The following is a 72,089-nucleotide window of genomic DNA, read 5'->3' as shown; positions in this document are numbered from 1 at the left end:
GTGTGTACAGTAAGGGGCCGAGGACGGGCGTAGACTTGTGTAAGTAGTTTATACACAAGACCCTCGTTGTCGAAGGCACTGGAATCATCCAAGAGTACCGCTCCTTCAGTCCGGAACAGCGTGACCGCTACGGTCGCAGGTTCGAATCCTGCCTCGGGCATGGATGTGTGTGGTGTCCTTAGGTTAGTTAGGTTTAAGTAGTTCTAAGTTATAGGGGACTGATGACCTCAGATGTTGAGTCCCATAGTGCTCAGAGCTATTTTTGAAGAACCGCCCCAAGATACTCGCTCCAACGCCCCCATCGCCTGCTCCACCAGTCGAAGTTGCTGCTCCTCTAAAGCCAAATTGTTCGTCAGGGAGCAGGCCTTCCTCCCTGACGTGCCGCCACAGCCTCTTGACGTACGAGGTAAAGAAGGGCAGTGCATCAGCGGAGACGTCATTTGTGCTCAGGTGATTCAAGTGAGAAGGTGTCCGACATGATTACGACCGCACGACGGGAAGTAAAAGTCGTTGAATGCGGTAGTTTGAGCTAGACGAATGGGACATTGCGTTTCGGAAATTGTTAGGGAATTCAGTATTCTGAGATCCACAGTGTCAAAACTGACCCGAGAATACCAAATTTTAGGCATTACCAGTCAGCGGCTTATGCGCAGAATTGTTAGTGCTGACAGTCAAGCAACATTGTCTGAAACAACAGCAGAAATCAATGTGTGACTTATGACGAATGTATCAGTTAAGAAAGTGCGGCATGTGAACAACGCGAGTGCCTTTGCTAACATCACGACATCGCCTACAGCGCCTCTTCTATACTCGTGACCATATCGGATGGATCCCAGACGGCTGGAAAACCGTAGTCTGGTCATGTGAGTCCCGATTTCAGTTGGTGAGAGCTGTTGGTAGGGTTCGAGCGTGGCGCAGGCCCCACGAAGCCATGGACCCAAGTTGCCAACAAGGCTCTGTGCAAGCTGGTGGTGGCTTCGTTATTCTGTGGGCTGTGTGTACATGGATCATTGACTGGAAATGATTACGTTGGGCTACTTGGAGACCATTTTTAGCCATTCATGGACTTCATGTTCGCGAACAGCTATGGAATTTTTATGGATGGCAATGCGTCGTGTCACAGGGCCACAGTTGTTCGCAGTTCGTTTGAAGATTATTTTTTACAGTTAGAGCGAATAATTTGGCCACCAAATCGCCCGACTTGAGTCCCTTCGAACATTTACGGGACATAATCGAGAGGTGAGTTCGTGCACAAAATCTTGCACCGGCAAAACTTTCGCAATTATGGACGGCTACAGAGGCATCTTCGCTCAGTATTCTTCAGGGGACTTCTGACGACTTGTTGAGTACATATCAAGCTGCAATGCAATCCCTCATAATGCTGTCCGCCACGGTGTTAGAAGCTGTCTCATGACTTCCGACACCTCAGTGTATATCCGACTATTTGGCAGCGGACGTGGCAGTTCGGAAAGCGATCACATCTGCGGTGACGGTTCAGATTTAAAACACAATGTTCGCAATATACAAGGTGGTCCATTGATCGTGACCGGGGCAAATATCTCACGAAATAAGCGTCAAACTAAAAACCTACAAAGAACGAAACTTGTCTAGCTTGAAGGGGGAAACCAGATGGCGCTATGGTTGGCCATCTACATGGCGCTACCGTAGGTCAAATGGATACCAACAGCGTTTTTTTAAAATGGGAACCCCCATTTTTTATTATATATTGGTGTAGTACGTAAAGAAATATGAATGTTTTAGTTGGACACTTTTTTCGCTTTGTGATAAATGGCGCTGTAATAGTCACAAACATATGGCTCACAATTTTAGACGAACAGTTGGTAACAGGTAGGTTTTTTTAAATTGAAATACAGAACGTAGGTACCTTTGAACATTTTATTTCGGTTGTTCCAATGTGATACATGTACCTTTGTGAACGTATCATTTCTGAGAACGTATGCTGTTACAGCGTGATTACCTGTAAATACCACATTAATGCAATAAATGCTCAAAATGATGTCCGTCAACCTCAATGCATTTGACAATACGTGTAACGAGATTCCTCTCAACAGCGAGTAGTTCGCCTTCCGTAATGTTCACACATGCATTGACAATGCGCTGACGCATATTGTCAGGCGTATTCGGTGGATCACGTTAGCAAATATCCTTCAACTTTCCCCGCAGAAAGAAATCCGGGGACGTCAGATCCGGTGAAAGTGCGGGCCATGGTATGGTGCTTCGACGACCAATCCACCTGTCATGAAATATGCTATTCAATACCGCTTCAACCGCCGGACATCCATCATGTTGGAAGTACATCGCCATTCTGTCATGCAGTGAAACATCTTGTAGTAACATCGGTAGAACATTACAGCATACATTGCACCATTTAGATTGCCATCGATAAAATGGGGGCCAAATATCCTTCCTCCCATAATGCCGACCCATACATTACCCCGCCAAGGTCGCTGATGTTCCACTTGTCGCAGCCATCGTGGATTTTACGTTGCCCAATAGTGCATATTATGCCGGATTACGTTACCGCTGTTGGAGAAAGACGCTTCGTCGCTAAATAGAACGCGTGCAAAAAAATCTGTCATCGTCTCGTAATTTCTCTTGTGCTCAGTTGCAGAACTGTACACGACGTTCTAAGTTGTCGTTATGCACTTCCTGGTGCATACAAATATGGTACGGGTATAATCGATGTTGATGTAGCATTTTCAACACCGACGTTTTTGAGATTCCCGATTCTCGCGCAATTTGTCTGCTACTCATGTACAGATTAATCGCGACAGCAGCTAAAACACCTACTTGGGCATCATCATTTGTTGCACGTCGTGGTTGACGTTTCACATGTGGCTGAACACTTCCTGTTTCCTTAAGTAACGTAACTATCCGGCGAACGGTCCGGACACTTGGATGATGTCGTCCAGGATACCGAGCAGCATACATAGCACACGCCCGTTGGGCATTTTGATCACAATAGCCATACATCAACACGATATTGACCTTTTCCGCAATTGGTAAACGGTCCACTTTAACACGGGTAATGTATTACGAAGCAAATACCGTCCGCACTCGCGGAATGTTACGTGATACCACGTACTTATACTTTTGTGACTATTAAGGCGCCATCTACCACAAAGCGAAAAAAGTGGTCCAACTAAAACATGCATATTTCTTTACGTACTACACGAATATGTAATAAAAAATGGGGGTTCCTATTTTAAAAAACGCAGTTGATATCCGTTTGACCTATGGCAGCGCCATCTAGCGGACCAACCTTAGCGCCATCTGGTTTCCCCCTTCAAGTTAGACGAGTTTCGTTTTTTGTAGTTTTTTCGTTTGACGCTTATTTCGTGTGATATTTGGCCCGGTCACTATCAATGGACTACCCTGTATAGTAATGGCCAACGTTGAAACTGTTCTCATGTTCGTACATACTGTATGTGCGCGGTAAGAACTGAAAGTTTGTTTTTAACTTTGAAAGTGGGCTGACTTCGAACCATTACAATATTCTTCAATAGATACATGGCTGTGGTACCCCACACGAAGACAATGATCTAAAAGATGGAACAACTCAAAACATGCGTAGTGACGAAAAAAAAATCATCCAGCGATTTCTACAGCAATATTTTGCCTGTCAAGATGCAGATAACCCTAAATGGATTGGGTTCTACATGAAATGAGGCGATGTAACGAAGTTATCTGGTTAACTGCCCACTCCCTTAGCTGAGTGGTCAGAGCATCTGACTGCCATGCAGCGATCCGTGTTCTATTCCTGGCCGGTCGGAGATTTTTTCTGCTCGGGGACTGGGTGTTTTATTATCCTCATCTTCATTTCATCATCATCAACACACAAGTCGCTCAATGGGGCGTCATTTGAAAAGCCTTGCAACTCGATAGCGTAATTTCCCCGAGTGGGGATCTCGGCCATCACTGCCATACAATCAGTTTATTTCACATGGTTAACTTATTTACTGGGAGGGCGGAGAATTCGACACCTGTGGGCAGCAATAACACTAGCTCCAGACTTTAATTTAAAGAATGAAGGTTTCGTCCTCATGTCCAAGTGTCAAGCACTGTTCAACTCATTGAACATATACCTGACATTAAACGGAAACCTTGACCGTTCGAGTTCCAACGATATGCACAGGCGAAAGTTTTGAGAAAATTTATGAATGTGCGTTTGCTATTCGACGGACCACTGAACTAAGTGAGTGGTCTTGAAGTTCGTTTCAGTTAATTTCAACCTGAAACTAAAGTCGGTGCGCATTTTGATTCTGTTTCCATTTGTTTTCTGCAGGTCCAGCAAGCGAACGAATTATGTTACCCCAGGTACATTCACTGTGTGCTACTACAGAAGACTGAAAGTCAGTTTTTTGGTATACTCTGATGAAATGTTTTAGATCAGATGTTGAGGTGAGGATGTGGATTACTAAATAAAACATATAGTTTGCTGTTTAAAAGAACCGTACTACTCTTCATATCTTCGTAACGAGTGAGGATGCAAGAAAGAAAACTTGCTTGATTTCTGAATAAATCCTTTGTAGATCTATGGTACAAGTACACATACAGAACACACAAACACACAAGCACACACTTGTGTCACTCTATTGTGTAGGCTGGACACACAACGTGCATTTTTGTGTTTGTATTTGTACTCTTGCTCGATAAAAGATTCATTCCGAAAGCTGTGAAGATTTCTTTCTCTTGTGTATGTGCTCGTCGACGACTCAAAGCTTTTGCTAGCCAGTGATCTGTCTCCTTCACTTCTAAATCATTTACATTGTACCAGAAATGTCCTAGTGTACTTATAAACGTACAAGGGAGTGAGTCGTGCTCGTTAACGGCCCCTGGTATGAGGGCCATTGAAAAAGAAACGATCCGGAGGCTGCAAACGAAAATAGTTGAGAGGATCATAACTCAATTGGTTACGGAGGAAGGGGTGTTCCCTATAAGATCGCTGACGCCTGAAACTCGCCGGTTGATTGGCATGCGAGCGCATCCACTTGACGACAGAGAGAGCACGGGTACAGTGCGACCGTTAACTCAGTAAAGCCCACAACAGATGGATGGTAGCTTTACTAGAAGAGCAAACGGGGAACAGAAATTCAGCAGCGTGGGGTTAGCCGCGTGGTCTATGGCTCCCCCCCCCCCCCTCGCCGGAGGTTCGAATCCTCCCTCTGGCATAGGTGTGTGTTTTGTCCTTAGCGTAAGTTAGTTTAAGTTACATTAAGTAGTGTGTAAACCTAGGGACCGATGACCTCAGCAGTTTGGTCCCATAGGAACTTACCACAAATTTCCAAACGGAAATTCATCGAAGAATGGCACATGTGTGTGGAGACATAGCACCTCCGTTGCAAAGATCCAAGGCCTGGCGCAAGCGATTCAAGGAAGGGCGGATGTCGTTGGCCGATGACGCACGATCTGAAATTCCAACGAGCAATACTGATACCGTAGTCCAGCAGGTAAATGCTATCATTATTGAAGACTTGTAAGTTACGGTGGCAGCCATTGCCCCAGACCTTAGACTGAGCGTCGGAATTCCAACAGACGTGGAGTGCTCTCCGTACACCCGAGCCATTCTTCGATGGATTTCCGTTCCCCGCACTCCTTCCGCTGTAAGGAACACAGTACATCCCTTTGCTCTTCTAGTGAAGCCTCCATTTCTCTGCTTTGTGCACTACTGACGATTAGAAGTCGCCAAGTACCATAACCCGATTTCCCAGAAACTTGACTCATGGTCAAAATAAGCGAATATGGTTCTCGGCTTACACATTGACACTCGACCACTTCTGTCAGCGTCTTCCAAGTACTTGATGTGCCTTTTAGCGAGCAAATAGTTCAACCAAACAGCTTTTGAGCTTCGTGTTCGAAACCTGATTATTATTTTTATTTTTGTTTTTCATTTATCTGCACTTGAAAGCAGAAGATCACTACACGAATATCTTCCAATGCCTACTAATTTTATATCTGGTCAATTAATTTAAAAAAGCAATAAATGAATGAGAAAATTAACTGAAATTGTTTTCGGTGAAATTCTAGTAGTGGATCTTGATTCATTGCAAGCGCCAATTTACAGAAACGTGGTCCATTATGAGTGATTTGCCGTCCAGTTTGCAAGATACCTCGTGTGGGAGGGAGAAAGGGATGTGAATTTTGATTTAAATTCTATAAATGAACTGCAAGGTGTGCTGTTCAGCATATAAGTGGTTTATTCGGTGAAACTGCATTAAACTGTATATGCAATAATTATTGAAATTTTATCAAATTCATTTAACAATCACTCACAAATTATTCAAATAATGATAAACAAAAATAAAAAATTTGAGTCGCCAAATACTGTAGAGAGTATCAACTGAAAAAAAGACTACAAATAGAATTGAATTGGCACCAAGAGCTCACAACAAGTGAATTATATAAGGTGCCTGCCCTGGTATTTGCCTTTTAACATGAGCATTGTATGACTTCATTCTAATTTAACATATAAATAAACTACGCGAGACGGGTTGACCTGGTGTATTAAATGAGGAAGGAATAGAAAAACAGCTGAACATATGACTTAACGGGCAAACGGTGAATACTGTGCCTTGTGTCTGTATGAGCATCTAATACATTGCAAAGAAACTGAATAAAGCGAAAGAAGAATGCGCAGCTGGGAAAGCGGGCGTTTTCTGTAGTACCATGTTCATAGCGTGGTCGGCGTGGCGGTGGAGTCGTCTGATTGCGTGCGGCTGCATCAAGACTCTGCCGGCTCCGTAGTGGATAGCGTCTAACATGCCCTACGCTGAAAATAGTGACCGAAACCTGCTACTGGAAGCTATCATTACTGGACTACGGTATGCGTCTATATGCAAGTGCAAACCTACGTGAAACTGCATTAAACAAAGCTCAAAACTGTTCTAACAGTACTATCGCCATCGGACATACAGTAAATCAAAATGTGATCCTGAGTTAAGCTCTTGATAACGCGCACAGTGAGTGAAGCTCGCCTACTAGGATCTAATAAACTTTGCTCTCTACGTTCTTTGCGACGAATTCAAAGTGCATTGTCTCATGACAAGCGATAAGAGAATCCTTGTGACTTGTCGGAAGCAGTCAAGAGTGAACTCCTGCTTCCTCAGAAGCAACATTCGAAATATCCTAATACTAGTGCGCTCGTCGCACCTGGCGAGAGAGAGCTGCTCCCCTCCAGCGTCTTGTCTCTGCTCTTCCGCAAATTACGTAGCTCGTACTATTTTTCAAAGCGAACGTTAGATTCTTGCCAATGAAGAAGTCCCTTTCAAAATTTCCTCCCTCTTTGCCGTCGCATTCCGCGAGGAAAAGAGAGCCATACTCTGTGAGAGACAGAGAATACAAATAAACCAAGACTTCTCCCTTTGAGTGTTGCCGCTACGTTCCCAGGTGTTCTGCTCGAGGGAAACGGCCAAAATTCCCCGGGCCACTTGAGATTCTTGGACACCCAAGCCGTGCTGTTGCTATTCAACTCGCCGCTCTGTCTGCGTTACCTAGAATCGTGAAAAACTGTTTTTCGCTCTACGTTTGTAGTTTTCGCTGCCTCGGGCACACGTGCGAATGTCCACGGCTTCCCTTGGCAGCGTGCTGATGTGTGCAGCGTCTTCGCCTGTCGCTACTCCTCTGGGGACCTGCCCTCTGTGGAGCGTGCCGAAATCGGCGCGCGACCGCCTCTCGCCCGTGGGCACTACCTGTGTCAACCTGGTCGCCCGGCTTCCCAGCTAGGAACACATCAGAAGAACCCCTTTCATGCACAAAGTGTATCAAGTTTGCAAAGAGAAGAATCATAGCCCTTTACCGATGCTTAATGACACAATAATTCACCCCCATCACATTTCATATATTGCAATAAACTAATGACGGATTTTAAAGGCAATTATCTCCTGTAATTATAAACATGAAAGGCTTTGACGCTTTTCAAGTTATTGTCAACACATACAGTCTTCAGCTATGCTAACCATGTTCCTTACTCGAGTGAGTTGGTGTGGCAAACCTGCCTTCACATGATGCTTGGTGTTTTCGTGATTTCTATATTACGAATGTTTCCACGATCGGTATCATAAAAGGGAATGCATCAAATCTTCCTAAAGAGTACACAGAAGAATAAAACACAAGAATCAGTATAAGAATTGATACAAGAACGAAAATAAGCGTACGAGAATTTAAAAAGGTTGTAACCTATGAAAATAACATCGAAATTTAATAATAAATGTATGACATTGTGAAACAAACTCGTAATTTCACAATTACTATAATGCTCTTGTATCGCCCATATTGGCAAGAAACATACGTGTAGTAACGTTGTACAGGATGTGGGTAGATAAATGAAAAATAAATAAAAACAATAACCGGGTTTCGTACACGTGGCGCGAAAATGAGAGGCCGCGTCCATAGCCACTGTGCCACCATTCCAGGTGAAATCATCGCCCTGTAAAAGGCATCTAAATTTCGCCGAAAACATTGGTCGTCGTTTCCTCAGAAAGGCGAGAGCGTGTTCGCTTATTGTGACTTCTCTTCCACTGATCGAAGTGTCTGTGGAATCAGGTGATGGCACTTGCCGTATTGCTGGCCGGAGTGGCTGAGCGGTTCTAGGCGCTACAGTCTGGAACCGCGCGGCCGCTACGATCGCAGGTTCGAATCCTGCCTCGGGCATGGATGTGTGTGATGTCCTTAGGTTAGGGAGATTTAAGTAGTTATAAGTTCTAGGGGAGTGATGACCTCAGAAGTTAAGTCCCACAGTGCTCAGAGCCATTTGAACTTGCGTATTCTCCTCGTGAGGGCAGGTCGGACAGTGCACGTGCTCGCTTTGTCGTCATGTCGGTGAGCGTGTCGATCAAGCGGTTAGTTTCGGGCCTCAGCGCTCTCGTAGGAACCACACCTTCCTGCATAGGCAGTGGCATTACGGTCACTTGAGGGGGTTTCATTTTACAGCCTCCGAATCGTTTCTTTTTAAATGGCCTATACGCCTAAACAACATTTGTTATTTGCATTTTATTTACGGGACACCTGATGTAGCCAGCTATTACGTTTTGTAAAAGTTTTTATATGTACACTACTTCCAAAATGAGATTTTCACTCTGCAGCGGAGTGTGCGCTGATATGAAACTTCCTGGCAAATTAAAACTGTGTGCCAGACCGAGACTCGAACTCGTGTCCTTTGCCTTTCGCGTGCAAGTGCCCCACCAACTGAGCTACCCAAGCACGACTCATGTCCCGTCCTCACAGCTACAATTCTGCCAGTACCTGGCAGGTATTGGCAGAATTGAAGCACATAGTTTTAGCCTGTCAGGAAGTTTCATGCACACTACTGTTTGTAAAAATTGCAACACCCAGAGTTTATGGTATGAATCACTCCAAAATTAGAGGATGTGTAAAACAGTGTAATCATACTAAGTTATCAAGATTTCAGAGAGATGAGATGCACATAGACCCAGCAGTGCCCCCTTCTGTATGTCCGGACAGGTCACTGTAACGACATGTCCAGTTGATTAAAGCTGTCGGACAAAGAGAGAAGTGCAGGCCTCATCAGTATCAAATGTTGCAGTATCAGCAGGTGAGTGAGTTCAAACGGGGCAGAGCGGTTGGTCTCAGTAAAACGAGATTGTCGCACCATGATATTGCAGCTCACACAGGGCACGCTGCTATGACAGTGATTCATGTGTGGTATGAGTGGACAGAGGAGGGTCGCGCACAGTAACAACCGTGCACTGGACCACACACAATGTGACTACAACGCAAGATGACCGCCATGTTGTCCGTGTAGGCGTAACTGACAAAACAGCTTCATCCATAGTGCTGACTCGATGTTGGAGCGCTCCAGCTGGAGTAGCCATGTCCGCATCTTGGTCCAACGCAATCTGCTGAGAACTGAACTGGTAGCACGCATGCATCGGCTTTCATTGTCTGGAAACCACCAATGCCTCAGATTTCTGTCGCTGTCGTGCTGTGCAGTGAGCCCCGCTCCAACTTGTCCTACCACTGATGGTAGCATATGCGTTATATGCTACCGTGTAGGCAGCTGCCTGTTAGACGGCGTCGTTCAGATACATAGCTGACAAAAGACCAAATGCGATGGTTTGGGGCGTCATTGACTATAACGTGCAATCTCGCTTAATACGTACTGCAGAGTATCTGAACAGCAACCGTTGCGCCAGAGACGTCTTAGGGCCCGAGGCACTGCCCTTCCTGCAGGCAGCTTCGTTGCCATACTCAAACAGGATAGAGCTTGGCTACATGTGGCGAGGAATGTGGAAGCCTTCTTCAAACAATGATGTGTACGCATGCCTGGCAAGTCGTCCACCAAACAAGTCTCGGATGTGGTCGTCCAACAACTTGTTCCTGCCGATGCTTTATGGACGCTCCTACAAACCATGTGGCCGTGTGTTTCCCAACAGCATATCCAGGCCCTCTTTGATTGACATGTCACGATATTTAGAGGCTCTGATCGCAGCATGTGGATCTGGTACCGCGCGCCGCGGAATCTGAATCCCCGCCAGACGTCATGGACGTCGAAGACCCCTAGAGGTCTCTGCACCATCGCGCCGTAAGCTGTGGAGGAGCGCGCGTCCTGGCCTGCATTTAGTGTGAGGGCGCCATAGTGGAACACGTGGTTCCAGCGCCCCCGATAGACCATATAAGCGCTTGTCTCTCGCTCAGCCAGCCAGACGATCATTGTAGGCAAAACCACCCCTTCCCTCCGCCTCCTTGATTTCTAGCTCACCGTCTATGGCCGTCCTATCGCCGTCACTCCCACCCTTAAGTACCTTGGCGTCACCCTCGACCGTCGCCTCTCCTGGACTCCCCATCTCCGGACAATCCAAGCCAAGGCATGCTCCCGACTCTGTCTCCTCAAGCTCCTTTCCGGCCGTACGTGGGGTCTAACCTCTCCCTACCTCACTTCTTCCCCCCCCCCCCGAGTCCTTTTGTATTCCCCTCCTCTGCCTTCCCCACTCCCTGTCCCTGTCGCGTCTGCTCAGCACCCCCCACCCCTCTTATGAGTCCTCATCCTCCCCCCCTTTGCTTTTCCTCTCCTTCCCCCCTCTTTTATTTTCCCATCATCTGTCCAGTCCCCACCTCTCCTGCTCTCGGCTGTGGTATGTCGTATTTGTGCCAACTTCTTAGTACAGTGTTCAAGTGAGTGTTCAGTGTTGTGCGTCTTTCCAAAGTGTTGCGAACAGAAATCATGCTGTGGCTGGGTGTGACTTTTATATCTCTTGCCAACAGACACCAGACTGTCGCCGTGTTTTTTAATTGTCTGTCTATTATTTTTGTGCTTCCTGTGTATTTTATTAGCATCATCAACCCTTTGTATTATGTTTTAAGTTCCACAATTTTCCGCCATTTTACCTTTAAGTCACCGATTTTATCGCCAACTTTTATTATTTATTATCTTCATCTTTTTAAAACAAATTCTGTAGGCTGAAGAGCTGCGTACTAAGCTGCTGCCAGCCCGCCGCCTCAGGGGGAATCGAAACTCAATAAAGAAAAAAAAAAAAAAGAAGAAGCTCAGCCGACGAGTCTAATCGTTGCGTGAGTCTTGACACATCGCCTCGATAACAGACAACGTGTTTACCGTTCTTTGTTTTCATTACTAGTGAACGTCTTGGATTCGTTTGGCTGTCTCTGTCACTCCGTTGCTTCTTGCGTGTTGTCGTCGTAAGGTCACTCTCCATCGTCCGTCGTTGTTTCGTGTGCGTCCTTTCCATTCGTTCGTTTGTTCGCGAGCCGCTCTCCGTTTGGTCCCACCGCGCTTTCTCTCAGGTTACAACAGTGGAAGCTTCACATCATAATGTATGTACAGTTCTGTAATTCAAATCATTTGCGTGTTATTATGTCCCTAATCTGTCGAATAAATTTCATTCTAATCACATGCCTCCTTCCTGGTGTCGCAGTTCCTGGTCCGACATAAGACTGGGTCCTGTCGTTATGGAAGTGTGCTAATGAGAAGCAGTGGCTGTGCGCTGACGCTGAAGCAGCTTTAAACGCAGCAGCAGTCCGCAGGTATCGCCCACACGCCAACTGCATCCCCGCCCTCCTGCAGCCAGCAGGCTGAGGCGGACCCTTTGTTGCGGCGGCGCCAGCCGTGGCTCCCTCTGCAGCGGCCGTTTGGCGTTAATGAGGGCGGCGTGGGTCCCCGGGACATGTTTCCTCCGCACGCGGCGGATATTAAAACCGCGTCGCGCGGCGCCACTTTGCGATGCGACCGCCGCGCCGCTCTGCCCTGCCCCGTGCCGCCCGAAACTGGTTCTCCCGTCACACGTTCTCTGCGCTGATATCGGGCGACACCAGGACAAAAAGGCGACTACCACGCCACAGTACTCAGCTGTTTCCAATTCTCGCAAAATTAGTAAACATCGGCTTTTCTCGTTTGTAAACGGTCTTGCTTCTACGATGGAATTAAATGTCCTGAGAGAGAGAGAACCGTAACAGAGACCGTTCTGACGTCTAGGTGACTAGGGATAATGTAAAGTCTGATCGACTGCAAGGGAAGAGAGAGAACATTCGAGACTTAGTAAAGACTGGCTTTTTAAAAGTCTTTTTTTTTTTCAAAGTTTAACCTCCCTCAATCTAACCAATCTTACAGAAAACACTTTTGACTTGCGTAATTGCAATATAAGTTTTCAAGGCTGTGTGGCTGCGTCGCCACGATGTAATTTTGTTGTAGATCGACGTGTAGGTCAGTGGTGCAACTGGCTTTCACCAGGGTGATGTATTCAGTACTAGACCACCAGTAGAGAGTGAACAGTCTCGCCAGTCAGTACCTGTCACAACCTTTTACAGTAACGATTCGTGTCTTGCGCTTACAAATAAATTTCTTTTTGAATTGTTTCCGTCTTCAGCAAACAGATCCTTTTCTTTCTTTTTTTACCCAGATATGTTTCTCTCAAGTTACAAAATCATGTGAGTTTTATATTTTCTTTCTGCTAAATAACAGAAAAATTTCAATTCTTTAAGAAAAGTGTTCACAACATTAATATACATATAAATGCCTTGTTACCGCATGCCAGCCGGGGTGGCCGAGCGGTTCTAGGCGCTACAGTCTGGAACAGCGCAGCCGCTACGGTCACAGGTTCGAATCCTGCCTCGGGCATGGATGTGTGTGTGATGTCCTTAGGTTAGTTAGGTTTAAGTAGTTCTAAGTCTAGGCGACTGATGACCTCAGATGTTAAGTCCCATGTTACCGCATGATGTGGTTTTTGTGGTTTCCTGTACTTTCCGTCACATCTGCTTTTCTATCACAGTTTGTCGTCTGCAACCACGGAGACGTTAATGGAGAACGTTATTTACACAGAAAATTTGCAACTGGGAATAATACGGTAACTTTATTTTTTACTATATGGAAAACTGTGTGTCTGTGCGTGTGTGTTTGTGTCTGTGTATGCAATATTTTTCCGCTTACTTTTTCTGGTTTCCACATTATGCACTTTTAAACTTCCACTATGACACTGTTTACTGTTTACAAGATGCGAAAACAAGATGGTGCACAGTTGAAAGTGTTCTGGGCAGGAAACTTTTTGGCCGGGGGCTTTGAGAGATGTATCTTACACTATATAAATCATATAGCATATATATGTATATATGGGTTCGGGTCGTCTTTATTAGCTGTTCTAGGCAGCTGTTGGGGCATTTGAGAATTTTAGGTCGGTTTTGATGTCTGTTGGTCTGCAGTTCACATCCGTAAGGTGTTCTCCGAATATAGAAACATATTTGTTATTTTGTGTTCCATCCCTAATATTGATATTTCTGCTTGTCTGCCAGATATAAATTGAACAGCAGTTCTATCATTTAATAAATACCAAATGTGTTTGTCTGTATTGATATTGGTTATCCTTTGTTGTTTCTGCATTGAGTTTTCTGTTCTGCAGGCACAGTCCCTGTTTTCTAAGTATGTCGCCTCTCCTGCGAGCTGTTTTGTTGTTGTAAATAGGAGTGTACGATTTGTTTGTTGTTGTGGGTGCTCTTTATTCAAATGTGTTTGTGTGCGTGTTTGTGTTCGTTCTCAAGGCGGAATCTATACAGAAATCAAAACATAGAACAGCGATTATTAACAAACAGTCCTATGTTACACAACGTTCTTTATTGGTACATACGAGTTTTTATTATAAGCATTCCCTTTTAGATAATTTCTAACTCAAGCCCCAGTGCACGGTTTCGCAAAATCTTTTGTCAGTAAGGTTTCTGTTTTGATTGTTTGGATGTATTATTTTACGTTACCTTCTTATTGTGTGTCAGCTCTCTGACTCTGTTTATTGCATTATGTATCTTTGCCGCATTTCTTTTTTCATTTCTTGATTTTTTTCTGTTGAATTGTACTATGTTCGCATACTTGAACCCAAGCCTCTGTTAGTGGACAGTAAGGGTTTTGTTTGGATGTTGTATTTTCTTTTTTACGTTGCCTTCGTAGGGTATGTCAGCTCTCTGGCTCTGTTTATTGTATTATTTATCTTTGCCGCATTTATTTTTTCATTTCTTAATTATTTTTTTGTTTAATTGTACTACGTTCTCAAACTTGAACCCATGCCTCTGTTAATGGGCAATATTTTGTAATAATAAGTATAAAATTTATTTCCTATTATATGTGCATATAGCTCGTTTTCTTTCTCTCTATTATGATGACTTTTTATTGATAGCACAATCATTTACGTATCTGGTTTTCACTTTTGAGTACAGCAGTTCAGGATAGGAGCACGCCCTGCTATCTGTTACGCACTTCGAGATATCCTGATGGTGTTCTACCCCCGTGAAACGCGTTGTTTTTGAACCAATAAAAAATTATTTTTGTTTTTACTGTTTATCACAATACAAGCTTGTTATATCAGCGCAACACAATGGATTGAAACACATTTTGGATATGCAATAACCTGTACACAAATACACAAACACACACAATAGACACTCCAAGAGACATCAAGCTAATAGCTTTAACATCGCCTCTTCCCTTGATAACGGCCTTAGTTTAGCGAGTAACAGAAAAGCCATATACAGATGAAGTCATTCATCGACAAGAAGATGCCCCGGTGCTACCACATTTCGGGCATGTTCATTTCTATATTTCACCCACTGCTGCAAATATTCCCAGGCATTTTCTGTAGGACCGGGTAATTTATCTGGCCATTGAAGGAGCGACAGGGTGCCTGAGTGATCATGAAAGCAAGAATGCTTGTACCCAGCCCTGTCTAGAATGCTGCTGAAATCTTAGAAGGAGAGAGTGCCCACAGTAAAAAATGGTTCAAATGGTTCTGAGCACTATGGGACTTAACATCTGTGGTCATCAGTCCCCTAGAACTTAGAACTACTTAAACCTAACTAACCTAAGGACATCAGACACATCCATGCCCGAGGCAGGATTCGAACCTGCGACCGAAGCGGTGACGCGGTTCCAGACAAAGCGCCTAGAACCGAACGGCCACACCGGCCGGCTGCCCACAGTATATTTATCACAAAAATTTACTAGAACAGACAACACTTGGTCACTGATAATATTGAAGTAAACATCTTGTTTCATGTTCACGGTAAACTGAACGAGGAGGCCAAGTCATGGTACAAAAAACACCTCAAAAACATCACAGAACGTTCTCCAGCTTAAACGACACCTTCCATGCATTGCAGACTGAACGCCTCATTGGGCCGTCTGTGCAACCGACATCTCGCTTCATTTCAAAAGAGGCAAAATGGCGACTCGTCGGACCTCATTACATCGATCCAGTCAGATACTAGTCAGTATCTGTGTTACGTGGCCCACTGGAGCAGTGGACCTTTATGTGCCACTGTGAGCAATGGACTTTTGCAAAGAAATCCGACTCCAAGTCACTGAATGCAGTTCCCTTCATAACATTTGCTAGAAATCGGTTTAGAAGTTTCTGCAGTCACTGAAGTTCCTGTAGGGTTTTAAACTGATTGTTGCCTTAGAGAGATACTGATCATTGCTGCTAATGAAATAACGAAATTTCAGTCTCGTAGTGAATCCACACAGAGCGTGTCTATCCACTATAACAATACAAATATTTAGTTTCTAATTGATTTCGAATAAGTTTTTTTGGTATAGAGTGACGCTCAATTAGTCGTTCTTCAGGTACAGACTGAAAACTGCATGCTTTTATGTTTAAGTTACTTTGTAAGTTTACGTGGAGTTCAGTGTGTGTGGAGGTTCTTGTGAATATGTAGTGTTAAGAAAGTTAAGCCATTTGGTGACTTTATCAGGATTTTTCAATGAATATGTTGCATGAATATATATAAAAAGAAACATGTTATGGTTGTACGAGACAGCTGCACCATGCACACTCGATAGAAATCGGCAGAACCTCCTCCACATCTCGGACGGAGCCCCCTGCCAGACATAGGCCATACTGGCATTCTTTCCTGACCTGCCTTCTATTTCCTTACACTGCGTAGCACTTCATATCTGTTGGTAAGGCACAAGGAGACAATCATGTGGCCAGTTGCTAGCCGCCCGCTGTGGCCGAGCGCTTCTAGGCGCTTTAGTCCGGAACCGCGCTGCTACTACAGTCGCAGGTTCGAATCCTGCTTCGGGAATGGATGTGTGTGATGTCCTTAGGTTAGTTAGTTTTAAGTAGTTCTAAGTTCTAGGGGACTGATGACCTCAGATGTTAAATTACATAGTGCTCCGAGCCATTTGAACCATTCTTGAGCCAGTTGCTACTGAAACGACCCCTTTGAAAAATTATGCATGACTGTGTTTAAACTGACACACAATATTTTAAGCGCAACGGAATCTGACTTTCAATAATCCCTACAGAAGAATGGCCCTGACTAAATTAACCTATACGTTTCACAAATAACTTACCTCACAAAAATCTTCGTTACTCGAACTACTGTAATACAGCGAGCGCCACTACTGCCAGCTAAATAAAAGATTCAAACTGCTGAAGGCACTAACTACTGATAGGCATAGTTAGCAAATGAAAGATTTTGGTAGAGAACAAACAATATATTTACCTTAATAGTGTTCAAAAGTCATAATATTAATATATGTCAGTCCATGATATCCAATATTGCAAATTTACTGTCTCTGATGGACACACGTCCAGATCGTCCACTCTCAAGATTCCGCCGTCTCTCTCCCCACATCCACCACTGCTGTCGGCTCACCTCCAACTGCGCAACGCTACATGCTGTTAACAGCCAACAGCCCAATACTACAATGGCAGACAACAATGCAAACTAGCCACAGACTGCACACAGCACAGCCAGTGATTTTCATACAGAGCGCTACGTGGCGTTACCAATATAAAAATATAAACAGCTTACTTACATAGCCCCCATGCTCTCCACAAAAAATTTTACAAATTGTTTTGGGCAGTGGTCAATAGAGATTTGAAAAAAAAATTTCATAATTACAATAACAAAGCAATCAAATATACACACTTATCGATACAATGTTGGTCAAAAGCTAAAGTTTTCTCACAGTCCATAAAAACAGTCCTGATCGTTCATTACAGTAAAATTGCAGTGTTTTTCTCAAAGTCTAAGCAGTAAAAAAAAATGCACATTGAAGTAGTGGATTTCCATGCAGTCTTGAAGAAGTAGTGTTGTCCTTCCAACGGAAAGACAGTGCTGACTCTTGACATGCAGATAGGTAATGGGCCACAACACAGCAAACCCACAGCAGAGTCAATCGAAGTTTTGAAGACTCGTAGGTAGGTTATCAAGGAGCAGACCCGCTGTAGTCCTGGTAGAGATTACGGTATTGGTGGGCCACCATAGTTGCAGACCCACTGCAGTCCTTATAGAAATAATGGTATTGGTGAGTCATCAAAGGTGTAGATCCACTGTAGTCCTTGTAGAGATGGCTAGCAGCCACACGTTGCGACTGTGCAGGTGCACAATCACCATCGAAGAGTCTTGCGGACAATATAGCAAGTCCATGAACCCCTACTTGTGCACTCACAAAAAAACACTATCAGTCCCTACTTCTCACATATTGTCCATATACTATGACCAACAAAAACGTGTGCAGTGAAATGTAACTTACAAGTTAATAATTTGATGAACTGGTGTCAATTACAATTTTATAACATAAGAATACAATAACAAAGGTACAAAATACATCATTAAAGAACATAACAATACAGATAACATTTGTAGTAGTACAGGCTTTGCAAAAGAATAGAAATAAACATATACATCAGTGTTACAGGAATTATGACATAAGTAAATATATAAAATAATGAGAAATCGTTTTCGAAACATTAATTTCACACATGAGCATTGAAACGGAACAGAATTAATAGTGTCTAAACATCTTTACAAAGTAAATAACATATTATTAGTGCAAATTACGTATATTGGAGGATAATAGTAGTCCTCATCATAGTGAATGTAGCTTAGTACTAGAAAAATTCTACAACATAAATCTTATTAGCTAAACACATAAAGACAGGAAAAGGACAAATACACAAGGGTACATAAACACATAGCGGAATAATACAAAAGGAAACGACAGGGTTTGTTTTCAGTGTAACATTTGGTACTGCAGTCCAACCCAAAACTTCATTCCATAGATCTTTCGTCTTATTTCAACATTTGTTTCCACCAAAAAAATCCTCTCCAAGCATACTTTCTGTATTTATATGTTCACATATTTCTTACCTCATTATTTATTTTCCATTATCTTACCTCATCATTTATTTCCAAGAAAATTCTACCTAAACCTATTGTCCCTAAACCCTACTTTTTTTATTCATATCCTCTTTCAAAATACTTATTTTGGCCAAACCATTTTCTTATAGCTTCTCAATGCATTTCTTCCCATTCATCGCAACTCATTCTCTTATATAGCCTACCCCATCTTAAGCTAACTTAAATCTACTGAGCTCAGATGCATAAACTAAGGGACGAGGCAATGCAGCAGCACAAAACAATTAATGCAAACAGCAATGACAAAAAATGCAAATTCGCAAAGCAAGCAGCAAAAAATATAAATTAGCAAAGCAATTGCAATACTACAACTAATATAAGGCAATATAAAGCACCAGCCTTGCACTAAAATGTTTATATTTGGCACTCTGTAAATGGACCAAGTATTTGTGAAATTTGGTTGATTTTAATAACAATCGTGGTGCTGTTAAAAACTCCATCTTACACCCGTGATTATCCCAAATCACAAACCTGGACAAGAATCCTATCCTAGTGAATTTAATTTTGAGTGTCCTAATTTATTATGAGAAAGTGATTGAACTTGAATTTAGTGTTGTGTTGTCATTTGCACAGCCAGTCATACTTTTGAGTTGGTCAAAAGACTGCTTATGAAAGTACATCTGTTATTTAAAGAGTTGTAATTAATTGTGCTTCAATTAATAAATAATTAATGATAAGAATACTTACCTTTTCTCATACATACTGGTGTAGTTTTGTTAATGAGCATTGTTCTTCAAACCATGAGAGTTTAATGGTCCTCATGTACTAGGCTAGTTAGTTAATGAAGCAATGCAAAGGCACCTTCAGAGCCAGTGCAGTTAGATTTGCTTTCTGGTTAGTTGCTTCGATCTGTGTTTAAGAAAGAACTATTTACTGCATTATCTATTCCAATGCAAGTTGGTTAATGCACAGGCATAGAGTCCCTGTACTACACAATGAAGTCATAGATTATGATCATTAGCAGACCCCCTGATTTAAAGTCAGAATCATTTCAAGCTTTCCCTGTTCAGTATCGCTACTAGTTTCATGTGTGTCGGTTAATGGGTTATAAACTGTTGCACCTGGTTCATTTAATGTACGTGTTGTTGAGAGGCATATGTTGCTGTTTACTACCTCATTGAACATTTGTTTATCTGACTTACAAGTTAGTAGCACATTTGTCTGCAAGGTTAGGTTACTGTGTTGTATTGTGAACAGATATGAGGAAACAATTTAGTGTGTGTGTCAAGGAAGGTTAGGTTAGCTTTAGCACTGCCTTCTGCTTTATCATTTTACTTGACACAAGAATGCCTAATTAGGCTGGCGATCTGTTTTAATATGTGTTGTTACAACTTTTGTACTGGGAGAACGTCTGTTCTAGACCCACTATTTACGAGTAGTATTGTCTATACTCTGTTTCCTTTAGGTTGCATCAGGGTCAACTTTCTCAAAAATTCCTCACAAAGGTATAACGTTAGCATCGATTGCTGTTTTAAGGTGTTAGGTGGTAGCGTTACAGGGAGAATAAGAATTTACGCCACAACTTGACTGGAAGAAGGGAGTGGTTGATGAGACATATCCTGAAACATCAAGGAATTGCCAGTTTGGTATTAGATGTAAGTGGGAGGATGGGGCAGGGTAAGGGTAAAAATTGTAGAGGGAGACGAAGAGACGAAAATAGTAAGCGGGTTCCGATGGACGTAGATTGCCGTAGTTACTCGTAGATGAGGAGAGTACCACATAATAGCTTAGCGTGGAGGGCTGAATTGCACCAGCCTTCGGACTGACAACAACAACAAGGAGTATGGAATCTTAGTCACAGAACGCCAGACCTTATGGATCTGTAGAATCAGTGCTCTTCTCTCTCTGACTTTGTACAGGGTTTGAAGCTTTTAACGTCAAACTTTTATGAATGATAGAGGATCCTAGACTGAGTATTCTGAGATAAGGTAACACTGGTTTCGTAACAAGTAACGGGGGATGGCGGAACTATCTACAAAACATGCATAAGTGTCTATGATGTGTGTGCAGTGTTTACCACCATTTGCAGTCCATCAATTGTAATCGATGAGTGGTCATTAGTTGGAACAGGAGCTTGCAGACAACCATTTAACATTTGATACGTCAGGCCATAGTGCGCGGAAAACCGGGATAATATACAGAGAACACGCATAATTCAAACTGGGAGAAATTTATTCCCATGGATAAATTTTTTAGACAAATCGGGCCTTTCAATCTACAGAGATATGTCTAATTTTCCTCGTAAAAAAGCTGTGGTACAGTGGAATTTTAGAAGATGATTTGGAAGAGGATTCATCAATCCGTATCCGTTAACATGAAGGTTGTCCATTAGGAACAGTTGCTAAGAATTTGCATTGTTCGTGCAAGGTATAAGTTTTCGTATTTATTTCCGAGCAAGTTCCTTATCTCACAGTATTTAGTTTCGGTTCATCCATCACCTGTGCAACTCCGACAATGAAAGTATTAGGCATCGTGTGTAGTCTTGAATAAATATCCCGACGCAACACAGAATGTGTTCATTGTCAGACCCGGAGTTGCTGGCCGCGTAGTGCACAGAAAAACTGTGTGTGGCTGCATGGTTCTACGGGACGATCACCAGCATCGGTAACGTGTTCGCCAGCCTGAAAACAGAAATTCTCTACTACAAAGTAACCGCGACAACTGACGTTGAGTAGTCAAACATTACATTGTATCCAAAGCAGTCGAGACTTCAAAGCGAAAAATTATTAATTGACCTCGGAAAATTTGTCGGTTCTCGAATTACTGTTGTCATAATGAAAAGATAGTCAGTTCATTTATCAAGCAGGAACTAGAGACTATATTAAGTAAAAGAATTATTATTATTATTTCTTTCCTTTCTCAGACGTTATGTCTGGTTAAAAATGGAAAGTGACGCGGACCTTGATCAAGCGTGACTTCCTTTTAACTGTACGGTATATGTTACATTGCATTTAGGAACTTTTGAGTAATTGAACGTGTATCAATAATTACAGATTTCTGTAGTTGTATATATATGTTTGGATGTAGCTGTATTGCATTGATATACTGGTGGATATTGTGTGGTATGACTCCTGTAGTTGATAGTATAATTGGTATAATGTCAACTTTATCCTGATGCCACATGTCTTTGATTTCCTCAGCCAGTAGGATGTATTTTTCAATTTTTTCTTCTGTTTTCTTCTGTATATTTGTTGTATTGGGTATGGATATTTCGATTAGTTGTGTTAATTTCTTCTTTTTATTGGTAAGTATGATTTCAGGCTTGTTATGTGGTGGTGTTTTATCTGTTATAATGGTTCTGTTCCAGTATAATTTGTATTCATCATTCTCCAGTACATTTTGTGGTGCATACTTGTATGTGGGGACGTGTTGTTTTATTAGTTTATGTTGTATGGCAAGTTGTTGATGTATTATTTTTGCTACATTGTCATGTCTTCTGGTGTATTCTGTATTTGCTAGTATTGTACATCCGCTTGTGATGTGATCTACTGTTTCTATTTGTTGTTTGCAAAGTCTGCATTTATCTGTTGTGGTATTAGGATCTTTAATAATATGCTTGCTGTAATATCTGGTATTTATTGTTTGATCCCGTATTGCAATCATGAATCCTTCCGTCTCACTGAATATATTGACTTTTCTTAGCCATGTGTTGGATGCGTCTTGATCGATGTGTGGCTGTGATAGATGATAAGGGTGCTTGCCATGCAGTGTTTTCTTTTTCCAATTTACTTCTTTGTATCTGTTGATGTTATGTGATCTAAAGGGTTGTAGAAGTGGTTATGAAATAGCAATGGTGTAGCCGATGTATTTATATGAGTGATTGCTTTGTGTATTTTGCTAGTCTGCTCGTTCTATAAAGAATTTTCTTAAATTGTCTACCTGTCCATAATGTAGGTTTTTTATGTCGATAACTCCCCTTCCTCCTTCCTTTCTGCTTAATGTGAATCTTTCTGTTGCTGAATGTATGTGATGTATTCTATATTTGTGGCGCTGTGATCGTGTAAGTGTATTGAGTGCTTCTAGTTCTGTGTTACTCCATTTGACTACTCCAAATGAATAGGTCTATATTGGTATAGCGTAAGTATTTATAGCTTTTGTCTTGTTTCTTGCTGTCAATTCTGTTTTCAGTATTTTTGTTAGTCTTTGTCTATATTTTTCTTTTAGTTCTTCTTTAATATTTGTATTATCTATTCCTATTTTTTTCTGTATCCTAGATATTTATAGGCATCTGTTTTTTCCATCGCTTCTATGCAATCGCTGTGGTCATCCAATAAGTAATCTTCTTGTTTAGTGTGTTTTCCCTTGACTATGCTATTTTTCTTACATTTGTCTGTTCCGAAAGCCATATTTATATCATTGCTGAATACTTCTGTTATCTTTAGTAACTGGTTGAGTTGTTGATTCGTTGCTGCCAGTAGTTTTAGATCATCCTTGTATAGCAAATGTGTGATTTTGTGTTGGTATGCTCCAGTAGCATTGTATCCATAATTTGTATTGTTTAGCATGTTGGATAGTGGGTTCAGAGCAAGGCAGAACCAGAAAGTACTTAATGAGTCTCCTTGGTATATTCCCTGCTTAATACATATTGGCTGTGATGTCATATTATTTGAATTTGTTTGGATATTAAGTGTGGTTTTCCAATTTTTCATTACTATGTTTAGGAACTGTATCAATTTAGGATCTACTTCGTATATTTCCAATATTTGTAGTAACCATGAGTGGGGTACACTATCAAAAGCTTTTTGGTAATCAATGTATGCATAGTGTAGCGACCTTTGTTTAGTTTTAGCTTGATATGACACCTCTGCATCTATTACCAGTTGCTCTTTACATCCTTGTGCTCCTTTGCAGCAGCCTTTTTGTTCTTCGTTTATAATTTTGTTCTGTGTTGTATGTGTCATTAATTTCTGTGTAATGACTGAAGTTAATATTTTGTATATTGTTGGTAGGCATGTTATAGGGCGATATTTTGCTGGGTTTTCTGTGTCTACTTGATCTTTAGGTTTCAGATAAGTTATTCCTTGTATAAGTGTATCAGGGACTATGTATGGGTCTGCAATGTAACTGTTAAATAATTTAGTTAGATGTAAATGTGTTGAGGTGAACTTCTTCAGCCAGAAATTTGCTATTTTATCTTTTCCAGGGGCTTTCCAATGTGTGTAGAATTAATTGCTTGGGTGACTTCATGTTGCAAAATTATCACTTTAGGCATTTGTGGTGTCATCTTGTATGTGTCAGTTTCTGCTTGTATCCACCGTGCCTGTCTGTTATGTTGTACCGGGTTTGACCATATGTTGCTCCAGAAGTGTTCCATGTCTGTTATGTTTGGTGGATTGTCTATTTTAATGTGTGTGTTATCTATTGCCTGATAAAATTTCTTTTGGTTTGTGTTGAATGTTTGGTTTTGTTTCCTTCTATTTTCGCTTTTTTTGTATCTTCTAAGTCGTTTGGCCAATGCTTGTAACTTCTGCTTCTTTTCATCTAATTGTTCTATCGCTTCTTGTTGTGAGATTTTATCTAACCTTTTTCGTTTTTTGTCTGATATTTCATTTCTTATAAATTGTGTTAGCTGTCCGATGTCTTTTCTCAGTTTTTTTATTCTGATCTGTAGCCTGTGTTGCCATGCTGGTTTTGTGGGTTTCTTCTGTATGTTGGTTGGTTCTGATCTCTGCCTAGTGTGTATATTTAGTGTAGTGAGTGCACCTATATAAACCAGTAGTTGTAACTCTTCCATAGTTGTATTTTCATTTATTTTGTTGTGTATGATTGTGTTGATAGTTTTTATTGTTGTTTCGATTTGTGGGTTATTTGGGGGTCTATGCAAGAATGATCTAATGTGTGTATTTGTGTCTTTGTATTCTATATATGTCAGCTGAAATTTTTCTTCTATATCTAGCATGTGTGTCACTTCGTGTTCTATTTGTGCTTGTTCTGGTGGCTGTCTTAAGATTTCGTTTTCCTCTGATTGTTTAATTGATGCGTGTTGTTCTTTGTTTGTTTGATCTGGGATGTTTGAGTCCATTACTGTATTTTCTTCTTCTTCTGATTGCACATTATTTTATTCCAATATTTGTTGTACTTGTTGTTTGATGTTTTCTAATTCTGACTGGGGTATCCTGTTATTTTTGATTATTACACGGATGTGATCAGCTAACTCTGGGTATCTGGTAATAAATGTTGTGTATACTTGTGATCTGTATCCAGTTGTGTTGGTTTCTAAGTTTGTTGCTTGGTAATAACAGAACATGAGGTGTTGGTTAACCCTTAACTGCCCGAATTTTTCAAAATTGGATATTTAAATTTATTTCCAATTTTTTGACTTCTTGTGCATCTAAGTAGTACATATAAGCTATTATTTGACTCTTCTCTGTCTTAGTTTGTCTGTAACATAACGTGTCCATATGGACACACTGGGCACTCAGATGCATATTTGAAATATTTTCTGTGATACTGAAATACATTTGAAGATATGTTTTATTAATCAGATTTTTAATACAAGTAAGGCAAAATTTGAACAAAATTATTCTTACAAACCAATTTATAACACCATACACAAAATAATTCACAATCATTTGTTTTACTGACTTTCATGGTACACTTCACAGCACTCTAGACACAGTCCTACATCACATTTCCCACATTTTGAGTGAACAGCTGATGATTTCTGTTTGCAGTACAAACCTACACATCTTCTCTTCTTCTCAGTTTTCTTGATATAGTGCTTTATACCATCATATCTGATATCACTTGGAACACGCGATTTGTATCCACACATAGGACTGATAGACAGCCTGCCTGCTGCTTTTAAGGGATTCATATATCTTTTTAGGTAAACTTGTACAATTTCTCTTCTAAATTCAGGTTGAGTAGTCCTAGCTCCCGTTCTTTTCTTCAGCTGCCACGCATTATGTACAGATACGTCAATCAGTCAAGAAAGTAAAGCCCAGTACCACTTCTTGTTTCGAATGTTTATTCTGCATATGGAAATGTTTTCATCCACCCTATCCACTCCTCCCATGTGTTTATTATAGGCTGTGATAATTTGAGGACGTTGTACTTGAACTGCCTTCTCCTTTGCGGAATAACTTTTCACAAATGATACAGGTTCAACTCCTTCACAGATAGAAGCTACAGTAACCACTGAATTGTGCACCCATTTTGTGACTATAACACCATCATCCTTGAAAAGTGGGGATTCAAAATATCCTCTTTTCTTTTTAACTAGCGCTTTCTTTGAGGAAATTGGGCACGATTTGGGAACTCTGTTTCCTCTGCTAGTGCCTCTCTCAGGTATAACAGAACAGAAAAACCTGTAAATAGATTGTCAAAGAAAAAGTGGAATGGCAGTAGCTTTACATCCAGTGTCAAATCATCTATCATCTGAACGAGTGGGGCAGTAGCCTTACCAAACTGTGCTTCATATACTGTATTTGGATTGGGTGATTTTCCTTGATAAAAGGAAAAATTTACTAGATATCCAGAAGTAGTGCATAAACACCATGCTTTATATCCAAATCGTATCGGTTTCCCCCTGATAAATTGCTTGCAAGAGTGTCTCCCAAAATATTTTATCATTGATTCATCGTAAGACAGATGTTACTGAGGAACAAACAGCTTATTACATTTGTCTCTTACTATTTCAATAAAGGGTATAATTTTCCACATCTTATCCTTTTCATCAAATTTGTTATTGTCGTTACAGTGCAGAATTCCAAAAACTTGTTCAAAACGATTTCTCCTCATGGCATTGCATACAAAATCGTTTCGTGTGTCTAAATTGCAATCCCATTATAACCTCTTATTAGGGAGAGAGTTATAACTACTTAGAATGAGGATCCCCAGAAAACACTTCATTTCTTCTCAAGTTATAATAGGATTTGGAAAGTTCTTGAAAAGTGCGTAGTTGTTTGACTCATCAACTAGGAATTGTATCAGATCGCCATCAAAGAATAATTCGAAAATTTCCACTGCAGACTTATCAACATACGTGTCAAAGCATGGATCAGGAAAAGACTTCAAATTTGAAATTAGTGCACCATGAACCCAGTTTTTTTGCATATTTCTGTTCCTGTAATCTTTATTTCTGAAATCTGTGCTGTGTGTGTGTCTGTTAATCTTATTTCAGCTACAGCCCGGAGTTGTCTAGGATTGAGATTATCTGCTATTCCTCCTTCATCCTCATCACCCGAATCCTCATCCGTGAGGACTGCTGGATCAGGGGGCGTGATGTAAATTCCATCAGCCTGAGGAGCGTTTGAACCCTCAGACAGGATGTCTAAAACATCCTGCACAGTCAAACCAGGCTCTAAAGATTCTGTCAGACCTCTGTTATGATATGAAAAGAGAAAAAGAAACGAAATCATATTTGACCCTGCAACTGCCCAGCGTGTCCATATGGACACGGCTGAAATAATCACTTCATAAACAGAAAGTGAATCGATGGATAACAACTTTTCTCAAATGAAAATCTCTGTAAACATATTAAGATATACTGCAAACAGTTCCACATGCCAGAATGAAGAAGTTCTTTACGCAACATTATTTACTTTACATCGATATGCTCCATTGTGGACGTCAAAGCACTCGCTGAAATACAGGCTGTCACAATCACAGTGTAAATGGTAACAATGAAGTGTTAACACAATGTACGTAAAATTCAAACCCTCCCTGAAAACAATATGTCAACGCTAAAAATAAATGTAAGCCAACAATGATGTAAAAACAAAACTAGTCTACAATTGTGTCCATATGGACACGCTGGGAAGTTATGGGTTAACTTCATCTGCCCATCTCATCCTCTGTCTTTGTTTTTCCTTCTAGAGTGGTTGCAGGAAGCATATCCTGCAAAACACCTCTATTTGGATTTAAATCATTTTCCGTGTGGCTAGCACTGTCGTTACCATTGTGGACGGGCATAGGGTTCAAGCGTCGTCCCCGACCATGACAGCGCTTGTCCGAGGCTTCATTAGTTCTGTCCTGAACCAACTAATCACACTAAAAGGGGGGTTAGCCCTATTAGTGGTTTGTTCTTTTCGTCGCCTTTTACGACTGGCAGAACATACCGGAGGCCTATTCTTTTCCCGGGCCTCCACGGGTTATTATTATTATTATTATTATTATTATTGTTATTATTATTACTATTTTGCCGATATGTATCCTTTAAACTGAATCAGGATGACTGCATAGCAAAGAAAGAACAATCTTTTGTTATCCAAAAAACAATAAAAGAGCATAAAGCATTGTTTTCATTTCCAAATACCCATACGTCTAAGTCCCAACATATGACATGAATTTTCACTTTACGGACGCACGCATATACGAGAACCGAGCACTTTACGAATATAGGATGCTGCTTGGCCGAATCGCGCACCTTTCCTCGGATGTACATTCGGTAACTTTTGGTTCTCGATTCTAAGAAATTCTCGATTTTGTCCACTACACCGACGGTAATTCATATATTTTGTTCCAGGAAGCAGTACATGTTACGGAAGAGCAGTCTTCCTAAGAAACTGGTTCCAGAACTCAATGCGCTACGTACTGCGAGCAGAGGCAAGTATTTGAAATTTCTCTCTCGTGCCTGGGATCCGCCCGTTCATTAGGGACCGAGTTAATGATAGGGCGAGCTTCTGCAACGCGGCATTAAGAATACGACGTGAGCGGAACATCAAAGTCGAGCCCGCATTTCCATTTGGCAGCATAAAATTTATCCTTTACTACAGCTTCCGCCATTTAGTAGCGGTAAATATCTCGATAAATTTTAACGTTCCATCGCGTTAAGGTACTATTAGCTCCAAGACAACAGACATTAGCGTAACGTATAATAGTCACACATTTCGAAACTCCAACAACGAACGATACAGCAAATCGTTTTAATCATATGCCCCTACTATTTTGCAGCTCCTGCTGTTCAGAGACTGTGCAAAGCTTATGAATTTTTACGTGCGCTGATAACCACACAGTTGAGCGCGCCATAAAAACGAAATATCATCATCAATATGAAATTAGAATTATATTAATACCGTCAGCTGCTCACGGGCGTTGATATATATCAACGGGGACATGTGAAAATGTGTGCCCCGACCGGGACTCGAACCCGGGATGTCCTACTTACATGGGAGACACTCTATCCATCTTTTTTTTTTTTTTACAATAACAAACATAAACTGCTTCTAGCATTTTTTGTAATATATAAGACAATGACTTTATAAAAGAAAATGTTTCTGGGAAACGTAAATAAGTGGATTTTTTTAACATAATAGTGAAAAAAAATAAAGAAAATATCCTGCTTCTGGCAGTACAAACAACAACGGTCTACGTTCCTCTTTTAGGCGCGTACCTCGCTAATCCCGTCACACCTCGCGTTGGTGTCGGGTACGTCTTCACGTGTGTGTGTGGATCCTCTCCACTGTCCTGGTCCTTTCTTGTTCTGATACTTATGGACAATAATTACATTCTCCTACCCGGGACACCCCAACTGGGTGGGGGATCAAGCAAGGCACTCCCTAAAAAATTTGCGTAATATGTTCGATATCTCGGATGTCTCATAAGCTGTGAGTGATGTTCCTGTAGTAAGGCCCAAAAGTCAAGCACATTCTTACTGCCGTCTCGGAAAAGATAACGCACAGTCAAACCTCGAATCCAAGTCACTGCGTTTGTCTTCGTTCGGGGATAATATGTCCTATCTGGGAGAAGTAGTGTGCGTGGTTCTATTGTTTGCGGCCCCACCCGAAGGAGGAAGGCGATTATTTTTTTGACCAAACACCAGACGTCCGCCGAAGGACCGCATATCAGGCGATGCTCCTCAGTGTCTATAACATTGCACTGCGGACACAGTGGCTCGTCCGCCATATGAATTGTATGCAACCTGGAACGAGTCACGTATTTCCCATTTACCACCTGATACCACAATGCGCGCGTTCCCGTATCGAGGTGTGGGTGGTGCACTGTACGCCATACCACTGGCCACGTAACTGTTGGTTGGCGGCGCTCTACGGCATTATTCGGCCGTCGTCGAGTGAAGATGTGATATATATCACGTGCCGTTGCCGTCCTGGTAGTCGGTAGTTCCATATGTACATAACTGTGTTCCACAAAGAAGGTTCGCATATGGGCAAGCGATGGTGAGATGTGAGCCACCGCTACCGGAGCCGAAAGGGAAGGTGGAGCGAGTTCGTCTATCAAGATGCCCGTCAGACTTGTCAGGTGTCGTGTCCACATCTTTATCATTGTGGTTACATAAATAGCCACTGCTCGGTCGCGTACGTGGACTAGTCCAAGACCTCCACGACTACGAGGAAGGGTGAGGGTTTCGTACCCTACCTTAAAAAGCAGACCTATGCTCACAAAATATCCGAGTGCCGCCAGGATTCGGCGGGCCAACACCACCGGCATAGGAAGAACTTGTGCCAGATGGGGGATGCGAGAGGCTAGATAAGTGTTGGCAAAGGTGACCCGTTGTATCATATCCAGTGCCCTTAACCTGTGACTTCGGACACTCGCACGAATTGTTTGCAGAAGATTTCTGTAACTCAGTGCCACCGTGCGTCGAACGTCGGTAGTGAAGATAATTCCTAGGCATTTCATCTTGTTGATCGGCTGTAATGGTGCTACACTTCCTGTTGGGAGTCCTCTCCCGATGTTCATCGCTCCCGACTTTGCCATGTTCAGGCGACTTCCCGTAGCCATACAATACAAATTAATCCAATGCAAGGCCGCTCCTGCCTCGTCGCCTGACCGTGCTAAAAACACTAGGTCATCTGCGTATGTTCGGCATACAAACTTATTGTGCCTTATCGTCATTCCTTGGAGTCGATTCCGGAGCCCGCAAAGCAGCGGCTCGACAGCGATGGCATACAATATCGTTGACAGCGGGCACCCTTGTCTGACCGATCGTGAGATGGTGATGGGCCCCACCAAGCGTCCATTGATGAGCACTTTGGATGCGGCTCCGTGGAGTAGTCGCATGACGACGTTGACAAAACTTTCCGGAAACTTCATTTTCGTCATCACGTCCGTGAGATAAGCATGACTCAGCCTGTCAAATGCGCGATCGAAGTCTGTCGATACCAATACACCCCGGAGACGACATGTTGATGCCAGTGCGATAACATCGCGGTAGTCGCTGAGTGCCGTTTGTATATTGCTAGCTCCTCCTAGCTGGGTTTGGTCGAGTGAAATCACTTGTCGTATTACGCGTTTAAAGCGTGCTGCAAGTATCCTGGCGTAGATCTTGTAGTCGCAATTAAGAAGGGTCAGTGGCCGGTAGGCCTGTATCCCTGTGCCGCCAGATGGTTTGTGGATGGGGATGATCATTCCTTCCACGAAGGAGGGTGGAAGAGGCACGTTGGGAGACATCAATTCGCCGTACATGGCAGTCCATCGTGGAATCATGAGATCTTTAAATGTACGATAGAACTCTAACGGAAACCCGTCGGGCCCCGGCGATTTGTGCGACGCTCCCTTATCAATCGCTTCCATTACGTCGTCAACTGTGATTTCACCTGTTAACTCCAGGTTGGCCGACTCGTCGAGACACGCGGAGAGCGTTCGTCGGACCTCATGAAAGGCTGCCTGATCGTGTTCCGCTTCTTCATAGAGATGACCGTAGTGTTCCATGAAAGCATTGGCAATGTCTTTTTGCGTTGTCATGCGGCGACCATCTGGCAGTACGACCGTCTGTATTAAGGTTCTGCGGCTACGTTGTTTTTCTCTAATAACGTGATACATCGACGGGGATTCTCCACGGACTCGTTCAAAGGCCCTTGCACGGATTGCGACACCCTCCAGTCGGCGGCGCGTTATGGAAATTATTTGGGCCTGTGCTCGTTTTATACCGGCACGACGCTCCTGTGAAGGTGCTTGTACAGATAGTTCGCGGAGCATCGTGAAATAAAATTCCGTCGTGTACCGCCTCCACATCATCTGCTCTCTTCCGTATGCAATTAACGCTCGGCGCAATGCAGGCTTAACGCATTCCAGCCACCACTGCAACGTAGTCGGATATGTCGGGAGGCGTCGTTCACACACATGCCAAGTGTCTTCGACTAAGCGTCTGCACTCAGGTTCCCTAAGGTGTGCTGTATTCAGTTTCCAAACACTGCGACTCCTCCACACCTGTTGACGACTCAGGGAGACCGTGCATATATATGCTATGTGATCTGAAAAGGCGACAGGCCACAATTCCGCATCGAGGATCGCAGGTTCGAGACGATGTGTTACGTAAATGCGATCGAGACGACTTGCAGAGTGACTCGTGAAGTAGGTGTACCCACGTCTGTCGCCATGTATCTGCTCCCATGTATCAATGAGATTCATGTCCAGTATGAGTTGCCGCAGCTCCGGGCATGAAGTATAACGGGGGTGTTGATCTTTTGGTGCGAGCACGCAGTTGAAGTCGCCTCCAAATAAGACATGTTCATACCGACCTAAGAATAGTGTTGCAATCTCCTCTGCGTAAAATCGGGATCGGTCGCGCCGTCTGTCTGACCCCGACGGTGCGTAAATGTTAACGACGCGTACTCCCAGCACTGTGAGCGCTAGTCCTCGCGCTGACGGCAGGTACACCACGTCCTCGGCTACTATGCCGCTACGTAGAAGTATCGCTGTTCCGCTGCCGCCGTCGGTAGTAGGTGTAATGCACGTATCGTACTCATAGAGGTCGGGGAAGCTCTCAACACATACTTCCTGCAGCAGAACGATGTCGACGTCTGACGCATGCAACATGTCTCGTAATAATTGCAATTTGACAGGCGTTCTGATCGTATTAATATTAATAGAGGCTGTTCGATATGCCTGCCGCTGTTCCTCAGTGCGTAAAGCGTACATGAACGCTTATGTTAATTTGTGTGCTGCTGCCCGGTGACATGCTGTCTGTGCGTCAGTCTGCATCTTCTGCGCGGTTAACATCCGGTGAACGCAGCACTCGCCATTGCGGGTGCGTCGTCGGTGTGGGGGTCAGTATCGGATTCGTCGGCCCAGTTCCTGTGCTGGAGGTCCAGCTCCCGTCGTGTCTCTCCGGCCGGGCTGACCGAAGGCGGTGGCGTTGCTGCGGTGGGTGGAGGGACTCCTTCCGTCGGCTTTCCGTCCGGTGTGCCTGTATTCAACCCCTGCGTTGCATGATTCGCGTCGTACTGCTGTGTGGGAGGTAGATCCTCCCGTTGCGCATCCGGAGGCACTGTATCGACGTTACACCCAAGTCCGTCTGATGTGGACTGCAGTAAGCAGGTATCCGACGGCGCGAGCCGTCGTTTCTTGTGGCGCTTCGGTGATCGTTGTTTGCGCGTGTGCGCCTCCGTATCCGAGTGCGGAAGTGACTCCCGGTGCTCAGGGACGAAAGCAGCTGTCGGCATGACAGCAGGATCAATTTCCATTTCCCCTACCGATCCTTTCCGCTCGGTTAAGTGCGTCGTCGGCGCCGGAGCGGCAGAGGTGTGCGTCGTTTCGTCACTGGAGGCGGTCTCTGCCGCAGTCGGTTGCCGGAAACTGTCAGGATTCTGTAGCTGGTCATTCTTCGGGATGGGATCCGTTCGAAATGCGTCCGCATACGTTAGTGGCAGCGGCGTCAACGTGGACGGAGGTACGGGTTCGCCGTTTGGAACTTGCACTATCCTCCGCTGCATACATTCGGAACGGACGTGGCCCTCTTTCCCACAGCCTGAGCATGTTTTGGGTTGTCCATCGTAGATGACTATAGCTCTGCATCCGCCGATGAACAAGTACGAGGGTACATGTCGTGTCAGTTCTATTCTGATTTGACGCACCCCATTGAGAACGGGGTAAGTCGTGAAGTTGGACCATTTTTCCTCAACGTGGCTAAGCACTCTTCCATATGGGCGTAAGGCGTCAACGACCAAGTCAGACGGAACCTCGAAGGGAAGTTCGAAAATACGTATGTTCCGTAAGCCCAGTCCTGCATGATCAATAGTTACTTCTCCAACATGTCCATCAGAGTGACAAAATTTGAGTCCATGTTTAGTATCTCGGATGATTCTGTCACATACTGCGTCGTTAATCAGCTTGACGTAAACAACACTGCTCACTATGGAGAGGTGGATTCCGATAAGTTCGTTGTAGTCAAGTTTAACTTCGTCTCGTAGGAACCTTTCTATTTCGTAGGCTTTCGGTCTCGCATATTCATTCGAAAAACTAATCTTGAGAGTCGACTTTCGGTATGCATGTGCCATTCTATATCGAGTCGTCTAAACGCACGAGTACGCCGACGAGGTAAACAACTGCGCGAGCGCGAACTTCTCCGGCAGGGACGTAAACAGACGTCCGTGCCGTAGCACCGCCGAAGGCAGACTATCCATCTGAGCCACCGAGGGCACAGAGGACGGTGCGACTGCAGGGACTATCTCGTGCACGCCTCCCGCGAGACTCACATTCTCACCTTGTATGTCCACACACTACGTCCGTAGTGTCCCACCCCAACACACTCATTACTTGTGGAAGACATTCTTTCCAAGTCCAGTAAGAGTTCGGGGAACATGTGTGCTTCCGCACAGAAGAAGTAGATCATGGCCGGTATTGCCAGAACTATATTTTATATGTCCGAAAGAACTGACACCATATACATATAAATATATCATCATCATTGGTGTGTACGCGATAGCATGCGCTACCAATATGTTCCAAAAGGCCGTGCGTAAAAACGGAATTTTTCCGAGGCTCATGCGTTGTGCATGGTGATAGGACAGCCTCAAGTGTTTTGGATAGCCCTTGGGTTTAGGGACCATTTGAATATCCAAAGGAAATATCGTCTTACTGTAAATATCCTACAACACAGACTCAAAGTTTGAATTTAACGCACTTCCTCCAGCTCAGGAAAACGGAGCAAATATCTAATCGGTTGACGGTGCGCATTAAGGGGCTTGTGGTGGCACTATTTAGTTCATGGACGGTTGCTGAGAAAACTCGGAAAAAGCGTTTTCCACCATTTTGCGTAATTAGCGACGGGTATCTAGAAAACTAACCGCAGCAAATTTTAAGGGTATTTTCTCTAGCACAATTATCTAAAAGCGCCATTTTCCCTTTTTAAAAAATACACTACTGGCCATTAAAATTGCTACACCACGAAAATGACGTGCCACAGACGCGAAAGTTAACTGACATGAAGAGAATGAAGTGATATGCAAATGATTAGCTTTTCAGAGCATTCACACAAGGTTGGGGCTGGTGATGACACCTACAATGTGCTGACATGAGGAAAGTTTCCAACCGAGTTCTCATACACAAACAGCATTTGACCGGCATTGCCTGGTGAAATGTTGTTGTGATGCCTCGTGTAAGGAGAAATGCGTACCATCACGTTTGTAGCCTATCGCGATTGCGGTTTATCGTATCGCGACATTGGTGCTCGCGTTGGTCGAGATCCAATGACTGTTAGCAGAATATGGAATTTGTGGGTTCAGGAGGGTAATACGGAACGCCGTGCTGGATCCCAACGACCTCGTATCACTAGCAGTCGAGATGACAGGCATCTTATCCGCATGGCTGTAACGGATCGTGCAGCCACGTCTCGATCCCTGAGTCAACAGATGGGGACTTTTGCAAGGCAACAACCATCTGCATGAACTGTTCGACGACGTTTTCAGCAGCATGGACTATCAGCTCGGAGACCATGGCTGCGGTTACCCTCGACGCTGCATCACAGACAGGAGCGGTTAACGCACATTGGAAACGTGTATTCGTCATCGCCAAGCTGGCGTATCACCCAGCGTGATGGTATGGGTTGCCATTGGTTACACGTCTCGGTGACCTCTTGTTCGCATTGACGGCACTTGGAACAGATGGTGCTGTTTGCAAGACAACAACCATCTGCACGAACAGTTCGCTCTACGCTTCATTCGATCCTTGCGAAATCGTACATTTCAGCAGGATAATGCACGACCGTGTGTTGCAGATCCTGTACGGGCCTTTCTGGATAAGAAAATCTTCGAATGCTGCCCTGGCCGGCACATTCTCCAGATCTCTGACCAATTGAAAACGACTGGTCAATGGTGGCCGAGCAACTGCCTCGTCACAATACGCCAGTCACAACTCTTGATGAACTGTGGTATCGTGATGAAGCTGCATGGGCAGCTGTACCTGTACACGCCGTCCAAGCTCTATTTGACTCAATGCTCAGGCGTATCAAGGCCGTTATTACGGCCAGAGGTGGTTGTTCTGGGTACTGATTTCTCAGGATCTATGCATCCAAATTGCGTGAAAATTTCAGTTCTAGTGCAATATATTTGTCCAATGAATACCCGTTTATCATCTGCATTTCTTCTTGGTGTAGCAATTGTAATGGCCAGTAGTGTATCTATCTCTTACCGAGTAACACTATAAAATCATGGTTTTTGGATACCAAAACCGCGGCGTGGATTTTAAGACGACTATACACAGCAAATAGCTGCAATCGTGAACAATCTTGAAAATTTTTTTGATGTCTTTATCTGTTTCCCAGATACAGTGAGTCAATGTAATCCTATTTGTACAAGTAAAATATCCACGAAAAATCCGATTTGAGGTGAAAATTTATTTTATAAAGTGACATAGCACGGAGAAATATGTAGTAAAATGTCTTCGTTATCGTCAGAGGGTTTATGGCTACCGCATGTTGTAGTAAAACACATGCAAAATATTTGTGCACGAAAAATCCATTCTGATGTGTAAAATTTGTTTCGCGTTATTTCAGTTTCACATAAGCAAACTATTAAAATTTTACTGACCCATAAAGTTCTTTTCATATGAGTGATATGCCCTGCTGAGCAGGGAAAGGGACCAACGAAAAATTGCTCCTTTCGACCAGCTGCCTCGTTCTGTTTTCCTCAGCATGGTTTTCCCAAAAATTTTGACGTGCCAACATATTCGCGATATTTTTTGCTGAAATACAGTATGTGATCAAAAGTATCCGGACATCCCCACCAAAACATACGTTTTTCATATTAGGTGCATTGTGCTGTCACCTACAGCCAGGTACTCCATATCAGCGACCTCAGTAGTTATTAGACATCGTGAGAGAGCAGAATGGAGCGCTCCACGAAACTCACGGATTTCGAACGTTGTCAGGTGCTTGGGTGTCACTCGTGTCAGACGTCTGTACGCGATATTTTCACACTGCAAAACGTCCCTAGGTCCACTGTTTCGGATGTGATAGTATACTTGAAAAGTTAAGGGACACGTACAGCACAAAAGCGTATAGACCGACCTAGTCTGTTGACTGACAGAGACCGCCGACAGTTGAAGAGGGTCGTAATGTGTAATATGCAGACATCTATCCAGACCATCACACAGGAATTCCAAAGTGCATCAGGATCCACTGCAAGTGTTATGACAGTTAGACGGGAGGTGAGCAAACTTGAATTTCATGGACAAGCGGCTGCTCATAAGCCACATATCACGGCGGTAAATGCCAAACGACGCCTCGCTTGGTGTAAGGAGCGTAAACATTGGACGATTGAACAGTGGAAAAACATTGTGTGGAGTGGCGAATCACGGTACACAATGTGGCGATCCGATGGCACGTTGTGAGTATGTCGAATGTCCGGTGGACATCATCTGCCAGCGTGTATATTACCAACAGTAAAATTCGGAGGCAGTGGTGTTATAGTGTGGTCGTGTTTTTCATGAATGGGGCTTGCACCCCTTGTTGTTTTGCGTGGCACTATCACAGCGCAGCCGTACATTGATGTTTTAGGCACCTTCTTGCTTCCAACTGTTGAAGAACAATTCAGGGGTGGCGATTCTATCTTTCAACACGATCGAGCTGCTGTACATAATACACGGCCTGTGGTGGAGTGGTTACACGACAATAACACCCCTGTAATGCGCTGGCCTGCACAGAGTTCTGACCTGAATCCTACAGAACACCTTCGGCATGTGTTGGGACGCCGACTTCGTGCCAGGCCTCAGCGACCGACATCGACACCTTTCCCCAGTGCAGCACTACGTGAAGAATGCGCTGCCATTCCCCAAGAAACCTTCCAGCTTCTGACTGAACGTATTCTTGCGAGAGTGGAAGCTGTCATCAAACCTAAGGGTGGTCCAACACCATATTGAATTCCAGGATTACCGACGGAGGGCGCCACGAACTTGTAAATCAATTTCAGCCAGGTGTCCGGATACTTTTGATCACATAGCGTATAAGGGTGTATAAGGAGACAGTGGCATCAGGAAAGAGAAGGAAAAGTAATAAATATTGAAAGATAGTACGCAGTGGCTGTGGTGTGGAAACAGCGAAGAAGACAATGGGAATGTGAGAGCAAGATTGATACACTGCGGCAGTGGAATATAATTGACGGTGACAGAACAATGCTAGGGAAAGAGTGAAGGAGAAAATGGGAGAGGAATAAGTGGAAGGAGGAAGTGGAATTGTGCGAGAACCAGTGATACTGAGAGACAGAGTCTATGACAACGTAGAAGAGAGAGATAGTGACAGTGAGAAGAGACAGCAGCAGTGGGAGGGAATGAAGCAGTAAGTGAGGGCAAGAAGGAACAGTGATACTGAGAGACAGAGTCTATGACAACGTAGAAGAGAGAGATAGTGACAGTGAGAAGAGACAGCAGCAGTGGGAGGGAATGAAGCAGTAAGTGAGGGCAAGAAGGAACAGTGTCAATGAAAGCAGACAGTAGTAGCAGAACGGAATGCAGGAGGCTGTGGCTGTGAGAGAGGAGACAGTGACATTTAGAGAGACACAAAGAGATAATGGCAATGAGTTGGGTTGAATGAGTGAGTGAGAAGGGCGAATGGAAGAGAATGTGCGTGGACGACTTACAGCGATGGACTAGTGGGTGTGAGCGAGTCACCGTTAGAGGAGCTTATGCTAGTGATAAGTGAGCTGCATGTTGAAAAGAGCGCGAATGTGTTTGCACGCTAAAATTTATTGCCATTAAAATCTAATTATAAATTTTCTAATTATTATTCTGAGGACGATCCACTTCAGTCAATTATAATCAATTTAATCAAGAGCGAAAACGACAATGATAGTAAAGAACAGACCGAATCGACTTCGCCTACCCACGTAGCGTGAAGAAATAACAAACCGTTTAATTAAAAACTGATGAGATTATAGACGGGATTTCTCAATGTATAAAACAGCTTTCATGCACAGTTCTCATTTGTTGCAAAATCATTCTCATCTGAAAACGGTCGTGAATATAGCAATGAAAGATAAAGAATTAGCAACGCGGCCTCTATTACTGGTTACACTACTGCTCCAGTATTTAGCAGTCACACCAGGTCGCATTTATGGATGACCTATATCTGATTGCTACCCATAAATTCTATGCCTGCCTGTGTAGTTCACATACTCATTGCTGAAATTGCAAAATGGCACTCGCCAGTATTTCCAGTTCAAAGCTATAGATCTGTCAGCGTCTTGAGGGTATCTATCTTTCTTGATATGTGATACTTAAAGATGATCAATAATCATTTGTTTGTAATTTAATGGCAATTTTTGTCAAGAATTCAGACAGAAATTTATATAAGCTAAAACAGTGCAGAGACAAATTTAACTAGTTCCCAATACACAGAAATTTCATATCACCTTGGGTGCAAAAATCTCAATAGAGTGAATCTTTGGTCCTATAAAAATTCTATATAGCCTGCAAATGTAGAGATAAACATTTCAGAACATCCTAGAAGGATATGTAAGACGTCCAAATATATGTTCACTGCAGACCAGTCGTTAATTAAACATGCCATAATCCAGTCGTGGCATACTCCACAAAATTGTCAGCTATTGTCAGTTATACGAACTGCAACTTTTCAGCGTAGTCTCAAAAGCAGTAAGTAGTTGAATTAAAACTCCGTGTACTGAACAGAGAGGGATACCCAGCCACATATCAAAACCGGGCTGCTACCATAACTAACGTTGGCACTAGTTTGGTATATCAGTCTGCAGCTAAGAAATTCAACTTTTGTAGGGTCTTTCGCCACGCTAATGGAAGCGACCACAATGCGATTTTGATAGATCTGTTGGATCCTGATCTACAACGAAGGAATGTGGGCCAGGAACACATTGCCTTCAACATAATTTTAGAAAGGCTGACTGGGAATTACTAAGTGCAAACACCAGAAGATTCCGACCGCAATACAGAGTACGTGGCACAGACACTAACAACTGCCATACAAAACGCACAAAATGTAGCTATTCCAGACAACAGAGCCGCTAGACATCGTGGTAGACCCTGAAATGCAGAGCTTACAAATCAGAAAAAAATGTGTGCAGCAACTGCGCAAATTTTATTAAAGAGCTCTAAGACACGAGGAGAGGGAGACTACGTTTGCACAGATCAGTGAAAACAGAATATCTGTCTCTCATAGATTACACAAGGAAAAGACGATGGGAGCAATACGTTCAAAGGCAACTACTAACAGATGCATGATGGTACTCCCTACAGAGTAGTAACAGAGAAAGCAAAAAGCTAACCTAATGTTGGAGAGAGTGCGCTGAATTCCTGCTGAGGTCTCACCTGATGATCTTCTGTGGTACGACAAAGTACGAGGGCAGTTCAATAAGTAATGCAACACATTTTTTTTCTCGGCCAATTTTGGTTGAAAAAACCGGAAATTTCTTGTGGAATATTTTCAAACATTCCCGCTTTGTCTCGTACAGTTTCATTGACTTCCGACAGGTGGCAGCGCTGTACGGAGCTGTTAAAATGGCGTCTGTAACGGATGTGCGTTGCAAACAACGGGCAGTGATCGAGTTTCTTTTGGCGGAAAACCAGGGCATCTCAGATATTCATAGGCGCTTGCAGAATGTCTACGGTGATCTGGCAGTGGACAAAAGCACGGTGAGTCGTTGGGCAAAGCGTGTGTCATCATCGCCGCAAGGTCAAGCAAGACTGTCTGATCTCCCGCGTGCGGGCCGGCCGTGCACAGCTGTGACTCCTGCAATGGCGGAGCGTGCGAACACACTCGTTCGAGATGATCGACGGATCACCATCAAACAACTCAGTGCTCAACTTGACATCTCTGTTGGTAGTGCTGTCACAATTGTTCACCAGTTCAGATATCCAAAGGTTTGTTCCCGCTGGGTCCCTCGTCTAACCGAACACCATAAAGAACAAAGGAGAACCATCTGTGCGGAATTGCTTGCTCGTCATGTGGCTGAGGGTGACAATTTCTTGTCAAAGATTGTTACAGGCGATGAAACATGGGTTCATCACTTCGAACCTGAAACAAAAAGGCAATCAATGGAGTGGCGCCACACCCACTCCCCTACCAAGAAAAAGTTTAAAGCGATACCCTCAGCCGGTAAAGTCATGGTTACAGTCTTCTGGGACGCTGAAGGGGTTATTCTGTTCGATGTCCTTCCCCATGGTCAAACGATCAACTCTGAAGTGTATTGTGCTACTCTTCAGAAATTGAAGAAATGACTTCAGCGTGTTCATAGGCACAAAAATCTGAACGAACTTCTCCTTCTTCATGACAACGCAAGCCCTCACACAAGTCTTCGCACCCGAGAGGAGCTCACAAAACTTCAGTGGACTGTTCTTCCTCATGCACCCTACAGCCCCGATCTCGCACCGTCGGATCTCCATATGTTTGGCCCAATGAAGGACACAATCCGTGGGAGGCACTACGCGGATGATGAAGAAGTTATTGATGCAGTACGACGTTGGCTCCGACATCGACCAGTGGAATGGTACCGTTCAGGCATACAGGCCCTCATTTCAAGGTGGCGTAAGGCCGTAGCACTGAATGGAGATTACGTTGAAAAATAGTGTTGTGTAACTAAAAGATTGGGGAATAACCTGGTGTATTTCAATGCTGAATAAAACAACACCTGTTTCAGAAAAGAGATGTGTTGCATTACTTATTGAACTGCCCTCGTATATATGCCCCGTATGAAACTCTAAAGTGGCGTTCTACTATTTGAAGTTGCTGTTGCTATCAATTAACAAAATTTTGGAAAAAGTTATATTCATAATGCTAAAAGCACGGACAACAAAAATTGTTCCATTTTTCACACACTTGCAGAATGTATCGCCAAGACAAGGACGAATTCTTGTTTTCTGGAACCCAGAGCAAGAGCAGCGATAGATATCTATTAGTTCCTAAAAGCTTCTAAGCGCCTTGAATAAAATGTAGGAACATTTGCTGTGCAGCAGTCTGCAGTCCCTCTGTGAGCTACACGGCTTCAGCCGGAGTCAGTTCGGTTTCGGCAAGGGCATATCTATAAAGGGCGTAATTAACTGCGCTCTCAGCGTTGTGGCCAACTATAGCAGCAAGTGCGTTGTAGGTACCATGCTTGACATTTCGGGTGGTGGCTTGCAACGTTCGCCCGTCTGATAGAATTACGGATCGCAAAATGCTTGTACCAGAGTTTCGAAGATTACTGTGGAGGCCATTCTGCGGAGTGGACTCTGACACGTTATTTTTAAATAGTGCTCATGAACATAAAATTGAAATGATAATAGAAATTGTGATAAACTGATTAACAACTAAGAGCACTGGAGTAACGGACATTGTTGAAGGCGGCGCGCATTCTTCCTATTGCAACAGATACGCATCTAAAAATAATCAATTGATTTGAAAAGAAGGAATTGGCTCTCGAAGATTTACGAGTCGTAGTAATTTAATACTATCATCAGTTCTGTGGGGCGTGTATCTGACAGAACTGAGACCAGCTGATTTGCAGTTCAGAGACAATGCCAGATCAAGAGTATTTTGTGCTTGCTCAAAATGATCGCGGGTCACTGTTAAATGATCGGTAAATAATTTCCGGGACGTGTTTTGTTTATAGCAGAATTATTTTAATGGCTGAACGCGAACTGCATTCGGCACATTGCGTCTCTTTACCATGATCTGCTGAGCTCGCTGTTCCAGCTAGCTTTTCTGTAACTAGCAGCATGTATATTTCATAATTGCGGGTATTACTTTGATTTTAAAATGAAATATGAATATAATCCAGTTTAAACAAATTTAATTATAATTCAGAAGTTTATGCTAACACAAAGAGAGACTTACATATATTACGGCTGCTGTATACAAAGGCAAGAAACAAAGTAAATCAGTTCCCTGAGAGGATGCTCGCTCCTCCATTCATTTTGTTTTACAGCTATAAAAACATAAGAAGTCTCATACATTCGATTCACTTCAGCCATAGGCTGATTTATCTGATATATTTGTTCTGATTGCTGAGTTCATACACGTTTGATTACATTTTTTACAGACAACGGAATTTTTTTAAGAAATGAGCCCACATTCGTGCAACAAAACCATTCTTAATTACGAGGGTTGCCCAGTAAATAATGCCCCATTTTTTTTCTCCGAAATAAAAAATATTAGAAATGTGACACTTTAGGTGCGAGTTATTTGAAGTTTCCCGCGTGTGTACGCAAAGTTTCAATTTCCTCCGACAGAGAGCGGTGGTGTAGGAATGTTCTAAAATGGCGTCTGCGGGTGACATCCGTCATAAACAACGTGCAGTGATTGAATTTCTCGTAGCAGAGGAAGAAACCGTGGGCAATATTCATAAACGCTTGTGCAAAGTCTACGGAACATCTGCAGTCGATAGGAGTACTGTTGGTCGCTGGGCACAGAGGGTGAAAGCATCAGAGGGCGGTGCTGCGGAGCTCCGAGATTTGCCGCGGTCGGGAAGGCCTCCCACGGCTGTCACGCCTGACATGTTGCAGCGGGCTGATGTTCCCATTCGACGGGATCGACGCATTACGACTCGACAATTGGCACTGGAGTTGTCAGTAAGCAAAGGAAGTGTGGATGTGATTATCAATCAGCTTGGATACTCAAAAGTGTGTGCAAGATGGGTTCCTCGGTGTCTTACTGTCGATCACAAATCCCAAAGAAAAGACATTTCTTTCGATTTGTTGCGACGCTTTCACGTTGACGGGGAGGCCTTTTTGTCACGGATTGTGACAGGTGATGAAACTTGGGTGCATCATTTTGAGCCCGAAACAAAAAGACAATCGATGGAATGGCGTCATGCTTATTCTCCACAGAAGAAAAAATTCAAAACAGTTCCTTCAGCCGGAAAAGTCATGATGACTGTGTTTTGGGATTGCGAGGGCGTAATTCTCATTGATGTGATGCCAAAAGGCAGTACCATTAATTCAGAGGCTTATGTCAAAACATTAGACAAACTTAAGCAGCGCTTCCGGCGCCTTGGGCGTCATGTTAACCCACAGGATGTTTTGATTCAGCATGATAACGCTCGTCCTCACACAAGTTTGAGGACTTGTGAATACATCGCGAAACTGGGTTGGATAGTGTTACCCCATCCACCCTACAGCCCCGATTTGGCTCCTTCAGACTTTCACTTGTTTGGGCTAATGAAGAATTTCATTCGTGGAAGACGTTTTGCCGATGACGAAGAAGTGATTCACGAAGTGACAACCTGGCTCCGTAGGCAGAGTACAGATTTTTACCGGCAGGGAATACACGCTCTTGTGTCTCGCTGGAAAAAGGCCGTCGAACTTGAAGGAGATTATGTGGAAAAATAAAGCAAGTAGACAAAACATCAGTCTTTCACATATGTAAATTTGATTGTTGTGGAATAAATACTTCTGGAGAAAAAAAATATGGGGCATTATTTACTGGGCAACCCTCGTACTTACTTTCAAACATTTCGTTTTGCTTTTACACACAAATCAGACGACAAGTACATTTGCCTAAGTGAAAATGACAACAGTAGCTTGCATAGTCGTATATACAGTATGATTTTATAAACTGGTACAAGTAAACAAATCTTCCCGTTTTCTTTTGGAATCTTCCCTTTTTCTTTTGCGTTAAGAGTTCTTTCATATCACTACAACAAACGGAGTATATTTCATTCAATTTTGTTTGCTTTATGGGAATATAGCCACTTTTGAATGCTCTTTCCTTTATGTAATGCTATGTAGACTCGTTGAATCCAGACGGTAGATAGCTTTACGATACATAGACGGCGCAGTTTGGTTTCGTGCTGGTTTTTCGTTGTTACGACTCTCGGTAACAGTCGGTGGGAGCGTGGCGCGGAGGAATGGGAGGCATCTCATCCTGTCCAGTCTGGCAGTTGGCTCTGGGATACGCCAGTGCATAACCTGATCAGCTGCCACAGGCTCCGTTGACAATTGACGGCGGCGAGCAATCGTATTGCAGCAGTGTTGCCAACTCCGTCCATCGACGTCAGAGTTTGATTATTAAAAATAAAATAGCATTATCAATTGTGTGACAATGATTGTAAAGTTCTAAGCTGTCCACATATATCACTGTCGAATTGTTTATTAACATAAAATATTTTTACAGTTAGTTCACGTGACCAAGGTCTGTAGATTTGGTGTTGTACACAGATTCGAAGTCGGTACTGACGCGTGTCCAAGATTTCAAAAGCCACACTGTTCAAACTAACTCTGTTTATTTTGCTGCAACATTAGTTCATTATTCAGTGTACGGCCAATTGCCAACTGCTTTAAAATTTTACGACGCACTTAACGAGGCATTGTAACAATCAGTGCTTGTCGCAGATCCCGGTTGTTGTTGGCGGCAATTTACACCGGCCATCTGTTACGCATTATGTGTGTATATTGATGCGAACGTTTGCAGCATTCTAACGATTCACAGGGTAATGTACTTACGAGTTCATCACTTGTTCCTACCCGCCGCTGCAAGGCAGAGGTGAGTAACTTATTTCGCTACCTTCACTTATTTCACTTCGGTAACGCCGACCGGGATGGCCGAGCGGTTCTAGGCGCTACAGTCTGGCACCGCGCGACCACTACAGTCGCAGGTTCGAATCCTGCCTCGGGCATGGATGTGTGTGATGTCTTTAGGTTAGTTAGGTTTAAGTAGTTCTAAGTTCCAATGGCTCTGAGCACTATGGGACTTAACATCTGAGGTCATCAGTCCCCTAGAATTTCTTAAACCTGACTAACCTAAGGACATCACACACATCCATGCCGAGGCAGGATTCGAACCTGCGACCGTAGCGGTCGCGCGGTTCCAGACTGAAGCGCCTAGAACCGCTCGGTCACGCCGGCCGGCTCTAAGTTCTAGGGAACTGATGCCCTTAGATGTTAAGTCCCATAGTGCTCAGAGCCATTTTAACCATTTTTTGAACTTCGGTAACACAGCTTGTCGTATTAAAACGTCTCTGGATGTCCATTCTGTTTCCGAAAGTGTATTTCTCGTTTACATTATCCACGTATTTACATAATACACTTTGACTCTTATCAACAACTAGTTGTTATCAGAGCAGACTGTGACAGTTATTTACAGGCTACAGTTCACTGTACAAGTTTTTCGTCTCTAGTATATTAATAGGATACAGTTTGTTTCTTTCAAATACAATATTTACTAATCTTGAAGTGTGGAACATTTCAGTTAGATACTTTTGCCCCGATACTCTACCCACTAGAATTATTTTTATGGTTAAAAGATTAGAGCATCAGGTTCTGTTGATTCGCCAATAGCGTCACACAGGGCTCCTAATAGAACAAAACGGAAAAATCTAAACGAGAAAACATCAGCAAAACCGAATGACACAAATGGTCATTAATATCTCTATCGCGATCTCAACTTTCGCGTAAGTAATGCATGTCTCTCCCTTTCTAGCACACCATGGTTACAGACACAAATGAATGCAATAAAACTGTACAAAAAGGAACAAGTCACATCTTATGTTTAACATATATTGGTGAAAATTGACAAACAAAATATTATATTCTCTAACCTGAATAGTCATTTGCTTTTATTAGGTACTGGAAGTAATTCACAACGTTAGGTACAAATGTATGCACTGTCTTTTGAACATGTTCTTATTTTCAAATCTGCACATTACAGAAGAATTTTGTAATGCACATTGCACTACATCTGTGCACGCTAAACAAATTGTCAGCTTTTGACACGTCACGGGTTCATAACCCACTATTTCTATGAAGGTTCTTTTGTTCTGAAAGTAAAACTAAAAATCGAGGTTATTACCTACATCGTAAATATATATTTTAACCATAACAGTACTTTGGTTAAATCGGGTCCTGTATTTCTATTACATACATAAGATTGTGTCTACGCTTGGTAAGTACATTTGTATTCATTTTTTAGCCAACTTCTTGATATCCCTAATGATTCTACTTGTGTATACTTAAAATATGTAGGTGCATATCGAATTTTGAGTCATCTGCTGACGTGACATTGCCATGTAATTTCATGGATGTTACATTAACTACTATTCATCATAATCACATTAAAATATGGAGTACGGAGTGTAGCCTAGTATGGAAGTAAAACATGGACGGTAAATAGTTTGAACAAGAAGAGAATAGAAGCTTTAGAAATGTAGTGCTACAGAAGAATGCTTGAGATTAGATGTGTAGATCACGTAAGTGATGAGGAGGTACTGAATAGAATTGGAGAGACGAGGAATTTGTAACACAACCTGACTATAAGAAGTGATCGGTTGATAGGACACATTTGAGGCATTAAGGGATAACCAATTTAGAATTGGAGGAAAGCGTGGAGGGTAAAAATCGTAGAGGGACACTGAGAAATGAATACACTAGGCAGATTCAGAAGGATGTAGGTTCCAGTAGTTACTCGGAGATGAAGAAGCTTCCACAGGATAGAGTAGCATGGAGAACTGATGAAACCAGTCACTGGAATAAAGACCAAACAACAACACATTAAAATAACAGTTCAAAAATATAAGACTTACAAAATAAATTATCATTGACAGCTTTCCTTTTTTTTGGGGGAAAATACTTCTATACTTTATACATCTTATATCTTTTTACATCACGGTGATTGAACAAGCTTTGATCTTGTTTGAATTAGGACGCACTAATAAATAAGATCCTTCATGAGGAATTTTATCAACTTTGAATGGACCGTTGTACAATTATTGACATTTTCTGTTCTTGCATTTGTGCATAGATGGTTTGGGATTACTTATAAGTAGGACCAGATATCCTACGCATTATTTTTCGATGCGGTCCAGCCGTTCGTCATAAGCATTCTATCTTGTTTGCGCATATGCTATTGAGGAAATAACTGTTTGACGTATTTTTTCTTGAGAAGATATACTGTTGTTTGGTATTTGAGAAAACAGAACTACCCATTGATATACTACCTGTTTTACTGCCTCCTTCTTTGCCCACGGAATGGAATAGGTTTGTCGAGTAAAAGCCTCATGGGGAACGACGTTTTTATTGTGTACATAACCTTTGATAGCTCCCGGTCTACGGGAGAACACATTTATAAATGACAAAAATAATTCAGACAGCTCAGTTTTCTGTTGTTCGCTGAGGTATAGAGATTCTTGTGCTTTATGGAAAACTTCAGATAAATCTGAATTTACATCAGTTGACACGAGTTTGTCATTATTCTACACAACCGGTACCTTTTTTATTTCACATATCTTACTAAAAATACGTGGAGCAAGAACATTTAATTTCACCCCCGCGTCAATAATTACAATGATTGGTATTCCTCCCACTACAGCGTTTACAGCTTTCTGCAACAGTTCTTCATAACATTCTATAGTTGGCGTTGGATCATTACATAATTCGTCACCAATATCCATCCTGTCGTTGTAACGAATCATGTTCGTCACAACGTCATTCTATAGGCCCCATTCTATTCCGCGGTCGATATACGGGAGCAGGATAGAACCACCTTTAGCTTAATGCTCTTCCGTTAGCTCAGGTAAACGTACTGATTCAGTGGTTTTTTTTCCCTCATGATTTTGCCACCCAGAAGGTGGCTGAGAATAATTTGGCTGTCACATGATTCCCGTTACTGTGTTGTTGTTTCTTCCAGTACCTCTGATTATTCTTATGTCTATTATTGAGGTATCCAGGGAGATAACGGTTATGATTATTCTTGTTTCTACGTGCAAAACCAGAGCCGTTTTAGTGACGATTTTGCGCGTTGTCATTTCTATGATCTGCAGGAGGTGTGAACCGTCGCTGTTACCAGCGTGAGTCCGTCCTTTCCAGTGTGCTCCTGTGTGTGAATGAGCTTTTCTCTAATAGTAATTTGTTTTTTAGTAGTCAAATTACGTCATTTTATGCTATCGGATAATCCCAAAAACGTGTTTTCCCTGTATATTTTTTGAAGTATTTCCTGAGACTCCCTTGTTTCGTATTATAAGCTTGAGGATTAAATACTTCTGTTCTCAGACGCGGCGATCGATATCTGTTTAAGAACGCCGATTCAAATTGTTCAAATGTTGAACAGGATTCTGTAGCAGCTGCTGTCCACAACCGGATTTCCCTTGCATGTACGAGGTTGGAAGCGGAATATTTGCGCCTCATTCCATGTCTTACGCAGTATTCCTTGGAAACCGCGAATGAAAATTACAGGATGTGGAAATTTCTTTTCCGATATATATACTTGATATTGTCAGTACTTCAGAAGACACTCTTTATACTCTTGTACAGTGGAACATTTCCGTATGTTTGTGTCATGTGAGTGGTCGTGTATATTGTTCTGTATGTAGTGTATTCTTTATTTGTTTTAGGTTTGTTACCTGGATGTCAGCCTCTCTAAGCCACTCAGGTAATGCATCTGACAAAATCTGTTTAATATTACCAAGTTTTGTGCCGATACTTCCACCTACAATTCCTGGTACTTCAGCACTCTCTGCCTGGACCGTTGCACGTTCACGGGCTATAAAACGCTACAGACTATAAAAAGCTGACCTTTTAAATCCCTGAAAATCGTTAGTTAGTTACTTAGTAGCATGTTGCACGGATCATTTTGCACGATAGATCGTAATGATGTGGAACGAGTCATTATACATTCACATTGCAAATCAACTTGTACGTGCAGTTATATTCTGAAGGTTTCCATTTTTTCTTCAAAAACAAAAAAGATGTACGGATGTGAGTTAGCAATTCCTAACCACCATCTTTTACACATTGCAATTATAGAAATTCTTCTACGAAATAGAAGGAGTTGTCAAGAATAACCTTTCTACGTTTGTTACTAAATTTTGCTTTGCTATCTGTCAGACATTTTATATCACTGGGTAAATTATCAAAAATTTTTGATTGCAAAATGGTGCACCCCTTTTTGTACTAAAGACAACCTTAATGTGGAATAATGACTATATTTTATCCTTTTGTTATTGTAATTATGTACCTCATTGATCCTCTTGAATTGTAGTGGCTTATTTACAACAAACTTCATGACGGAATAAATATACAGTGGTCAGAATGCCCAACTCCTTAAACAGATGTTTGCAAGATGATTGTGGGTGAGCACACAAGTCGGATCTGTCTGATGTGTTCCTCGCACTTTTTGAAGATGCAGCGCTGCGTTTGTCCAATGTACAGTCTTGGTCTCAGCGGCAGCTAATGACTCTCGGTACTTACAGTAGATCGCTGGCGAAGTTGAGAGCCCGCAGGTTAACGACGAAAACGATGACTGCTTACTTTTACGCTGTGGAAGAGCACAAGAGCACGTGGACACCCTACTTTTGTCTCCTTGAGAATTTATTGGTTATTTTTCTTTTAATGCCGTTAAAGGTAATGTAAATGCGGTAATGTCTAATACACGGCACTACATCTACCGCGCTGTGCTAAATATTGTTCCTTTAGACTCGGTGAAACTTGGCATCAGGGTATCGAGCACACCTTCACTTGTGCTCGTTTTAAGGACCTTCTGCGTATGCGCCGCTGGTGTGACGTAATTGCCTTAAGAGCCAAATACCGGGAGGTTATAATTAAACTTCCCCTATTTGGCTCGGAAACTAATTACTGTACGAGTACCAAACTTGGTAGCATTAATGTCAAGTACATGGGGAAGAGAAATAATGCAGTTCAATTGAAACACTCTTAATGTGTCGCTACGGTACATCATACCAGTACATACCGGTACTTTACATCATACCACTACATACCGGTACCATTACTACTGAAAAAGGGGCTCAATATGGTGACCATCAGTGTCCAGAAGAGTCTGAAAGCGCAGGTGGCATTCTGGACAGCAGAACAAAGCATGTCCGTAGGTATGTTGGCTATCTCTCTTGATAGCTGCTCTTCAGATCAACACAGGTGTGGTTGTGCGTATGGTAAACCCTGTCCTTCAGGTAGCCCCACGACCAGAAATCACAGGGAATGAGATCAGGTGATCCGCCAGGCCAAGCACTGGAAACGATCGGCTCATGATTCGCTCGTTTCCAAATGTGTTCCGGAGAAGCTGGTGAACTTCACGAACGATGTACTGTAGGTTCCCATCTGGCATGAAAACTGTTGAGTTCGGTGCCTCTCTCTGCGGGTATGACATGCTGGCGAAGCGTATCGCAGTAACGCTGGCCACTCACGCTGCAGGTCTTTGGTCGTTGGGCGCCAACCTGATCAAAAATGTATGGGTCAATGACGAACATAGTGGTGAAGCCACGCCATATGGTGAGACGTTCACTACACAGAGGAACTTCATGCTCTGAGCGCTATGGGTTTTATCATCTGATGTCATCAGTTCCCTAGAACTACTTAAACCTGAATAGTCTTAGGACACCACACACATCCATGCCCGAGGCAGGATTCGAACCTGCGGCCGTAGCAGCAGCGCGGTTCCGGACTGAAGCGCCTACAGCCGCTCGGCCACAACGGCCAGCAGAGGGGCTGGTGTAACTGGTTAATACAAACCACTGCGAAATGCACCGGAGTATGATTTTCAACACATACTTATGTTTTCTTTAATGGAAACCTGTTGTTTTTAGCACGACTGAAAATAGAAAAAAAATACTTTGTCAATTCTGTTTCTTACATTGTAAAATGTTAATTACATCCAGTGTAGTTTGTAACATAAAGGTGATGTTTGAGTAACTCATCAGCAGTTCAATCGTGTGTATTGGAGAGAACCGAATTAATTAGGGATACAAAAAGAACAGTGATGTAACATAGGTACAGAAGCGACTTGAACAGCACGTTACGTCCACATACTAACATTGTTATTAGTCTTTTTCTGTGAAGAATACTGTACGGTACTTATTTGTTAGAACAAAATGTACATTAACGTGAGAATTTAGTTAAACTTACAAATTTGCTTTCTTGTTTTCAATTATAGAAAGTAAAAGAGTGTGTCCTGACATTTCAGGCCAATAAATGTTCAAAGTGGTGCCCATCATTTGCTGCATGCATTTGCAGTCTACTGCGTAATGAATGTCTTACACGACGCAGTACATCTAGTGTAATGTTGCTACAGGCTGCCTCAATACGATGTTTCATATCCTCTGGGGTTGTAGGCACATCACGGTACACGTTCTCCTTTACCGTACCCCACAGAAGGAAGTCTAAAGGTGTAAAACGTGTTGGCCAATTTATGCGTCCTCCACGTCCAATCAAACGCCTGTCAAACATTCTGTCAAAGGGTCAGCCTAATGTTCTTTGCAGAATGTGCAGGAGCACCATCATGTTGATACCAAATACGCCCATGCGTTTCCAGCGGGACATTTTCTAACAATTCTGGCAGATCATTTTGTAGAAACTAGATGTATTTTGCAGCTGTTTGGTTGCCTTCAATGAAGTGATAACCAATGATATGGTCGCGAATTACTCCGCACCATACATTTACATTCCACCGTCGCTGCAACTGTACCTGTCGAAGCCAGCAAGGATTATCCATCGACCAGTATTTCATGTTTCGTAAATTCACTGCAGCGTCGTTTGTGAAACCTGCTTCATCGGTAAACAGGTAGAACTGCAACACATTCTTTGTTAATACCTGTTGACAGAAATTCACTCGATTATTAAAGTCATCTCCATGTAATTGCTTACACAGCGACACATGATACGGATGAAATTTGTGAAAATGAAGTATGCGCATTACACTACTTTGAGTCATTGCAGCGCGACCGCTACGGTCGCAGATTCGAATCCTGCCTCTGGCATGGATGTGTGTGATGTCCTTATGTTAGTTAGGTTTAAGTAGTTCTAAGTTCTAGGGGACTGATGACCTCAGAAGTTAAGTTCCATAGTGCTCAGACCTTTTTTTTTTTTTTTTTTTTTTTTTTACTCATTGCACTGCCTCTAGCCATGTCACGTGAAATCGTGTCTGGGTTCACGGCAACAGCAGCTAACACACCAACTGTACCTGTTCTCCTGTGACTGGTTTGTTACGGACATGTTTGCGTGTTACGACCATACCTGTTGCATACAATTTTTTTTATGTTTTCAAATGTGGGGCGCGTTGGATGATCTCTGTCTGGGTACCTTTCTGCATACAACCTGGAGGCTGCAGCTGCATTTTGTCTACACTCGCCGTAGATGAGTATCATCTCTGCCTTTTCAGATGGTGGTGGTGTGTTGGGGCTTATGGGCGCTCAACATCGAGGTCATCAGCGCCCCGACACACATTAAAAGGAACAAATGTGGACAGACCTAAGAAAAGTTATAATAAGCCATTTTCACAGTTCTTACAACACTGTACACACTGTTTTACTTACGACTTTCTCACGTCCCTACTGTGCGTACTTCTGTTCTTGTTTGTGTATAGTACACTATCACAGATGTCTGGAAACACACTGTACTATACTTAGTCTGAGTACAAGGACTAATCCATCAAGCGCTATATGCAAACACGGAGACAGCTAAACTCGTAAACTCCGTAATCATCGTAAACATACTCCTACAGATCTTGTTTGTTACAACACGCGACTAAACGTCTGAGGTTTAAAGCGTCAACTTCACGCTACAAATTACTCTGGATGTTCTTAACATTTTACAACGTAACAAACGGCATTTATTAAGTTTTTTTTCTATTTGCAGTTGTGCTAAAAATAACAACAGGTTTCCTTTTAAAAACACACAAGTATGTGTTGAAAATCATACTTCCGTGCATTTCTCAATGATTTGTATTAACCAATTACCACAGCCGCTCTCCTCACTTTCGGTCTGCGCAATAGGTTATTCAGTGTTCGTTGTGATTTGGAAAGTGTTTCCAGAGGTAATGTTAGGTGATTCACCCTGTATAGACAACAAGTGTCTGGCGCAGTTGTTGGATCGCTGCTGCCGGAGAAATGTCATGCAGGACTAACGACGACTGAAGAGAATCATTCAACGTGACAGAAATGAACCCTTCCGCAAATTGCTGCAGATTTCAATGCTGGGCCATCAGCAAGAGTCAGTGTGCGAACCATTCAACGAAACATCATCGATATGGACTTTCGGAGCCGAAGGCGCACTCGTTTACCCTTGATGACTGGACGACATGAAGCTTTATGTCTCGCTTGGACCCGTCAACAGCGACATTGGTCTGTTGATGGGAAACATGTTGCCTGGTCGGACGAGTTTCGTTTCAAATTGTATCAAGCGGATGGACTTTTATGGGTATGGGGACAACTTCCTCAATCCATGGACACTGCATGTCAGCAGGGGACTATTCAAGATGATGGAAGCCCTGTAATGGTGTGGCGCGTGTGCAATTGGAGTAATATGGGACCCCTGATACGTCTAGGTCGACTCTGACAGGCGATACATACGTAAGCATCCTGTCTGATCACCTGAATCCATTCATGTCCATTGTGTATTTCGAGGGACTTGGGCACTTCCAGCAGGACAATACGATATTCCACTCGTCCAGAATTGCTACAGAGTGGCTCCAGAAACACTCTTCTGAGTTTAAACGTTTCTGTTCACCAAACTCCCCAGACATGAACATTATTAAGCATATCTCGCAACGTGCTATTCAGAGGGGATTTCCACCCCTTTGTGCTCTTACGGATTTAAGGATAGCCCTGCTGTTAATTCCCTCCATCACTACTTCAAACATCAGTCGAGTCGCCCGCATCTCGTGGTCGTGCGGTAGCGTTCTCGCTTCCCACGCCCGGGTTCCCGGGTTCGATTCCCGGCGGGGCCAGGGATTTTCTCTGCCTCGTGATGGCTGGGTGTTGTGTGCTGTCCTTAGGTTAGTTGGGTTTAAGTAGTTCTAAGTTCTAGGGGACTTTTGACCACAGCAGTTGAGTCTCATAGTGCTCAGAGCCATTTGAACCATCAGTCGAGTCAATGCCACGTCTTCTGCTTGTTCTCGGGGGGCCCTACACGATATTACGCAGGTGTATCAGTTTCTTCGGCTCTTCAGTGTAGTAAAATTAAATCGGATATCAGTATATGTTGTAGTAATACTGATAGAAAAACCTATTTTGTGGGAGTCTGAATGAGACATAGGACATTAAAGTTTGGATTTTATCTTAATCCATTTGAGGCGCTAAGAACCGTAAAGTACATCATCGTCAATTGTGGGACTAGTATTTATTCCTGCTTCTGACATGTGTTGATCTTACGGTGGGTCGGTTTATCTGTATTGTAGGCCCACATTGTACGTATATCTGAGCATTCACAAAATAAGTCTCACTGGTTTCTCTGATATTCATTCAAATATGGGGTGTCGAAGACGGTGTCCTTCTGGTCATTATGGCTCTCAGCGCCCCATTTGTATTTTACTCAAGTGACCTTGTCGGGACTGTATGGAGGACAATCAGCGACAGTGAACGAAAGGCGTTGGACTATTGCATGGCTCCTGTGTGGTGCCAAATTCTGCCCAGTTGGCGCGTTAGATCGTCGAAACCCCGAGCTAATTGCAGGGCCTTGCCCGTAATGCCCCATTCAGTGATCTGGCTAGCGAAGATAGGGGTTACCAAGCACGGAGAGAAGCAGTGCGAACTTTCGCGAAACGTAAGTCCAGGATGGGATGGCTTGCCATGAAGAGGAAAAAACGGAGCGTAGAATATCGTCGACGTAGCGCTGTGCTGTAAAGATTGCTTGCATGATGCCAGAGGTGGACGAATGCGTTATTGACATGCAAGACTTACTCGATTTGTGAAACTCTTTTTCTTGAATCTATAATCGTTTTGAGCCATTCACGGTTCATGTTCATCCCATTATTTGTTTGTCATCTTCTATTACGGTAGTGCCGCCTCGTTTTCTTATTCCTTTACTGGCGTCTCTAACTTCCTGCCTTACTTGCCCGTGAGTGCTAGCAGCAGCGCGTATCGATAAGCGCACTGTCGTACCATTTCTGGAGAGACCGATAGTATTTCCGTATCGTCGTGTGCCGGGTAGTCAGTGAGTGGGCGACGCACCAGTAGTGCAGTCGCGACGGAGCAGCAGTCGCGGACGGACCAGCAGTCCAGTCGGTCGGTTGGCGTGGAGCAGCAAGCAAGCCCCCATAGCGCGGAATAGGGCTGGAGCTGCTGGCAGCGTGCACGCGCGATTGGAGTGTGAGGTGCTGCTTGCGAGTGCTACGAAGTTCGTCGCCCACCGATCTTGGACATGAAAGTTGAGTCCTCACTTAATTTACTATCGAGCTTCAACTGTTTACATTTCTTCGTTTGATCCTGGTTGTCGCTTTTGGGACATTCCCGCGAGCAGCAACGTGTATGTATTTAAGTCGGCTAAGATTCCAGCCGTCTTCCTGTGCAATTTAACATAATTTATTCCATGTTATGGAAGTTCACTAGCGGTATCTTCTGCCTTGTGGCCGTTGACATTCCGGCTACCTACCCTGGTCGTTGACGTCATATTAAGCAGTGTATTTTCCTCATCGTGTTGTTGCTGTCCAGCGCGGCGTGTAGTTCGACAGATGAGGTGCTGTTGGTCGTTGTGGGCGCCAATATTCTGTGTGTCGTGTATTGAAATCTTGTGGTCGTTTTACTGGTTGCATGGAACGGAATTGATTTGGTTGATCGGTCGGTCGGCTGTCTGTCGGTTGGGTTGCCTCCAGATTAAGAAGTCGTTGGACAGGTTGCCTTTCTCACCTAAACGGGCGTTAGTGTTACAATCCCAAGCCGACCCTTGGAAACTTTTGAGCGCCATTCCTTGTGTGTAATGTAGTAATTTCCCTGTTTGGATTTTAGTTATTTGGTTGATGTGTGGCTTTCAGCTGAGTACCAATACCTCTCAAATTAATGCTCTTGTCTTGCCCTTAAGGCAGGAGATTGCTGTATTTTTATACGGGGCCTTCAGCCGAATTTTACTGGAGAGGATTTAAGATAAGGCGTTCTGCTTTTAAAATTGGCACTCATTCTAGGCCTTCAGCCATTAAAGATATTTGTTGATACGTAGCCTTCAGCCGAATATTAATTAATGTCCTTGTCGTGCCCTTAAGGCATGAGATTGTTATTTATTTTATATGAAATATTTTAAGATATGGATTTCTGCCCTTTAAAATTGAAATCCTTCTAGCGCTTAAGCCGTTAAATTATTTGTTGGTGAGCGTCCTTAGGCCGAGTTTTAATATCTCTCAAATTAATCTTCTTCTCTTGTCCATAAGGCAGAAGATTGTTATGCTTTTGAATAGGCCCTTCAGCCCAATTTGCATGAAATGTTTTAAGATAAGGCCTTCTGACTTTTGATTGAAACTCCCATTATTGCTTAGTATGCGACCTCCAGCCTAGTTCGATTAAAATTAAATTGCTAAGGCCTTCAGCCGATTAGATTGAAGATTTAGAAAATATTCTTGGGTGAAACCTCCAGAAGAAACTTGTATTTCAATTTTGCTTAAGCCTTGTGTCTTAGACTTTGAATGTGGCGTTCAGCCGATCTAAAGTTAATCACAGGAGGTCGATTAAAGTTTTGAGTGTTTTGCATCCTTGTTGTAATCTTGTGTGTTGATAAATAAAGTTTGTATGTTGAGTGCAACCGACAGGAATTCATTTTGGCCCCTTTCCACAACCTAATCCGCTCTGTCCTGATAGACCAGGCATTTCACGTTTGTTTGTCTGCTCATGTACATTACACCTACAGCATTGTTTCCTTTTTTGCTGCTAGAAGTCTCCAGATTGTAAAGTGTAAGACTCCTTCGTGGTGTGTATTTTTTTCTTTTTTCTGTGTATGTAAGCGTCCGTAGCTCGTAGTCTCGCGGTAGCGTTCTCGCTTCCCTAACGCGGGGTCCCGGGTTCGATTCCCTGCGGGTTGAGTGATTTTCATCTGCCTCGTGATGATTGGATGTTGTTGTGTTGTCGTCTTCATCATCATTCATCCCCATTACGGTCGGAGGAAGGCAATGGCAAACTACCTCCACTAGGACTTGCCTAGTACGGTGGTGCGGTTCTCCCGCATCGCCCCTACGCTCTGTCAAGGAGCATGTAAACATGAAGAATAAAGATACTGAGTGCTAATAACGTTTGTTCTATTTAAAAAGCTATAAGAGTTTTCACATAAAAATATGCGGAGTACTTTTCAGTCTCACTCGTAGTTGCATTAGATATAAAATGTAGCAGAATAATACATTTTGCAGTGAACACATAGTGTGTTGTGGGGCGATCACTCTGTTTTTAAAATAACTGAAAAGCCACGATCGCTTCAATCGTTTATTAGATGACCGGTTTCAGCACTCTGAAGGTGCGATCATCAGATCTGTGAAGGTATAACATAACAGGTTTGAGGGACGGCTTACATGAGTTAACTATATATATTATAATTATTACAGAACCACATACCTGAAACGTGGATTAACATTTATAAAACCATATGGACATCATGGCATATGAGGCAGACCATCTGATAAAGTTATTTTCACAACCAATAAAAAATAATGAAAAACTCCTCTCATGGTCGTTCTTTCCATAAAATATAGAACTGAAGTCACCAGATCACACTACCACGGCTCGCCTAACACCGGTCGGCATCATCACTGCCCTATTCCTGCTGTGATTCTAGCGGTTCACAACCGGCCATCAGATAGCGCTGTGCAAGCAGCGCATACACAGTCCCACGATGTAACCGCTCATTACTATTAAAACACAACTTTACTATAACTGCTTGTCATATACCCATGCAAAGCACACATTTGCGCATACATTTCCTGTACATACTACAATCACTATAAAGTACGTCAATTACAAAGTAAAAGCATCTGAGGCACAGACATTATCCATTAGCGCCTTACAAAACTACATATTATAATTTACCTTTATTCATATAAGGACGTCAGGAATATGCACACAGAAATATCTTGTGCCCTTCGGTCTGCTTCTCACCTGGCATTCCTTAATTGCATGTGCCTATGCAGGTTTTCGTAGTTGATTCGTACTTTGCTCGTAACAAATGTATAGATGGCGAGAGGCTTTATAGCAAGTGAATATGTTATTTTTAGCGCTTACAATACCTGAGACCATAGTGCCAAGACAGGTAAAGCTCAGCATACAGGTTTTAATCGGTCGTCGCATTGTACCTTAGTCGTGTTTTGAACAGCTTTCTGTGTGCATATTACTGACGTACTTATATGCAATAGTATTCCTAGTATTCGAACACTCGCTATACTAGCAGTAACAAAAATCATGCAGTGAAATGGCGGCAGTTCTATCATTTAAAAAATTTCTACTCGTTTGAACAGTGTTAATTGTAGATTCCGACGCTCGAGGAATGTAATGAAGCTCTTCGCTGAGCACACTCGGCTGCTCCGGTCGTAACTGGCCAGTTCTGTTTAAACACAGGGCGGGCAGTGGAGATGGGGGTGCGTCGCGGGAAGACGGCAGCGCGCGCTCGCCATGCCGGCCACGTACCTGCTGCGGGCTGCGGTCGGCTTCATTAGAACACCTGCCTCCGCCGCCGGCCGGGACCTTTGTCTGACCGGCGCCGGCGCCGGCGCCGCGCACAAATTAAAACTTCCCACCGCAGCGGCTACGCGCTCGTTGTTATTTTACAGCCCGACGCCGAGACAAGCCCCGAATTTTTCCAGCAAAGTAAAAAGAAAAGGCGCAAAAAGAGGGGGTGTGGCGTGAGAGGGAATGGCCTCAATTCCAGTCCCTCTTATGTCTTTCACCCCCCCCCTCCCCATCACCTCTAAACCCCTCCCCTTCCCTTTTTTCGTTGCACCTACGCGTCCCTCCCACTGCCGTCAGCAGCGTCGGTACCACCACAGCGACTTACGAGTAAACCCTTTGCCGACACAAAAGAAACAAGCGCCAAACGAGCTTGCCTTTTTTTTTGTTCCTTTTGTACGCATTTCTCATTCCCGGTCCTCTCTCTCTGTCTCTCTCTCTCTCTCTCCCTCTCGCGCTCTCTCGCCCTCTCTCTCCGCCCCTCACGCCTCCCACTTCTTTTTCAAAGTCCTCTGTGTCACACACCTGTGTGTGAGCGGGCCTAGTGAGACCGGGCCGCACGAGGAACCGTAGGCGCGCCCGCTGTTCATTTAGCGGCAAGTGGTTGCGGGGCAGGGGCAAGCACCCTCGGCCCGCCACTTGCACTAGGCGACAATGCTAGCACCGCAGCCACAATGGCGTGACCCGCGCGGACGCTTTGTCGCGCCTTTTGTCGCCGCCTGACAGACAGCCCGCGGCTTCGAAGCGTGCAGGCGCTACGCACCACCTCGACTGAACCACCCGAGCAAGCGCTCCACGGCGACCCGTGCCTTGTGTACCGCATACCTAGATCACTGCCAGAGTCGTTGTAAAAGTCACGTCTTGACTTTGATCCTGTCATAGCTCCTATGGATGTTGCTGCATCTGCAGCGGTCGTTAGAACTACTTCTTGTTGTTGATGTTGTCTTCAGTCCTGAGACTGGTTTGATGCAGCTCTCCATGCTACTCTGTCCTCTGCAAGCTTCTTCATCTCCCCGTACTTACTGCAACCTACATCCTTCTGAATCTGCTAAGTGTATTCATCTCTTGGTCTCCCCCTACGATTTTTACCCTCCAAGATGCCCTCCAATGCTAAATTTGTGATCCTTGATGCCTCAGAACATGCACTACCGTTCGGTCCCTTCTTCTTGTCAAGTTGTGCCACAAACTCCTCTTCTCCCCAATTCTATTTAATACCTCCTCATTAGTTATGTGATCTACCCATCTAACCTTCAGCATTCTTCTGTAGCACCACATTTCGAAAGATTCTATTCTCTTCTTGTCCAAACTATTTATCGTCCATGTTTCACTTCCATACATGGCTACACTCCATACAAATACTTTCAGAAACGACTTCCTGACATTTAAATCTATACTCGATGTTAACAAATTTCTCTTCTTCAGAAACGCTTTCCTTGCCATTGCCAGTGTACATTTTATATCCTCTCTACTTCGACCATCATCAGTTATCTTGCTCCCCAAATATCAAAACTCCTTTACTACTTTAAGTGTCTCATTTCCTAATCTAATTCCCCCAGCATCACCCGACTTCATTCGACTACATTCCATTATCCTCGTTTTGCTTTTGTTGATGTTCAACTTATATCCTCCTTTCAAGACACTGTCCATTCCGTTCAACAGCTCTTCCAAGTCCTTTGCTGTCTCTGACAGAATTACAATGTCATCGGCGAACCGCAACGTTTTTATTTCTTCTCCGTGGACTTTAATACCTACTCCGACTTTTTCTTTTGTTTCCTTTACTGCTTGCTCAATATACAGATTGAATAACATCGGGGACAGGCTACAACCCTGTCTCACTCCCTTCCCAACTGCTGCTTCCCTTTCATGCCCCTCGACTCTTATAACTGCCATCTGGTTTCTGTACAAATTGTAAATAGCCTTTCGCTCCCTGTATTTTACCCCTGCCACCTTTAGAATTTGAAAGAGAGTATTCCAGTCAACATTGTCAAACTTCTTGCTCTGTAATAAAGAGCCTGATGCCCGCATCTCGTGGTCGTGCGGTAGCGTTCTCGCTTCCCACGCCCGGGTTCCCGGGTTCGATTCCCGGCGGGGTCAGGGATTTTCTCTGCCTCGTGATGGCTGGGTGTTGTGTGCTGTCCTTAGGTTAGTTAGGTTTACGTAGTTCTAAGTTCTAGGGGACTGATGACCATAGATGTTGAGTCCCATAGTGCTCAGAGCCAATAAAGAGCCAAACAAACTATACAATTTTGGTAAACATTTTTGGAACAGTGATCAATAAAGTATTATATTTTAACTAAAGTTCAGTCTTGATCACAACACTTATGTCTCAATAACATAGGTGAGCGGTTTCGGTTATATTTATATAACCATCTTCAGACCCATGGCTTCCTTGGAGGATGGTAGGCGGAGCTGTCCTCAGTTGACTTCGTAGCAGCTGAGGAGAGCTCCGCCTACCATCCTCCAAGGAAGCCATGGGTCTGAAGATGGTTATATAAATATAACCGAAACCGGTCACCTATGTTATTGAGACATAAGTGTCGTGATCAAGACTGAACCTTAGTTAAAATACCAAACAAACTGGTTGGTACACCTGCCTGGTCTCGTGTAGGGCCCCCGCGAGCATGCAGAAGTGCCGCAAGATGACATATCTGAAGTAGTGTTGGTGCGAATTGACACCATGAATCGTGATAGGCTGCCCATAAATCCGTAAGAGTACGATGGGGTGGAGATGTCTTCTGAACAGCACGTTGTTGCAAGGCATCCCAAATGTGCTCAATAACGTTCATGTCTGGGGAATTTTGTGGCCAGAGGAAGCGTTGAAACTCAGAAGAGTGTTCCTGGAATCCCTCTGTAGAAATTCTGGACGTGAGTGGTGTCACATTGTCCTGCTAAAATTGCCCAAGTCCGTCGGAATGCACAATGGACATGAATGGATGCAGGTGACCATACAGGCAGACGGGATGCTGAAGTACGTGTCACTTGACGTAGTCCTACCTATACGTTTCGGGGTTCCCATATCACTCCAACTGCATACGCCCACACCATTACAGAGCCTCCAAATTTCAAATGGCTCCAAGCACTATGGGACTTAACATCTGAGGTGCCTAAGGGCACCCCACACATCCATGCCCGAGGCAGGATTCGAACCTGCGATCGTAGCAGCAGCACGGTTCCGGACTGAAGCGCCTAGAACTGTTCGGCCACAGCTACAGAGCCTCCACCAGCTTGAACAGTACCCTGCTTTCATGCAGGGTCCATGAATTCAAGAGGTTGTCTCCATATCCGTACACGTCCATCCGCTCGATACAATTTGAAACGAGACTCGTCCGACCAGGCAACACGTTTCCAGTCAACAGCAGTCCGATGTCGGTGTTGACGGGGCCAGGCCAGGCGTAAAGCTTCCGGGTCGTGCAGTCATCACGAGTGGGCCTTCGGCTCCGAAAGCCGTTATTGATGATGTTCCGTTGAATGGTTCGCACGCTCACACTTGTTGATGGCCCAGCATTGAAAACTGCATCTCCGGAAGGGTTGCACTTCTGTCACGTTGAACGATTCTCTTCATTCGTCGTTGGTCCCGTTCTTGCAGGATCTTTCTCCGGCAGCAGCGATGTCGGAGATTTGATGTTTCACAGGATTCCTGATATTCACGATACACTCGTCAAATGGTCGTACGGGGTACACTCATGAAATGGTCGTACGGGAAAATCCTCACTTCATCGCTGCCTTCGAGACTTCGAGATGCTGTGTCCCATCGCTCGACAGTAACTCCACGTTCAAATTCAATTAAATCTTGATAACTTGTCATTGTAGCAGCAGTAACCGATCTAACAACTGGGCCGTACACTTGTTATCTTACATAGACTGCCGACCGCAGCACCGTATTCTGCCTGTTAATTTGTATTTGAATATGCATGCCTATAACAGTTTCTTTGGCACTTCAATGTAATCCCCTAATGGTCTGTTTGGACTGCTACAGATCTCACTTTCTTGCTTGAGACTTTTTGTACTTCACATTCATCTAGTTTAACTTCGGATTTACGAGGGTGACTTGATAAGCCCGATAAATTTCCATTAAGTAATACCTTCGTGGTTGATAAGCTTGATTATTCCAAGAATCGCATAAAGAATTTCTGGAGTGTACGCTGTACAGTTCGTTGTTGACAGCTGTCTGAATTGGTCAGTGTACCGACTGCCATTGAAAATGGAGAAAACCGAGTCTCACGCTTTTACCAAACATTTTCACTTGAAAGGTTGGACTGCTATTCAAATGAAAACAAAACTGGATGAGGTTTACGCGGACTCTGCACCATCAACGAAGACCATTTAACGTTTGTATTAATGAATTTAAACGTGGTCAACAGCCACCGAAGGCGATGCGCGGACTGGCCGTCCAATTGAGAGCACCACAAAGGAAACCATAGACAAAATTGTAACACAAGACCGCCGAATAAAAATGCGTGAGATTTTTGAGACGAGGTGTCTCAATTGAAAGAGGGTATAATACCCGACTCAGAGAATTGCCTACGAAGAAGCTGTGTGCCAGGGGAGTGCCGCTGTTGCTCACAGTCGATCAAAAGCACATCCGGTGCACCATTTCACCACAATGTCTGGCGATGTTTAATCGCAATCCGCAAGACCTTTTACTCTGATCTGTAGCTGTTGATGGAACCTGGCTCTGTCATTACACACCAGAGTCAAAACGGCGGTCAAAACAATGGACAAAAGCCGCTGAAAGTGCACCGAAGAAGGCAAAGACCATTTTGTCACTTGCGTTTTGAGATTTGTAAGGAATAATCCTCATAAATTTCTTGGAAAAAGGCAGAACCATAACTGAATCCTGTTATGTTTCATTGTCGGATCGTTTGGAACTTGCACTGGCTATAAAAAGTGCTCTTTCACTTAGATAATGGACCATTCCAGACATCTGCGATGACGAAAGTGAAAGTGCATGAATTGGACATTGAATTTGTTCCTTATCCAATATGTTAAACAGTCGTAACCCCACGTGACTTCCTTCTGTTCCCTAATTTGAAACTTTGCTTTGCTGGAAAGACATTTCCATCAGATGACGAAATGATATTTGCAGTCATTGAGTATTTTACAGAGTTTGACAGGACGTACTTTTCCGATGGGATGATAAAGCTGGACGAAGTGTATATCTCTCAATGGAGACTTCTCGAGAAGTAAGGTAAGATATTTAAGAAACAAAACGCCACAGTACGGACTGTGCCATGTACATTATCAGAGAGTATTCAAGAGCCTACGGAAGATCAGTGACAAAAGCACTACCGGTAGAAGACAATTTTGTTTGCTGTGCCAGAGGATGCAAGGTCCGGCATCTAGTGCTGCGGTCTCCCAGAACTTTCCAGGAGAAATGGGTCCTAATTCGTCCAGTGTGATTGCAGCGGTGGCTGTTGGCAAAATGCCATTCTCAGACTGTAGAGACTGTGATATCAGGAAAAGTATTCTGATGACACGTTGGTCATCTCAGGCGCAGAGAAAGAAAATAATTTCGCGTCAAACTTCCAGTAATCTCGATAACGTAACGTTGGGCACAACAAAACATTATTACTCTAACTGTAGTAATATAGAGTATAGTTAAAGTGAGTAGTTTAAGTCACTTTTTCTTGAATAGCTGAGTATAATTTCTGACTCCCATAGCATCAGTTGCACCAGACATACCACATCATAAATCCTATACACAGTGGAAAATGACTAGTGGGGCAAGGGGACAAGGAGCACAGCCTGCATTGTTGGCAAATTTCCCCCTTCCCCTCCCCTTGTAACGTCATCAATCACACAAAGCATTGTTATTATATTCCCCCCCCCCCCCCCTCCGCCTCTGCCATCTTCGACATCACAGGACAATTGCCCTGTGTGTAAAATAGAGGCAAATTTTTAAAATGTTAGGAGATTCAAAATAACCCAATAGTGCTGTTCTGAATTTCCAGCAATTTTTTTTTAATTTCTCAGCATTTTCCTCACTCCTATGACATACTGCAGAAGTAAGTCAGTTGTAGTAACATCTGCATCCATACTCCACAAGCCACCTGACGGTGTGTGGCGGAGGGTACCTTGAGTACCTCTATCGGTTCTCCCTTGTATTCCAGTCTCGTATTGTTCGTGGAAAGAAAGATTGTCGGTATGCCTCTGTGTGGGCTCTAATCTCCCTCATTGTCTCTTTGCGAGATATACGTAGGAGGGAGCAATATACTGCTTGACTCCTCGGTGAAGGTATGCTCTCGAAACTTCAACAAAAGCCCGTACCGAGCTACTGAGCGTCTCTCTTGCAGAGTCTTCCACTGGAATTTATCTATCATCTCCGTAACGCTTTCGCGATTACTAAACGATCCTGTGACGAAGGGCTCTGCTCTCCGTTGGATCTTCTCTATCTTTTCCATCAACCCTATCTGGTACGAATCCCACACCGGTGAGCAGTATTCAAGCAGTGGGCGAACAAGTGTACTGTAACTTACTTCCTTCGTTTTCGGACTTCATTTCCTTAGGATTCTTCCAATGAATCGTAGTCTGGCATCTGCTTTACCGAAGATTAATGTTATATGGTCATTCCATTTTAAATCACTCCTAATGCCTACTCCCAGAAAATTTATGGAATTAACTGCTTCCAGTTTCTGACCTGCTATATTGTAGCTAAATGATAAAGGATCTTTATTTCTATGTATTAGCAGCACATTACACTTGTCTACATTGAGATTCAATTGCCATTCCCTGCACCATGCGTCAGTTCGTTGCAGATCCTCCTGCATTTCAAAAAAATCCAAGTTGACATATCGACCTGTTGCTGTAAAGTTAAAAACTCCAAGCTGGCGATCCAAAATGACGGGCCTGGGAATGCAATTGCAGCCCTATAACGTCACAATCTAAGATGGAGGACGTGGGAGTATGTGCGCAGCCCTAACGAATGTCAATCATACCCGGTGGTTATAGGTAAATTTCCCCTATTTAATACGTTACAACACGGAAACTTATCACCGTACTAGGACCAAACTTGGTACCATTAATGTCAATGACATGGAGAAGTGAAATAATGTAGAATCAATTCAATTGTGCTGTTACGGTACATCATACCGTTACATACCGGTACCATTACTGCTACAAAAGGGGCTCAGTTTGGCGCCCATCAGCGTCCAGAAAAGTCTGAAAGCGCAGGATTGCATTTCTCACAGCAGAGTGAAGCATGTCCGTAGGTATGCTGGCTACCTCTCTTGATATGTTGCGCTTCAGATCAGCACATATGTGAATGTTCCCCTGGTAACCCTGTATTTCAGGTAGCTCCACAACCAGAAATCACAGAGAGTGAGATCAGGTGATCATGCCAGCCAGACATTTGGAAACGATCGGCTGATAATTCGATCGTTTCCAAATGCGTTTCTGAGAAGCAGGTGAACTTCACGAGCGATGTTCATGAAAACTGTTGTTCAATCCGTCTCTCTCCGGTAGGGCGGATATACACTACGGGCCATTAAAATTGCTACACCACGAAGATGACTTGTTACAGACGCGAAATTTAACCGACAGGAAGAAGATGCTGTGATATGCAAATGATTAGCTTTTCAGAGCATTCACATAAGGTTGGCGCCGGTGGTGACACCTACAACGTGCTGACATGAGGAAAGTTTCCAACCGGTTTCTCATACACAAATAGCAGTTGACCGGTGTTGCCTGGTGAAACTATGCTGTGATGCCTCGTGTAAGGAGGAGAAATGCGTCGGATTGTAGCCTACCACGATTGCGATTATCGTATCGCGACATTGCTACTCGCGTTGGTCGAGATGCAATAATTGTTAGCAGAACGTGGAATCGGTGTGTTCAGGAGGATAATACGGAACGCCGTGCTGGATCCAAACGGCCTCGTATCACTAGCAGTCGATATGACAGGCATCTTATCCGTATGACTGTAACGGATCGTTCAGCCACGTCTCGATCCCTGAGTCAACAGATGCGGACGTTTGCAAGACAACAACCATCTGCACGAACAGTTCGACGACGTTTGCAGCAGCATGGACTATCAGCTCGGAGACCATGGCCGCTGTTATCCTTGACGCTGCATCACAGACAGGAGCGCCTGCGATGGTGTACTCAACGACGAACCTGGGTGCGCGAATGGCAAAACGTCATTTTTTCGGATGAATCCAGGTTCTGTTTACAGCATCATGATGGTCGCATCAGTGTTTGGCGACATCGCGGTGAGCGCACATTGGAAGCGTGTATTCGTCATCGCCATACTGGCGTATCACCCAGAGTGATGGTATGAGGTGCCATTGGTTACACGTCTTGGTCACCTCTTGTTCGCATTGACGGCACTTTGAACGGTGGACGCTACATTTCAGGTGTGTTACGACCCGTGGCTCTACCCTTTATTCGATCCCTGCGAAACCCTACATTTCAGCATGATAATGCGCTACCGCATGTTGCAGGTCTTGTACGGGCCTTTCTGGATACAGAAAATATTCGACTGCTGCCCTGGCCAGTACATTCACCAGATCTCTCACCAATTGAAAACGTCTGGTCAATGATGGCCTAGTAACTGGCTCGTCACAATACGCGAGTCACTACTCTTGATGAACTGGGATATCGTGTTGAAGCTGCATGGGTATCTGTGCCTGTACACGCCATCCAAGCTCTGTTTGACTCAATGCTCAGGCGTATCAAGACCGTTATTACGGCCAGAGGTGATTGTTCTGGGTACTGTTTTCTCAGGATCTATGCACCCAAATTGAGTGAAAAGCAATCACATGTCAGTTCTAGTATAATATATTTGTCCAATGAATACCGGTTATCATCTGCATTTCTTCTTGATGTAGCAATTTTAATGGCCAGTTGTGTAACATGCTGGCTAAGCATATCGCAGTAACGCTGGACACTCACACTGCATGTTGTTGGTCCTTCAGCGCCAACCTGTTCAAAACGGAGCCATGATGAACGTAGTCGTGAAGCCACACCACACTGTGACACATTCACCATACAGAGCAACTTCATGTTCAGTGACTGGAAGTGTAGATCCTCACACCCTGCAATTCTGTGTATTCACGTCAGCTGTCAGAGAGAAATGAGCTTCGCCTGTCGATAGGATAGTCCAGGGCCAGCTCTCGTCAAGTGCAGTCCGTGCGAGAAAGTGGAGAGCGAAGTCAACACGTTGTTTTGCGTCCCGTGGAGCAAGCTGTTGTACGTTATGGATCTTGTACGGATACCATTTCAAAGTGGAACGGCGGGATGTTCAACTGTCGTGACACAGCACGCGATCGGGAATTGCGCACGGCGTTGTCTGCGATTTACTCAACCACCTGTGGTGCAACCGATCGTCGGCCTCTTCCCAGAGCGACGCCCAGTTCTATAGTTGATTCGGACTTCTTCACCACATTCCGCACAGCAGGTGGAGGGAAAGGATCCTTCCGTAATCCTTCCAGCCGGCGATATTCTCGAAGTGCATATGCAGCATTACTGTTGTTTTGATAATAGATTTTCACCAATAATGCCCTTGCCCTTTTGTCCAAGCTCATGTTGACACGTCGACAAGTGCACTGAAGCTCATCAGGTCACGATGACTGACCACGGCACCTGATGACCATAGTTGGCACTGCACATTAAGGCTACCATATTTTGTATTTGTACGGTAATTATTTTTCCATGTTATAACGTGTTAAAAAGGGAAAAATTAATTATAACCACCCTGTATATGACGGTTGGTTGGTTTGGGGAAGGAGACCAGACAGCGAGGTCATCGGTCTCATCGGATTAGGGAAGGACGGGGACGGAAGTCGGCCGTGCCCTTTGAAAGGAACCATCCCGGCATTTGCCTGGAGCGATTTAGGGAAATCACGGAAAACCTAAATCAGGATGGCCGAACGCGGGATGTATATGACGGACCTGAGGGATACGAATGCAGGCTACATAATTTGCAGGGCATTTGTGCTAAGTAAAACATCTAATACTGTCTGAAATGGCCGAATATTCAAAAAAATCCAAGCTGGAGCACTGTCCTGATGGTACAAAATTCAACTCCCAGATAGGGAACCAAGATGGAGGACCTGGAAGTATGAGTACAGCAAGTGCGGTTATTAAGTTTTCCATCTCCCTATGACAAAGACAAAATTGTCGATGAGTGTGCTACATGCTGTCAATCAGCAGTTAGCACTGCTCGGTCGTCCGACATCTCATTCCAACAGGGTGGACCTGAGAATACTGGAGCAGTGTGCATGGTTATCAGATTTCGCAGGTTTCTTGCGCAGCCTGCACGGCTCTCAGGTTACTTGTACTATGTACAGAATACTATTCTAAGTGTAAATGGCGGGAAATATGTCAGGGCTTGTGTCACACAAAATCGACGATGTATTGCGTGTAAAGGGTAGACGAATACATTATTAATCATATGGTTACAAAGTTTTGGCTCGTGTGTATTGATACCATTGAAGCACCCGTTTTAATTTTGACTGCATGTTAATCAGCCTGACTTTTAGATTCCTTAGATGCCTCCGCGGTCGCTTGACTATGCCGCACTCATAGATTTTATACGTGCTATTCAGTGGGAATATTTTGCTGAAAGATGCGGAATCTGTGCTGCTTTTGTTGATAATATCTGTTGAGACTTTAAATTTTCCATTTCATTAATGTGTAGGTGTAGAAAACTACAGTCTACACCGTCAGATTTAATCATTTCCTATCATTATTTCCGAGAGTTTTCATTGCAGAAACATTAACAACTCATTGTATCTCTGCAACTTTCTTAGAAGGTCTTGTCCAAGGTTTAACCACTAAAGATTATAGGCTGTGGAGGTATCGCTCCACTGTCATCTACTTTGGTGACTGTGGCACCACGTGGGACATGCTGACAGGGCGGTTGCACATCACATCTCACGGCTGCTTGTAGTTGGGGTCTTGGGGGCCAAAATGGAATGTTGCATGACTCTTGTCTCTGGAGTCTGTTTACGGACATACCGGATGCTATAGTGTACCCACCACCTTTCATTGTGGGTAAAAGTAAGAGTGTGCTTCTTCCATTTTCAAATCCCCTCCCCCCCCCCCCTCTTTCCCCGTTTTAAGTTAAGTCACATGGGCTGCGACTCCAGTGCCACTACAACTAACACACTAGAGATTGGAATTGGAACCACTATCGTTCACTTTGCGTCAGACAGTCAACTTGACAATATGTGTGGCAGCCCTGTGTGTGAAGCTGTCACTAGCGCATGGTGGCATGACTTCCGGGCGAGTTGACTGGTACTCGTATACAGCACACGAGCGAGACATGTTGCTTTCACTACATACGTCTCCTGATACATGATGCGGTAGTGGCGCCTCTTAGCCAAGCTACTGAGGACTGTACATGGTGGCCGATGGACGACACTCAAAACTTTGTGACTGTGGGTGAAACCTTCAATTATGGATAAAGGGACGTAAGGCGAAAGGTTAGGGCCCATGTACCATCATGCGTCATTTCCTCTTATTGACATAAATATCTCTGAAACAGGCAGGCCTTTGGCAATCACAATTTCTATTACATATAAGACATATTGAGTAAGATATCAGATCTCAATAATAGGGCAATAAAAACAGGTAGTCCTTGATTAATAAGAGTTTCAGCTAACCCAAATCACGAAAAAGTTCTTAATTTAATTAAAAGGGAACTGGAAGGCCGTCAATAATAATGGCTTCAGTTAAGAAAATTACCAAATATAAAACAGGCAGCGCTAATGATAACAGCTTCAGTTAAGTAAGATTATTAACTAGAGAACAGGTAGGCCTCCAGTGATAACACCTTCAGTTAACGGAAATTACCAAATAGAAAACAGGCAGGTCTTCAATAATAACAGGTGGTTCAGGTGGTTTGGGGAAGGAGACCAGACAGCGAGGTCATCGGTCTCATCGGATTAGGGAAGGATGGGGAAGGAAGTCGGCCGTGCCCTTTCAAAGGAACCATCCCGGCATTTGCCTGGAGCGATTTAGGGAAATCACGGAAAACCTAAATCAGGATGGCCGGAGGCGGGATTGAACAGTCGTCCTCCCGAATGCGAGTCCAGTGTCTAACCACTGCGCCACCTCGCTCGGTCAATAATAACAGCTTCAGTTAAGAAAAATTACCAAATACCATCAGGCAGGCATTCTTTAATGACAGTTTCTGTTAAGTAAGACTACCAAACAGAAAAAGTTAGTTCATGAATAACTACGTCAGTTAAGTAACTAAGAATCTGAACTGTCTCCTCAAAGGTGTGCACCAGGAGGCTTATACGAGAAGCACAGCACTACACCAAACAGGAAGGCCAAGAAAGGTTACAACATGAGGACCTTCCTTCCAAGGCCTTTTTATTAGGTACAGACCTGCAAAATAAATATTAACACAGCAAGGTTAGTTGCTTGAAAGCAACATAACCAAACGGTACACCTTGGTCACTGCAAGATACCGCCTCTATAAAGAAGGCGCAAATGTTGAGAAGCAGGCACCACCTAAGCCAATATAATTAACAGAGTGATGATTTCTGCAATGCCAGCAGGTATCTCAAAACCAGCACCTAGTCGCAAGTAGAAAGGCACTTATCTAGTGTTGGAAGACGTTTCCAGGGAGGTCGACTAAAAGCCAGCCATCTAGGTAGTGCGTGACGAGGGCGGGCAGGGGGATCCGGCCATACCATAGAAGAAACACGTTATCGCTCCAGCTCAGAAAACACCATCGCCTCACGCAGTTTAAGATATCATGGTATCAAATAACCAAGGACAGTATCGACTCTGGAAAATCAAACCACAGCCACATTTCAAGGATCCAACTGGTGGTGAAATAGATCAGGTAGACCCAGAAGAAGGCCGTTGCAACCATGGCCGAAACGTTGGTTTTTCTTCAGCAGCAGTAATTTTACACATCATGACGTAGTACCATACACAGAAAACTTTCATGTCAACTGACCCTGGCCGCGGAAGCCTATTCAATTACAT

Source organism: Schistocerca cancellata, chromosome 1 (genome assembly GCF_023864275.1).
Source record: "Schistocerca cancellata isolate TAMUIC-IGC-003103 chromosome 1, iqSchCanc2.1, whole genome shotgun sequence".
Classification (NCBI taxonomy): Eukaryota; Metazoa; Arthropoda; class Insecta; order Orthoptera; family Acrididae; genus Schistocerca; species Schistocerca cancellata.
Note: the sequence above shows the minus strand (reverse complement) of the source record.